Genomic DNA, 72,089 nt, shown 5'->3' with positions numbered 1-72,089 from the left:
CCGATATTAACCATCTTTATAGCAGATCTTGTGTTGATGGAAACACTGAGATGTGCCAAGTTTGAATAGGATCGGATGTTAATTGAGCTTCATGGATATTCAAAATTCTGAACCTTATGTGGGGGAGGTATCGGAAAGAGTAGGCCGATATATTCTATCTTCACAGCAGATCTTGTCTTAGTAGAAATAATGGGATGTGTGAAATATGAAGAGAACCGGGTGCTTATTTCGGATTTTATAACCGTTTTGGTATTCAAAACCATGACCCTTTGTGGGGGAGGTACCAAAAGGAATGATCCAATCTTTACCACCTTTATAACAGATCTTGTATTGATTGAAATATTAAAATGTACAAGGTCTGAATGGAATCGGATGTAAATTTCGCGTTTTATGAACTTCATAGATATTCAATGTGTTGACCCTTTGTGGGGGAAATACCAGAAAGAGTGGACCGATATATACCATCTTCACAGCAGATCTTGTGCTAGTACCAATAATGGAATAGGTAAAAAATGAAGAGAACCGGAAGTTTATTTCGGATTTTATAATATTTTTGGTTATTTGAAACTTTGACCTTTTGTGGGGGAGGTACTAGAGGAAGGGTTCGATCAGTACCATCTTCACAACAGATCGAGTGTTGATAGAAATATTGACATGTGACAAGTCTGAAAGGAATCGTATGTTAAGTTTGCATTTTATAACCTTAAAAATATTCAAAACTTTATCCCCTTGAGGGGGTGGTACCAAAAGAAGTGGACCAATATATCCCATATTCACACCAGACCTTGGGTTAATTAGGATATTGTGATGTATGTCATTTGAATACTACCGGACTCTTACATCACATTATATACGTGCTATAATTATTCAAAATATTAATCATTTGTGGGGAAGGAGTGGACCGATATTGTCAATTTTCGCACATGATCTAGCACTGGTGCCAATATTAGGATTTTCAAAGTTGGAGCAAAATCGGATTATTGTTTTTCTTTCCGTGTAGTAAAGTATTTTTTTTTTTTTTGAAATTTCGAGGAGTGGGGCGATATTACCCACCTCCGAACTCGATCTAAGTTTGATAATAATATTGCGATGTACCATGATTGGACCGAATCGAACACTCCCTTCGAGAGTTGTCGTGCGAACCAGTCAGACAGACAGACGGATCGACTTCAAATGTCCTAAAACGGATTTGGTCCAAATAAACCTAGGATCTAAAACCGTTATTTCGACGATTCACGTTTTTGTCGCATCAAATGATATATGCCCTCTCTAGCCATATTAGGGTATAAAAATAAGCAAAATCTAAAAACAAGAAGTCGACTTTCGATTTATTATTTTCTATTTATATATGCATTTACTTAGTTAAAAACTTTTTTTTGTACATTCCAGATGCTTATCTATCCTGCCGACACCACTGCACGGAAACGGTCCGCGCATAGTAATTGAGCAAAACAATTTTGGACCCAACGATTTTTCAAGCATCGATGTTTCTCGTTACGTTTGGACAATAGCTGAAATTCTGTTACAGAGCGATCCATATGCCTGCATTCAGGGTTTGGTGATTGTCACCGATCTGTCCAAGGTTAGCCTACAACATTTGCCAATGCTTTCGCCAAAAATGATACTGGAAGTAATGCAGTTCTGTGAAAAGGCATATCCGCTGCGCATCAAAATGGCCTTCTTTTTAAATGGTCCACCTTTCGTACAGACGCTACTCAATTTGATATTATCATGCGCACCGGAAAAGTTTCGAAAGCGGGTAAGTTTTGTTTGTAATGCCTTGAGAAAGGGATATCTATTTATCGTTCTCTTTCTTTTAGATACACATATCTGATAGCGACAATTTCGATAAATTCGGCGATATTTTTCCGAAAAAATATTTGCCACAAGATTATGGCGGCGAAAATTCGTCAGTGGAAAATATTTGCCTTGAATATGAAAAAGTCATCGATGATCATCGAGAGTATTTCAAGCGCAACGCTGAGTGTGGATCTGATGAAAAATTGAGAATGGAAGAAGGAGACTATACGGAAAAAAGTGAATTTGGTATTGGAGGATCGTTTAGAAAAATGAATGTTGATTAAATCAGAGTCAAGAAGTTGCGAACTTTAGCTTTATGATAATTGCGGAATTTTATGGATAATATGGATATGAAAATACATTATTAAACGAGTAAAGAAAGTCCTAAAGTCGGGGAGGGCCGACTTTATGATACCCTACACCACTTTTCTTATTTAGTAGAGCTCCACATAATAAGTAAAAGTTTTTATGGGAGATTTCAATCATACACGCCGTGATTATAATTATAATTTAAAGTTCAAAGAAAATATGCCGAAGCATTTGTATCTTTTAAATTCGGACTTGTATTACCATTTGGTGCAAAAATAATTTGAAATCAAAAAAAGATATATATGGGAGCTATATCCAAATCGGAACCGATCTCGATAAAATTTGGCAAAGATATTTCTGAGCTGTATTTAATATATATTTCCTTGAATATCGTTGTTACGGAGTGCATATTACGGCTGTGGGTAACAAATATGACAAATCGGATGAACAATATATATGGCAGCTATAGCTATATCTGAACCGATCTTCACCAAATTTGACATACTAGCTTCTAGACTCAATTCGGTCGTAAGTGCCAAATTTCATCCAATTTGGACAAATATTAGAAGTTTGGTGTACAATAAAAGTAAATCGGACGAAGTTATATATGGGAGCTATATCCAAATCTGAACCGACCTCGATAAAATTTAGCAAACGTATTTCTGAGATGTATTTGATATATTTTCCCAAATATTGTTGTTACAGAGTGCATATAACGGCTGCGGAGGACAAAAATAACAAATCGGATGAACAATATATATGGGAGCTATAGCTATATCTAAACCGATTTCGATCAAATTTGGCATACTTATTTTCAGGTCCAATCTGATCGTACGTGCGAAATTCCATACTATTCGGGCTGATATTACACGTTTGGTGCACAATAAAAGGCAAATCGGACGAAGATATATATTGGAGCTATATCTAAATTTTGACCGATTATCTCCCATTTCTATAGGGTTCGTCCTTGGGCCAAACAAATGTTGTTTGGAAAATTTCATCTCTATCGGATAATAAATGCGACCTGTATTTTGTTTGCATAAATCAACTCAGAAAATGATACTATGAAGATCCTCAAAAGTAACTATGGGTCTATCTCGCTTCCTTCTCCATGTTACAAACAAATGTACAAAGACATAATACCCTGACCAATATGTGGTGTAGGGTATAAAAATCTAACATAAGTTTTATTGAGTATTGCATCACGGCATGATATGAGCGATTATATTTATATATTAATCTTTGTTCCCTGCTTTTTATACCCCAGTATTTTGATCGCACATAAATTAACTGGATATATCAATTATAAGAGGAACTATAAAGGGACATATTACATGATCGGAAACATATTATACTCGAAAAATTTAGCAGAACAATTTGTATTCTGCCTAGAATGGTTGGTATTGAAAATGAGATTTATCGGTCCACGTTTTGGTATAGCCGCCATATAATGGTATAGCCGCCAATTTTCTGTCACAGGCTGCAGTACCCATTAGGAACTTCAAATACAAAAATTCGGTGAATATTGTAGCTAAAATCGTCAAAATACCAGATATAGGGAGATACTGATATATGGGGCCTCTACGAAGACCTAGACCTGCGTAGACAATTTTCTGTCGTAGACTGTAGTTTCCATTACGAACTCTAAATACGAAATTTGAAACAACTCCTGTAAATAATGTCGCTAAAATTATCAAAATACCGAATATTGGGAGGTAGCGTTATATGAAGGCTATACGAAGACGTGGGTCTGCATACTATTTTTTTTGTCATAGGCTATAGTACCCATTACAAATTCTAAATACGAAATTTGAAACAATCGTCAAAATATCGAATATCGGGGGAAATTGTTGTATCGTGGACCTGTATAAACATATTTTTTCCAGGTGGTGAAATGCTTAGAAAATACGGATTTTTAGACAATTCCATTGAATAATATAGGGAGGTACGGTTATATGGGTGATATACGATATCGAGGGCCTATATAGACAATACTCTTTCAGGGCGTAAAGTACTCAGAAGGAACACCTTTTGTGGATTTTCAGAAAATTTCATTGAAAAATTTGGCTACAAAATACCGAATATTGGGAGGTACCGTTATATGGGGGATATACGATATCGTGGACCGATATAGCCCATTTTTGAACGTGAGCTACCTGCAGACAAAAGACTGATCTGTAAAAAAAATTTAACTTCCTATCTTCATTCGTTTTGACTCTAGCGTGATGCCAACAGACGGACAGAATTAGAATCGTCTTAGAATTTTACGCTGATCAGGAATATATATACTTTGTTGGGACTAAAATTTTTATTTCGATGAGTTACAGCCGGAATGACGAACCCAATGTACCCTCCATACTATGGCTATGTATGGTGGAGGGTAAAAATGGACTTATTGGTTTTTAACTGCCATGTTTGTTTTATCTGACACTCCTTTTCCTCTTTTACGACCGAATAAACGGTCCAAAGGTAAACTTGTGATTTTTATACCCTCCACCATAGTATGGAGGGTATATGAAGTTTGTAACACCTCGAAATACAAATTTTAGACCCCACAAAGTATATATATTCTTGATCAGCATAAAATTCTATGTCGATTTAGCGATGTCCGTCCGTCTGTGAAAATCACTCTAGCTTCCGAACGAATTGAAGTAGATTGATAAAATTTTGCTCAAATGTATGTTATGTCTGCAGGACTTTTGGTATTGAAAATGGGCCATGTAGGTCCACGTTCTGGTATAGCCCCCATATAACGGTACCTCCCGATATTCGGTATTTTTATGATTTTAGCGACATTATTCACCGGAATAGTTTCAAATTTGGTATTTGAAATGCGTAATGGATACTACAGCCTGAGATAGAAAATTGTCTGTGCAGGTTCACGTCTTCGTATAGCCCCCATATAACGGTACCTCTCGATATTCGGTATTTAGACGGTTTTAGCGAATGTATTCACCGGAATTGTTTCAAATTTGGTATTTAAAATTCGTAATGGATACTACAGCCTAAGGCAGAAAATTGTCTGTGCAGGTCCACCTTTTCGTAAAGCCCCCATATAACGGAACCTCCCGATATTCGGGTTTTTAGCGACATTATTCACCAGAATTGTTTCAAATTTGATATTTGAAGTTCGTAATGGATACTACAGCCTTCGACAGAAAATTGTCTGTGCAGGTCCACGTCTCCCGATATTCGGTATTTTGATTTTATCGAAATTATAACTGATTTTTTATACCCTACAACACTATGTGTTGGGGGTATTATAAGTTTGATTGGGCCAAAAATTATGTAACACCTCGAAATATTGGTTTCCCACATAGGAAAGTATATATGGATCTTCCTAGCTCGCCGAGCTGAGTCGATCTAGCTATGTATGTCCGTCCGTCCGTCTGTCCGTCTGTCCGTCTGTCCATGTTAATTTGTAATCACTCTACAGGTCGCAATTATGGCCCGATTTTCACGAAATTTAGAATGTAGGTGGGGCTTGGACCAGAATAGAACCCTATTGCTTTTGGAGATGATCGCCAAATGTTTAGGGGTTGAAATGGACCAAATACTGAAAAAATGTCGGATTTTGCAGTAGCTATACAGGTCGCAATTATAGATCAATCGACGTGAAATTTCGCATGTAGATAGAGTTTAGGGCGGGGAAGAAGCCTACTAATTTGGGTGGTCATCGGATAATATTTAGCGGGTAAAATGTACCATATCTTTTGTGTTGAAAAAAATCAAAAATTTTCATTAAACCGTGAATATTTTAACTCCCGGCGAAATCACAAAGCCATGACAAGGTTACTTCTGATCTTTACATTGATGTTAACATCCAACAAATCGGATATATAGCAAAATATGTGCGATATATATGTTTATCAAAGAAGATATGCTTGAAAAATCTCTTATATGTCGAGAACGGTTGAACTGATTTTGACAGTTCTCATTAATTCAGAATGGCCTCTTGGCAGGAAAGAAAAAACGTCTAAAAAAATCGCATAAAAATATCTCTCTAAAGATGAAAATATTGATTTTGTAATATTTTCTCATATTTTTTTCAATTTTGTCATATTTTTGGCATATTTTCATTTTGAATTAAACATTTGGTAATATTTCTACAGCTAACAAAACTAAGTAGTTAGGATATCAGGATATCATATACAGATCTCATTTATGGCTCGATCCTTACGAAATTTTGCATGGGGATAAGATGAGGGTCAGAATAGAAGTGTACTCTTTTTGGAGATGATCGCCATATATTTAGGGGTTGAAATGGACCAAAAACTGCAAAATTGTCGGCAGGTCGTAATTATCGCCCGATCCTCACGCACATTTGAATGGGGGTTACCGCACATTGCAAAAGCCAAGCAGTTTTGGATGGCCATCCAAAAATATTCAATGTGTGAAGGAGTTTGCCAACTTTTGTAGACAAAATATGAAAATGGAGAATTCACAAATACAGGAAAGACGCACTTCCGACTATTTCGTTAACGCTGATTTCGTTGAAGAATATAGTCAAATGTCTGTATCTCATATAGATGCGTTTCAGTCAAAAACCAATAATAAATGTTAATCTTTTGCCACTTCTGAGAGATTATAGATCTTTGGGAAATATTGGTTCCAGATCTAGGAAGATAATTTAAGTGCAACATCTACAAATAAATTGGAAATGATCAAATAAGTTTAAGTTGCTATTATTCGAAAATTAGAGAACGAATCCTGATGGTTTTCTTTTATTATTTGTCACAATATCTTGTGGAATTCTTTCGAGTATCTCGCCTATATAAACCAATTGTAGTGTTGTAGGGTATTCAACGGTCGGCCCCGCTCGACTGTAGCCTTTGCTTACTTGTTTATGGTTTGCATTTGAATATTGTAATGGCTTATGGCAAATGTTACCTACGCAGGTTCATGTCGTCGTAGAGACCCTAAATATATAATAGCTAAATTCGGTATTTTTAAGATTTTAACAAAATTTTTAATGGATTTTATTGTTTTTTAAAATTGCCAAATTCGTTCCAAATGGTGGAGGGTATTCAAAGTTCGGCCCGGCCGAACTTACAGCTTTTTTCCTTGTTTTACTTTTCTAGGAGAATTTCCTTCCTGGGGGGACAACTTTCTTCGAATGAAATCACTTAAAGTCTATATCTACATCTTCCTTTCTAAGTAATTTTTTATACCCTCCACCATGGAAACGAGGTTATATCAAATTTTTAATTCCATTTGTATCACCTCGAAGCATTCATGATCAGCATTGTGGACATAATGATCACCGTTCTTATGGCAGCAAGTGGATTTGACAGCCAAGGTAATTAATAACTTGTATAAAACATAAAAATGTGGCACAATCAGCATCAGTGTTCTAAGTTTCCATAACTAGTTCCAGCTAATTATTTTCTTGTAGCATACTTTGAAATACACCCTTAAAGTGGCGTGAGAAAAAGCCAAATTATTTTCCTTTAAGAATATCACTCTCACTTTCACTTCCCCATAGAATTAGAACACATTTCCAAACACATTATTGGGAATTCAAACAAAGATTCAAAACGAACTGGTTTTCAAAAATTTTCAAAATTAGCGAAAGAGACCGGTTCTTTTTTTGACAGTTCTCACAAAAGCAAAGAAAAAGCTACTAATTAACTACAAGAAATTCTACTCCCAAGAACACCCAATGATCTTCGGATGTGAAATTTCTTTTTGTTTTCTTAAAAAAAAAAACTAAACTTCCCCTGCTCGTGTATAGGGCTACTGAGAAAAGCAATCTATTTCTTACGACCTTGACGAAATCCGTTGAAAAGAAGGGATGAAATGAAAATGGTGAGCCACCACCGTTGTGCCGGCTGCTTCTGTTGCGACTACTACCGGCATAAATGTCAGAATGACATCAAAATAACCAGAAAAATATAGGTGAATTCTATGGCCCAGCCTTCACCTAAACAAATGTGAAATGTGATGTATTTCTTTGTGACTTCTTCAGGGGTTTCTCCTCGACTCGCCATGCACACTCTCCTCACTTACTACCCGTATAAAGCAAATGTGTTCGCAAGCCAACAACAACAAACAACAACCGACAACCATTTATTGCAAACAACGCATGCCAAGCAGCGGGCAAAGAGCAGAGCAATGTAACGATGATCGTTCATTAATTGACTAGTGGCTGTTAAATATTTAATGGCAGTTATTTCTCATAAACCAGTAGTCATGGGGAGAATGAGAAGAGGGGGGTTGCTATACCACACAAAACGTTATGACAGATATTGAATTTTCCCAAACCCGCATCTCGAACAGCTTGAGTTTATTTAGAAAATTATTTAATAATCGATACTTCAGCTGAACGTTATTTTTTTTTTGAAGAAGGTCGATTTTGCAATATTTTTTTTTTTTAATTGAAGAGTATGAATTGATTTCGAAAATATTCGATGGGTTATGAGTTTGACAGATATTTTGTAATAAAATGAAATTTAAATAACGGTTTTGTTATTTCAAATTCATTAAGGCCTAGATGGCACTGTGGTAAGAAGAGAATACGTCATAGTATCTGATTCGTGAAAAAAATACAGTCTGGCTCCGAACATATTTCCCTTTTTATAACCTCAGCCATTTGGCTAGAGAGGGTTTATATAATTTGATACGGCCAAAAGGTACCTCATCGAAATAACGATTTTAGACCCTAGGTCTTTTTAAACCAAATCCGATTCAGGACATTTGGAGTCGATCTAGCGAGGTCCCTCTGTCTGTCTTTCACAGGAACATCTGATTGGGTCCAAACATGGTACATCGTAATATTATTGTCAAACATAGATCGAGTTCGGAGATGAGCAATATCGGTCCACTCCTTCTGGTACCTCCCCCACAAAAGGTCGACATTTTAAAAGAAAATATATTACTGTACAGAGAAAGAAAGTACAATCCGATTTTGCTCCAACCTTTCGAATCGTAATATTAATATAAGTTCTAGGTCAGGTGCGAATAAGGACAATATCGGTCCACTCCATCAGGTACCTTCCCCACGAAGGGTCAATATTTTGAATAATTATAACTCTTATAAAATGTGATGTGAGAGTCCGATTGCATTGATTGATTACACACACCACAATAATATTGTTAACCCAAGGTCTGATGTGAAGATGGAGTATATCGGCCCACTCTTTCTGGTACCTCTTTTACAAAGGGTCACATTTTTTAATAACATGAAGCTCGTAAAACGCCAAATGGGCATCTGATTCTTTGGAAATTTCATACATCCCAATACTTCTACCTAAGTAAGATCTGGTGTGAAGATGGAAGATATAGGACCGGTCCTTTTGGTACCTCCACCACGAAGGGTCGAATTTTTGAATAATTAGAACTCTTATAAAATGTGATGTAAGAGTCTGATTATCTTCAAACTAAACACATACCATTATTTTTACTAACCCAAGATATGTGAAGATCGACAATATCGGTGCACTCCTTTTGGTACCTCTCCCACAGAGGATCAACATTTTGAATATCCATGCAACTCATAAAACGAAATTAACATCCCATCGATTCCATTCGTTCCATTTCTGTCAAAACATGATCTGTTATAAAGATGGTGGAGAACGGACCCTTTCTTCTGGTACCTTCCCTACATAGGGTTCAATATTTTGAAAAACAAAACGCTGAACGAGAGAAATAAGAATTTAACTCTCTTCAAATTTCACACATGTAAAAATTGCTTACAAGATCACATGTAAAGATGATATATATATGTGAACTCCTTCTGGTCACAATTTTCAGTAGTTTCATCTGTCATAACTTGCGAAACAAGTCAGCTATTCTTTACAACTTGCTATGTCTAAATATTTCTCTCAATTCTGAGATGAATTGGAAATTTATGATTTTGCATAAAATTGTTCGATTTTCTTATAATTTTGCCCATACCAATATTTTTATCTGCATTAGATGAACTATATAATGGAATACTTCGGTCGACTAAATGTGGTACATCACGCACATTTTAACATTTTCAAAAAATGATCACATATGTCATATAAAGTGATGGAAGTAACCAATATAGTCCAAAACTATTTATATCATAATTATTTAGGTCCGTTACGAAACGAACAATATTACCTTGTTTAAAATTCGAGGTCACAGGTCTAGATTAATTACTGGGTCAAAATGGATACGGGATGAATATATAGGGATAAATCGAACCAGGACAGAAGTTTATTGGTATAATGATATATGTGTCTTGGGATATTTTTCAAATTGTTATAAGTTTATGGTCCTAACTTAATTCTGAAAACGTAATCAACGGCTACAGCTGATCGGGACCGTCCACTTGATACCCTACAACCCAATTTCACGAATAATCCTCATATATCTGGAAAAAATATTTTAAAACACTTACGATCTCCTAAAAATTATAGGAGTATAGCTTCTGGATATGACGAAGTAGATACATCACCCAAGGTGGAAAGATTACAATTATCATATTTAAAACTTTTTTCCAAGTATAATGAATACTTCATGTAACTCGATCCGCAATACCATTCTCATTATACCCTACAACACTTTGCGGTCAGGGTTTTATATCTTTCTGCATTTGTTTGTAACATAGAGAAGGAAGCGAGTCAGACCCCCAGTTACTTTTGAGGATCTTCATAGAATCACTTTCTGAGTCGATTAATGCATGTTCGTCCATCTGTCCTTCATCCGATTTGTTAAATTTGTCCTCCAGAGCCGTAATAAGCATCCCGTATCAATGATATTCGAAATATATCAAATACATCATAATTATATATCTTTTGCACGTCTATTACACATATTATCGACATCGGTTCAGATTTGACTATAGCTCTCATATATACCTTCACTGAAGTTGAAGTTACTTGTGTAGCAAGTGGTTAATATAAGCCCGAATTGAATGGATTTTGGCAAACACAAACAAATTTAGCCTGGAAGAAAGTGTATCAAATTGTGTCAAAATCGGTTCAGATATAGATATAGGTCCCATATATTTTTCATCCGGTTTTTGTATTTTACTCCCTCACATCCGCAAAATACTTTACACAACAACGATATTTGATGCCAACTACAAGATACGGCAGAGAAATACCTCTGCTAAATTTTATAAAAATCGGTTCAGATTTGTATCGCGTAAAAATATATATGGAGGCTATATATATTTTTATGCGATTTCCCGAATATCGGTTCAGACACAATTGTCTTCGACAAATTTAGTAGGATACGCTAGAAGCCTGCCAAAAATTAGCTCCTTTCGGCTTTAAATTATAACTGCTTTAATTTCCCATAAAAACGTTTATTAGTAATATTTAGATCTAGTATATATGCAAAGTGGTGTAGGGTATCATAAGGTCGGTCCAGCCCGACTTTGGCCTTTCTTTACTAGGTTTCGTTGCATTTGCCCTATATTAACGACGTCTATTGTGCCAATAGGTGTTCAAAACGGTCCAGTACAGTAATTTTGGATTTTGTATAAATTTTGCTATATCTCCTATATGTGGCTATAAACACCAATGAAATCAGTATCAATATAAACATCAGAAGAGCCCTTTTCAGATATTTGTGATTCCGCCGGAAAGTGCATTTTGTCATTAAAAATATTCGAGATAGAATGGAAATATTGGGATTATTCAAACAACTTTCAAGGCCCATATTTCCTGTTAAATATTATCCGATCATTATATAAAATGGTGGGATTCTGCCCTACCCTAAACTCTAACCAAATACAAAATGTGACCTTTTATCCCTATGCAAATTTTTGTGAGGATCAGGCCATATTTGCGACCTGTAAAGTAATTAAGAATTGATATGGAAAGACGGCGACTCAGCTCGGTAAAATAGGATGATCGATATGCTATATGGTGGATCTGGGAATTGTTACAATCTATTCTGTCAAGTCAATATTTAATACACTAAACTTTGTATCGAAATTTTCAGAATTGAAACACTACACGGATTTTCATAGTGATCTTGTGTTGAAATATTGTATTCAGTGGTTCCACTACCATTGGAAATTTGAAAAGTAGTTCTCTTTGTAATACCATTGGAAAATTTATAACCTATTTGTTTTAATATGGCGTAACTATAGTAAAACAATGAAATTATCACTTTTTCAAAATCGCAAATAATAAAGGAGAACAAATGCTTACCCAATGAAAGAAAAGAGTAATGTGATACGCAATAAAACCTGCTAAAGAAAGCAAAAGAAAATCGATTGCCACCAACAAAGAAAATTCCCTTTCTCTTCAATGCCATGGCAACAAATGCTCCCCTCTTCTTCTCTGCTAACACATCAAAAGTTTCATAACACAATTTTCCCATTCTCTGGTAGTTTTATTGTTCCCAAACTTATTTTCTATTCAACGGAAGTGCAACAAGGATCACCAACAACAATGAAATGAATTTCCATAAAAATAGAATCGTTAAACAAATGAAAATCAATGAAACGCTCGCTGTTTCTGGCTTTAACCCGGTGTTACGGTATTATGATTTGCACTGAATTGGATACATTTTCCCACCAGTTGCTACCGCACCGCTCCGCACCCTTTGTCACTTTACTAAATGTATGCGCAGCGCAACGTGAGAGAAATGAGATTTTCCTTTGACAAAATTTTCTTAACAATACCCGCAACATTATCAACGAGCAGCCCCTTCCACCGCATAGCAAATGTGCCTCATTGAAGGGGAGAGGGTATTTCGTCATTGTTGGCAAATGTTCGCTGGCTCGTATGCCATTGAGTGATCGTGAAAAATACCATTGGTTCCCAAGACCCGTTCGTACGAATGAAATTCCCTTGCTGTAGCGAAAGTGCGTGTTTGGTTTTGTTTAGAACATACCAGCATAATTTCGACGAAGGCGGACAATAAAAATCACCCTTAATAATTGTTTTAATGCTTTCAGTGAAGTGGTGAGAGGAGGGGGTAACTTTTCGTGGAGTGATGAATATTTGAGTTCAGATGTTTGCTGAACTGTTAAATTTGTTTAATACTATAGTAACCAATTAGGAGAGGTCAAAAGTCGGGCAGGGCCGACTATATGATACCCTACAGCACTATGTGTATTTAGTAAAGCTTCCGTAACAAATAAGTTTATATTGAAAATTTTGTGAAGTAGATCCTACCAAATATGATCCAAATAATATTGTTGTATAGTGCGTGATATGACTTCGAAAAATATTTATTGCAGCAATAGATGTACAGAGCCTAGTTTCACCAAATATTCTGAAGGGTGTATTAAAGCCTTGGGCACGCAAACATTTTGGCCGCAGATCTTTGACATTCCAACAGGACTCAGCACACGCCACCCAAGAATGGTTACAAAATGAGGTTCCTCACTTCATTTCAAGTGCATAATGGCCACCAAAATCTCCGGATACCAATCCGTTAAATTATAGTGTCTGGAGTATTTTGAAAGGAAGGTTGACGCTAAAAAATGCCAAAGTGTCGATCACCTCAAGCAAGCGTTACGCCGGGAATGGACCAAAATACCGCAGAGTAACATTTGGACAGCGTGTGACAGTTTCATTGGCCGTTTAAAGGCCACAATTCGTAGCAAAGGTGATCAAATCTAAACTTATTCCAAAATTTGATGCTATTTCCGACATTTTTTGCTTTCATTCAATAAAATTTAAAAAAAAACGTAAAATTGATGGCATTTGATTTTGTTGCAGTTTTTTAATCTCACCCTGTATATATGGGAGCTATAGCTATATTTCACCATTTGATGTACTTGTTTCTGACTTAATTCGGTCGGATATGCCAAATTTCAGTCCATTTGGGATGATATTGGCCATTTGATGCACAATTAACCCGAAATCGGTTGAATATATGTGGGAACTATACCTAAACTAGAACTGATTCTGACCTATTTCAATAGGGTTCCTCCTTGGTCCAATACTAAAACGGGTACCTATATAGAAAACGTCATATTACAACGAACGTTATCCACTGCGAGTGTTAAATGCCAAATTTGAAAACATTTCGTGGGTAAATACGATTAGGATTATCAAAATACCGAATATCGGTGGTTATGAGACTATAGGAAAACATGGACCTAAATATTCAATGTTCTGCCACCGGAGCGAAAACCCATTAAGACCTTCAAATATCAATTTTTAGACAAATCCGTGGAAAAATGTGGCAAAAATCATAAAAATACCGAATATCGCGAGGTACCGTTATAGGAGGGCTATACCAAAACGTGGACCAATATATCTCATTTTATATACCAATCATCCTAGACACAATACAAATAGTTGTGCCTAATTTTGAGGCTCTGCGTCAAATAATGTGGCCTGTCTCGTGATTTCGATATAAAAAACCTTTGAGAGAGAGGTACCACAGAAGGGGTTTTAGCGACACATTTTAATCATAGATCTAATATATCATGGCAGCATATCTTATATCCTTTTGAATGTTTTTTATTTATTTTTTTTTTTTTGCAAGATATCGTCATGCCCTTCTATCGGTCCGTTAATTGGTCTCCCAATGAAAATCCACTATTCAAATATTTAATACTCTCAGTGAATATTGCACCTCCAAAAAAAGATCTTCAATCAGCCTTTGAGAGGCTAAAAGCAAGACAACAGAAATAGGTCTAAAAATACCCCTGACGAAATTTTTTAACATACTTGTAACTTCTACTTCTGAAGAAATTATATTGGGCGCCATTGGTTTAAATGTCTGATACTATATTAGACGAGGCAGACATTGGTATTTTATGAAAAGTCAGATACTATGTGTTTAGCTTGCATTTATTCCTCTGGGCCTACAAAATCAAGGAAACATTTGCCCTTGTAATATACAAAGTGATGTGATTTTCTTGTGAGGGTCTTACGTTGGGCGCCATTATTCAATTATTTTTCAATATACACGGTTCTAGTCAAAATGCAATATTTTTAATATGTCTTCGTTTATATTTACGTATTTTCAACAGTTTGCTCAAGTCCCCAGCAATATATTGGATCATCCAACTTCAGCCGCATTTAAATACCGTTTTAAGTGTTAATTTTCTTTTTAGACTCACAGTACATATAAAACTTCGATTTTCAATTTAAATAATTGAATAGAAATTCCAGTATGCCGCCAAAAAATGTCAACTAAATATTATATTTTTTGGAAAACCGCATTATGTTAGGACCGGTGGTGATTTTTACATCATGTCCTGTTTTTACTTTACGTCCTGTGTATGATGTTGATGGGCCCAATATACTGCTGGTTATTGAAGTACTTGCCAGTGACAATGAGTCTTTTTAGCTTGAAAACATTTTATTTCATGCATTTAGAGGAATAATCCTCTGGGCCTACAAAAATGGAAACATTTGCCCCTGTTATATACCATATGATGTCATTTTCTCATGAAGGTCTTACGTTGGGCGCCATTATTCAATATTTGTTTTCAACATACATGGTTCCAGTCAAAATGCAATATTTTTAATATGTCTTCGTGTTTATTTACTTATTTTCACTTTTCATCACACCACCAACCACCACCCTTTCACAATAAATTGCGCCGTTTCTTATTTTTGTGAATCAACAATTTGTAGATTGTTCACACAAAGTGGCCGAATGAGTGGAAAGAATGATGACTGAACCAATGAGAATAAATGGTGGAGTGGAGATATTATTTGGGCAAGATCTTTTTGGTGGTGGGTTTTTTTCAATTCTTTCAAAACTTCGTCAACTATAAAAGGTCAGCTGGAAATTGATGGAATGGCAGTGTTAGTTGCACAACGATTCCGACAACAACCAAAAAAATAGTTTCTCTATAAAAATTTAAGTGTTTTTGTTAAAACAAAAGCCTCCCAGCACTGGGAGGCTTAAAAATTTAAATAGTTTGGAATGAAAAAGTTTTAAAACCATTATTAACCAAAAGCAACAAAAAACAGTGTTTCGTTATACAAAATCAATAGAACTGGTAAAACGTCATCCTCAAATTCAATTGTCAGCTACACTCAACACAAATACAGAACATCGCCAAAAAAACCTCAACTCTGTGAAAGTCTTGTTATTTGGTCGTCGACTCAAGAAAATACCGCTTTGGAAGAAAGCAGAAGCAAAATTAAGTAAAACTTGCTGTTCTAAACAAAAATTAAATGGTTTCGTATCCAAATTACTGCTTTGGACTAAAACTGCGGCGTTATTTGGAAATTTCAAGATTATTTTGAACTTAAGATGCCGTTTTCTACAAAGATTCCGTTTGGCTGCCACAAAATTATTGATTCTTCGGCTTCAAACTCTGTGTAAGTATAGAATTTTTGACTATTATTTCGAACATATCTGTATTTTGTTTCTTTAAAATATAAGAGGAAATATTTTGATAGACAATCGTTCTGATTTTTTTTTTTCAATAATGGTCCACTTTTTGGTATAGCACCATATACCAGTACCTACAGCTTTTCAATATTTTAAAGATTTTGGTCCAAATTTTTCACAGAATTGTAAAACTGCTCATAATAATAATCTCCACATAACAGTATCTCCAAATATTGAGTATTTCAAAGGCTTTAATTCCAATTTTCAATCAAAACAGCTATTATTTAAATGAATGGATTAGTTTCTCTTTAAAACATTCAATATAGGTATAACCTTCATATAACGGATATTTCAAATTTTAGGGATTTCGAGAATTGCAAATTTGGTCGTGAATCAAGATTTCACATGGTAAAGGATATTCTACTCGTTTTTACTCTAGTTCCCTTAGAGCTATGGAATATTTCTTAAATATAACTTTTTAGTTTCAGCAGCTAAAGTTTCCTTAATACCCTCTTAACTTCTCTAAAATATTTCTTTCACCCAATTATCAAAATTAAATAAACTCACCTCAATTTTGAATTCTAGTATTTTCTACTACCTTCCCCCACTGTGTTGCCTTCAACATAATCGCTTCCGTTAGGACATGTGCTAAATGTTGTCGTTTCATTAATCCAAAAGCCCGCCAAAGTTAAATGGCAGATGTACCACCACCAAATTAAAATCCATCTGCCTTGGCGGGAAATTCAAAAAATATTTTGCAAGTCCATCTGCTTTTGTTAGCCTTTGTTCTTTCATATTTATGAACATTTCCTTTTCAACCCCTTTTGTCAAATGGAAATAATGACAGCATTTGGCCAGTCATTTTAGAGCTTTTATTTGGCAAAAGGGCGGAAATATTTGTCAAAGCTTCAGCAGATCGAAACAACAAATGGATGTTAAATTTGAGAGTCAAAAAAGGTCTGCGTGGCATTGTTCAGTAGTTGGGAGATGGTGGGTCAATGGGTATAAGGCATACATCTGTCTTGGGACATCTGCTATTTGTGACAACGATTTCCTATAAAGTTATTTTATTATCATCTAATACCAGACCATTACAATCCTTTATGTCTGAATATCATATTTTTCAAAGACTGTACCCAAAATATGTAACATTCGATCTTATATATATGGGATTCTAATGGACTTATGTTAGGCGCCACGGTAAAAATTCTATGACTATATTGTACGAGGAATCAGTTGTGCCTTGAGATTTTATAAAAAAACAATACCAAGCCTTTTTAGTTTTATTTTTAATAATATAAAAAATATTGAACGCTCAGCTCCCACGTTTATTATGGACTTATATTGGGCGCCAATTTTTAAATTCCTGTGACTATGTTATACGAAGAATTGGTTGTGCCTTGGCATTTTATAAAAAAGTGCGTTACTAAGTTCTTTTTCATTGTTTATAAATTTCATTCGCCCAACCCCACGTTGGGCGCCATTACCTCCCCATTTTTAGTATAAATGAGATCTAAACATTTTTCCTCGCGCTATTTGACCCGTTACTCATTATCCAACTTCATCTCATTCCAAATGTTGGGTAAGACATTCAAGTGACTCTGTTTGGCTGTTTTTCTTCCACAAAGCTCCACCGTTAACTAGCCACACAGTTGCCTAGCAGTGAATTATAATTGAATCTGATTATGTCTTAAACCTTATTTGGGAGAGTGTCATAGACTATAGCAAGTGGGTTACTATGAATTTTTTGCCTGTAAATTTTATTAATCTGGGTTACGTTGGGCGCCATTCATAATTATAGAGTTCCAGAAACTGTACAGAGTATGTAACTAAGTTTTTTTTGATCGCTTATGACTTGTCTTCCTTGGGCGCCATTCGTGACTGTAAAAAAGAAAATAATGAAGCACCTCTGGGAACAGGAAGTAAGGAACTGCTTAGCATTCACCCCTCTTCGCTCTTGAAAATCATAACATTAGGCACGATCTTGGATCTCCATTCGAATGACGAATATGTTTTGGAACTTGCCACTTCGTTGCCTTTAATGTAGTCTTCCTAAATAAGGTTCTGACTCTGTTTGCTTAAACTATCCGCAGATCAATTGCAGCCCCTCAAGAGTGCCTAAGCATTATCGTTGTTTGAAGAGATAGAAGAGATAAAGAGATCGCACCTAAAGCATTAACGTTGTTTGAAGAGATAACTTCCCATTTAAGTAACTGCATTAACTTCGGAACATATTTCAACCAAGCTCATTCTTCTACGTTCTTGGCTCCGTTAACCCTTAAGGTGATGGGACAATTGAAAATTCTTGCCACCTTATTATCTCATGACTAGTAATCAGCCTGCGGACCTTGCTAGGCATGCGATTGCAGTATTTTGTCTGTCTATCTCTCAATACAGTAGGAAATAGCAAACCCCAACTCTTTCAGATTTTTTTTGTTTATTTTTTAATATTAAATAATATTTTAAGTTCTGGGCCGACGTTGAGTGCCATTGTATTTAAGTCAGTGGAAATGAACGAAAAGAGGCGTACACTTGTTCTATTGGGCACGACTGGACTCTTTTAGGCTGGCGATCGCAATATTCAATGTAGTTTAAGACGCCGTAGATTTGGAAACACCACATATGGCAACTGGCAACCCAGTAGGATATAAAAAGCTCCCACATAAAACTCCGTAAGCTCCTTTTGCTTTTTACAAATTTAAAGAATGCCTTAACGTATGGGCCGACGTTTAAGAAATAACAAAAATTTTATAAGAGGGTTTTGTTCTGCCGTTAACGGCTGGACTTTTTTAGATTGTCTATCCAAAATTTCGGCCAGGACAGAATCTTTTAAATTTCGAAACATTGAACTCTCAGGTGGCAAGTTGGGCGCCATTATGTTTGAGAAATTTAAAAACATGGAAAAGAGGAGTAATCAATTAGATATTGCACAGGTTGGGCGCCATTGAAAATTATATTTAAGGAATTTGAGAACATGGAAAAGAGGTGTAAGGAATTTGAGAAGATTAAAAGTATCCATAATCATTTTTAGGACAGGAATGCCTGGATCTTCCAGGCTTTTGCGATTTGGAAACGCAAGTGGAACTTTTTCAGTTTATTTTTAGATTTTTTTTCTATCTTAAACAGTACGACACCAGACAGCACGGCACCAGACATTTGGCTCCATTGTAAATAGTATTCGAGAAATTTGAGAAGAGCCGTAATTATTTTTTTTCTGCTGGGAACGATTAGGCGCTCTCTGCCGGGATACCTTAGATTTAGAAACAGTATAATTTGATCATCTCCATTCTCTATCCGCAAAACATGTGGGAGACTCAAACTCCCAAAAAATCGAAGACATGTAATTTCATTTTGGCCTTTTTTATGTTTACGAATTGTACACAATCTGGGACCCACTTTGGGCGCCATTATTAATAGTATTCAAGAAATTGTAGAAGATGAAAAATAGCTTATCATAGTGCTTAGTTGCTCGATGGAATTTTCAAGAAATATTTTTGTATAAAACGAGAGAACTTGTTCATATTTCTCTCTCAATCTCCCCCTTCCTCTCAAAAATGTAACCATTATATGTTTTTTCTAAGTTTTTCTCAATGGTAAGCAATATTATACGATAAGGGTTTTATGTTGGGCGCCATTGTAAAAAAAATATTTATATATATTTGTGTGGAATTATTTTTATATGTAGTTCTAAATAAATATTAGTTTGTTTTCGATTTATTATCATTTCAATTTTATTTCTAGAAAATATGTCGTTTATATTTAAACTTTTCTATTTACAGAATATACAAATGATGTCTCGAACTAAAAACCCTCCTCCGGATCATTGGCAAGGATTTTGGCAAATAGTTTGATATTAGAAAGAGTTCATGAAGTTGCTTAAATTAAAAAAAAATCTCCAACAAACCCCACCCAAAATATTCCCAAAACAAAATTGCACCAACAATATCGGAATATGGTAACCCAAAAATTTTGAAAATTTTTAAAAAAGAAAAAAAAAAAAAAAAAAAACAAAATTTACAATAAAAATTATTGTATTTTAAATTTTGTAATGCCAAAATTCCCAAAACCAAACATCTGGCCCAACCCAAAACAAGCCTTGTTATGATGTTATACTCCCGATCAATTTTTCAATTTGTTAAACCAAATCAAGCCTTAAATTTTCTTTTTCTTCAAATAATATTTATTATTACTTTGATTTTTATAAATTTTTAAAAATCTTATAAATATTTCACAATTTAAAACAAATTATTAGTATTGTTGTATCTGGCTTTAAATATTTATAATAAGCGTAGTTTGTTTTACTTTCAATATTTGATTTTAAATTTCAAATACTATTTTCCTACATATTTTTCTAAACCATAATGAATTTATGTTTCTTATTCCAAAACTATATCTTTTTCCAAGTCTATATACTATACCTTCTTAATCGTGATGTCATAATTAAAGGGAAAATTTAAAAGAAAACTCCAAATGTAAGATTAATATTCCGAAAAATATTTATCCATTGGCATAGATGGTCCAGAGGATATGGAAATCTTTAAACGTCAAATTTGTTTAAATTTTAAACAAAATATTTATTATCTTCTGGATCCATTTGAAGTATTTTGATATTGAATACCATGTCTATACTTTTCAAAACGATAACTGGTACATTTCTTATTTTAAAACTGATTTCGATTTCAAATTGCGGTAATTATGATATCACTTATTTTCATCTTTTACAAATTATCTTCTTTAAATCTCCATTCTCCTCCTAGCATAAGTGTTATTTCAATATTTTCAAATTCAAATATCCTTTAATACCATTTTTCACAAAAAAAAAAAAAAAAAAAAATGAAAATCATAAAAAGCCTCGATTTTATATCAAAAACTTTTAAAATATATATGTAACTGTTAAATTTCAAAACATAATCTTTAATATTTCTCCTACAAAAATTCATTATAAATTATAATTTTCTTAAATCAAACATTATTCAAACAATATCATATTTATAGAGATTCCCTCCCATCTTTATATATTTCACTGTTCAAAAAATATCGTTTTCTCTATTTTTTAATCTAGTTTAAAATTCGAATTTATTTAATTTTAGTTTTCAATTTTAATTAAAATTATATTATTTTTAAATTTCAAATCCAATGAGGGTCACTTCAAAAAGGCAAATATTTTAAATACAAAATTACGTTTTTACACACATCAGGAAGAAACAGAAATCTTAAGGTCCTAAATACGAGTTAAATATTTCAAATTTCAAAATTTGAATTACGTCGAATATAAGTGAGTGTGAAATCAATTTACCATTTTCCAAACCAACCCATTCCGATACAGAATCAAACATTATTTTTTTTATTTTTTTTTTGTTTCATTTTAATTTTATAACAAATTTGATTTTCAGTTGCAATTAAAATTTTTAATTTTTTTTTATTTGAGATTTCAGTGTTCTTCATATTTATTTTCAAAAATTTTATGATTTTAATTTGGGATTTAAAAATATAAAATTTTGTTTCAATATTTTTTCATTATTTTTATTTGAGATTTCAAACATAAAATTTATTTTCAAAAATTAAATTTTATTTTTTATTTAGTAATTTTCAAAAACCTTTTAATTTTGAGTTCTTATATTTTGTTATTAAATTTTATTTTTATTTTTAAAAAATTATAATTTTTCCCAAAACCATTTCTGCTGGTATTTTTTTGTCTTTTTGATGGTGACTACTGGCCTTACAATAAATTACTTTCATTTTAATAATTACCCCCAAAAATCCTATTTTAAATTTATTTAATTTAAAATTTTTATTTTAAAAATACTTAATTTTTTAATTATAATTTTCATTTTAATTTATTTTTTATATTAACTTTTACTTTAATTACATTTTAATTTTAAATTTATAATTTTTTATTGTATAATTTCCAAAAATCATATGAATATTTTTTATAATTTCCTTTGTTTTTGTGATATTTTTAAAATTCATTTTATTTTAAATAAAATAAACATTTATTATTAACATTACACATATTTTTGTTTTTATGTTTTCTTTTCTTTTAGTTTGGTTTTTATTTATTTTGCGTTTGGTGATTTTGATTTGTGCCTTAAAAAGGAAGTGTGAACTCACTTCAAGGATTAGGATTTCGTTCGTTCGTTTTGTTTTTGAGTTAGGTCGTTTTATAATTAATTTAATAAACATTGATATTATTTTCAGTCAAATATTTGTTGCAGCGACATTTATCTGGCATTTTGAATGGAAAATATAACCTTCGTGTGAATATCTCATTAAGTTAATATCAATTTATTTTATTTAAATATAATTTATTTTCTTTTAACTCATTATATATTTTTTTATTTATTTACTTCTGAAATCTTTTCCTAAAAATTAATTTTTTATAGTTTCATTGTCTTATTTATATTGTCTATTGTCTACTTAATTTCAAAGAAAACTTCTATTAATTTATGTTGCATAATATTTTTATTTATAATATAAATTACGCAGTTTTTATTCTAATACTTTTTATGCATACTTTATTTTCCTACTTAAATAACTTATATTTTACTTTCGGATTTACAAAACATATATTATTATTATTATTATTATTATTATTATTATTATTATTATTATTATTATTATTATTATTATTACTATTATTATTATTATTATTATTATTATTATTATTATTATTATTATTATTATTATTATTATTATTATTATTATTATTATTATTTTCTTTTTTCTACTTTTCAACATATTTTTATTTTCATTTTAACAAGTTTTTGAAAGTCTTATATTATTGTTTTAATGTCATTATAAAAAACAATTTATATAAAAATTATATTTATATTTTATTTTTAAAAATTATTTTTTTGATGTCAAATTCTATTTTGGATATATTTTTATGTTACAATACTTCTATATATATTTTATTTTTTTATAACTTTTATTTTCAACAAAAAAAAAAAAACTTATTTTTACTTCTTAATTTACAAATCATGTAAAATTATTATTTAATTCTTTTTTATTTTTTCAACTAATTTTAATATAATTTTTGAAAGGCTTTTTTTATTTATTTTGGTTTTATTTTTTTCCTTAAGTCAGTTTCTATTGTTTTTTGTGATAACATTTGGTTCCTTTTCTTTTTTATTACATTTATTTTTTTTTCTTATTATCTTATTCAAACTTTAAACATTATACTTTTATTTTATTTTGTTTTGTAAAGTGTTTTACTTTATTTACCTTATATCTTAGTTTATTTTACGTTTTTTATTGTTATTCTTTTTTTATAATGATATATTATTTGGTTTGTTTTTGTATTAATTTATTTTATTAATTAAATTTTTTTTAATTTCCTTTTTTATTGTTTTTTTATTAATTTTTTTTTCTTCAAAAATTAACTTTTTAACTTTATATATATAAAATTGCCCAAAAATTATATTTAAGTTATGTCATTTAAATGGTTTAAATATTATTATGTTTAATTTATTTTTAATTATCTGATTTTAATTTTGTATTTGTCGTTTGTGTATATTTTATCAACATATCATTGTTTTTTAAAAATCTATTTTAATTTGTGATTTGTTTTTACTTTGATGTTGTCCAGTCTTTGTTTATAGGTTTGATGTGTTATAAATTATTATTTTAATTACATAATATTTTTATTTAATATTCTTTTTTATTTCTTACTAAATTATTTTAAATTATTTTTTTAATATTATATCTTTAGTTTTTTATATTATTTTTTACTTAAGTTCTAAGTTATTTTATTTTAAGTTTCTTTTACTGTTTTTATAATATTTTATAATGAGATACCATTTATTTGGTTTTTATTTTGTTTATTTGTTTTTTTTCCTAATTTATTTGATTATTATTTTATTATAGTTTTCTATTGCTTTTGTTAATAATAACAACATTTTGGTTTATTTTTCTTCAGAAACAGCTCTTTTTAATTTTTTATTTTTTTTTGAATTTTGATTTAATTCTAAAATATTTCCAAAAAATATATTTCAAATATTATTTTAAATGTTTTAAATATTGCAATGTTTATATTAATTTTTTTAATTACCCTTTTTTTTTTATTTTACATTGGTCATTTTTGTGTGTTTTTTAACATTCCATTACTTGTTACATTTAAGAATTTTAAAATTGAATTAAAATTATTTTATTACAAATAAATTAATTTTTTTTGATGGTTTTGTTTAGTATTTCCTTTTCTTCCTTACTTTTTTCAATTATAATTATTTTAATTTAAATTAACATATAATTTAATCATGTTTAATTATTATTTTATTTTTAAACGATGTCTGATTTTTTTATTTTATTTTTTCTGTTTTTATAAAGATATATTATTACATTCTATTTTATAAAGATATATTATTTACATTGTATTTATTTAATTATATTTTTAATTTTTATTTTCTTTATCGTTTTCTTATTTACCGCCAAATCTTTTTTGTTTAATTTATTTTTCATTTGGGTTTAATTTAAACAATTTTCCAAAAATATTATTTTAAATAATTTTTGTTCTTATATTTATAATTATAGTTTTTATTTTTAATGGTTATTTTTAATTAACATTTTGTTTTATTTTATTTTGTTTCTTTTTCATTTAATTAATGTCTATAATTTACTTTATTTTTGGTTTTCTTTCAATGTAATTAATATTTTTATTTTTCTATTTTTTTGTTTTATTTATTTAAATTTTATTTGACAGTTACATATTGTATTCTCTTTTTAAAACTCTATTATTTATACTATTTAGTGTTTAATTCTTTTCAAATTACTTTGAATTTATTATTCGTTTATTTTTTAATTTTATTATAACAATTTTTTAAATTTACATTTTCCTATTTTTTTAATTTTCTGTTATTTTTTGGTTTATAAAAAACTTTATTTTTAATTATAAAAAATATACAATGTTTTTTTTTTTTAATTTTTTTATTGCACTATGATTTTTAATATAATTTTACTTTAATTTTAATTATTTTATTTTGTCATTTTGCTTTTTTATTATTATATTGTTTATTTTATTTTTTAATTATTTTTATTTTTATTTACGTACGAAATTATTTTATCTTACTTTTTTATTTTGAGATTTTTTCGTCTATATTTTGTTATATTTTTTCCAAAAATTAAAATTCTTTCCCAAAACCATTTTTGCTGGCATTTGTATGTTTATTTGGTGATGGCTACTGGCTTAAAACTAAATTACTTTCATTTTTATAACTCTCCTTCATTTAAAATTATTTATTTTCATTCATTTATTTTAAAAATACTTAATATCATTAATTTGACCTAAAAAAATGTGACCTAAAAAAATGTTTAACTTCTCTTCATGGATTAGGATTTCTTTCATTCGATTTGTTTTACTTAGATCGTTTCATAATTAATTTAATAAACGTTGCTCTTATTTTCAGTCAAATACTTTTGTATTTTTTAACGATTTATTTAGCCATAAAACTATTTTATTTTACTTTTTCTTTATACAACTCATGTGATATTTTTTGAAGAGATATTACTTAGTTATTTTTTTTATTTTTTAAATCTTATTAATTTGTTAATCTTTTGAATTTTGATTTGTTTTATAGTATTAGTTTTCTTTTTTTTTTAATTTTTCTTTAAATATCTATTTTTAATTTCTTTTATATTAACAATTTCTCAAAGATATTATTTTAATTTTATTGTATTATAATCTTTTACTTTAATAAATTTTTTTTTATTAACATACATTTTATTTTATTTACCTAAGTTTATTTAATTGTTTTGTTATGTATTATAAAGAAATTTTATTTACCTTCTTTCTATGTGTTTTATTTTTCTCTGATCGTCTTTTCCCCATATAATACATATATTATTCTTACCTCTTAATTTTATATATTTTGGCTGATATTTAAAACGAAACAAGCTTTAAAATCGTCTTGTTTCTTGTCCTACAATTTGTTCTTTTGAGCTACTTTTAAATAAATTAATTTGAATTTTATATTTAATATTATTAATTTAAATTTTTAATTTCAGTTTCAGTTTTATATAATTTTTATTACTTTCGTTTATCCTTTTTTAAACTCGTATGAGTGTATTGATTAAATTTATTATTTGCATTTATTTAACCCTTTATTTTAAATGTTTCTTCCGAAACTTTAATTTTAGAATTATTTTCTTTCTTATTTTATTTTTAGTTTTTATCATTTATAAAAAATGTTATTTTTTTACCCTTTTTTCCATTTCTTATTTCCAAGAATATTTACACATTTGCTTTAATTCTTTTCCATGAACATACAATAATTTTAAAATAAAACTTATTTATTGATTAATTGTTCCTTTTTTTATTATAGTTTTTGTTTTATTTTGTTTTCCATAAATTATTTCAATTTTTAATTTGGTTTATTTTGTATTTAATTTGTTTTAATTTAAAAATATTTTATTTTTCTTTTTTAATAAAATATATTATAAATTTAATATTGTTTTAATACATATTATTATTAATCGTATATATTTTTATTTTTCTTAATTAATTTTATTCTTATTTTATTATTGAACAAATTTTATTTTCCTTTTAAATTAGCTTAATTTTAAAAAAAAAATATGACTTTTTAATCTCGATTTCCATCCATGCAGTTTTTTTTTACTTTTTTGTCGTTCATTTTTTACTTTGGAAACTAATTTTAATTTTTTTATTTTATATTCTTTTTTCCTTTTATTATAATTTTTTTTTGTTTTCAATTTTAAAAAATTTAATCAGCTATTTTTAATTAATAAACATTTTTACATTTAATTTTTTTTGTATAATTTAATTTTTAATTATTTAATTTTAAACATTTTATTTATTTTTTCAATTCTTATAATTTTATTTTTTTTAATTCTTATAATTTACTTTTGTGTTTTAAATGATTGCTATGTAATTTAGATTTTATCTTTTAGAAAACCGATTTTATTAATTAATTTTTTATATTTTTTCCATTTTCATCCATTTTTTATATTTTTTTCCATTTAATTTGATTTTTTATCAAAATGTGTTTGAGAATATTGTTGCAAATTCGTTTCTTTTTTATTTCTTCCTTCAGGTTCTCATTTGAAATTGGTCTCGACTTTCCTTTAAATTTTTGTTTGTGTTTATTCATTTTAGCTTATTTTATTTTTTTCATTTATTTTTATTTCTTTTTTATTAGTTTTGTCAGTTATTTATTATTATTATTATTGTTTTTTTACATTCTTTAAATATTTTTATAATATTTTCCGCGTTTGTGTTTGTTTTTATTACTTTGAATTTCAGTTTAATTGATATTTTTAACTATTATTTTATTACTCTTGTTTTTTTAACTTTCTTCATAATACTGATCATGAATGTTATTTGTTTTGCAATTTTTTATTTTTAATTTTTGTTGGTTTTTGTAACATTTTTACTATTTTCCTTATGACAAAATATATTTTTATTTCTTTTTCTTCTTATACGGTTATTTATTTTTTATTTTTCAAAAAAGAATTTTATCAATTTTTGCAAGGAATTTGTGTTAAATATAGCAAATGTTTCTTTTTTGATTATTTCTTTATTTATTTTAAATTAATTTCAACTTTCTAATCAATGAGTATATCTTGTGTTATTATGTGTTCAACATTTTTTTTTTTAATTTTTATCTTGCTTTTCGCTAATTTAATAAAACTTCAATTATCCTCTTAATTTAATGGTTATAAAAACAGTACATTTCTTAAATATTTTTTATGAGAGTGAATTTATGTTTATAATTATTTCTTTTTATTATTGTTATTGTATAGTTTTTGTTTTTTTTTTATAATTTCTTAGTTTATAAAATTTCAATACAATTTAATTTTAACTTGAACATTATTTTTGGTTTTACTAAAATCTTTTTGATTTTTTTTAAATTCTTTAATTATTTTTTATTATTTTTCTTTATGAACCACTCTTAGTTGTTTATTAAGGAACAATTATTTTGCCCCAATTTTTTTATTTTTCCCTTAGTTTTTGTAAATTATTTTACACTATTTCTTTTCTTTATAATTTTTTTTTTATATTTTATGTGTATTGATTTAATTCATTGATTAATATTTATATTTTTATTATATTATTATTTTTTTATGAATTTATATATTTTTTTTAGTTTTTAAAAATCTTTTTCAAATAATTTATATTGTATCCTTATTGTTTTGTTTTTTTTTTGTATTTTTTCCCCATAATTATTATTATTATTATCAATTATTTTTCATCAATTTTCGTATCAATAATAGCGTTATAATTTTTTGTTTTTCATTCTTGGTTTTTAATTAAATATTTTGTTGGTAACTTATTTTCCTGTTTCTATAAATTCTTAATTATGTTCATAAATTATTTTTTACTATTATTTAGTTATATTTTATTATATTTATTTATATTATTTTATTTATATTAATTATTAATATAAAAAATATAATTTTTCTTTTCGCTCTATTTCACATTTTATTTTCATTTTTGGTTTTAGTTTTTTAATGACTTTTTTAAATAACTTATGTTTTTTTTTTTCGTTTTGTCTTGTTTTCCGTTATTTTTTCCTTTAATAATATTTTAATTTATATTATTCTTATTTTTTTTTTTTTATTAATTTTCGTTGTTTTAGCAATAATTGTGTTATGATTTTTTTCTATTTTCTTCTTAGTTTTTTTTTTTACTCTTATAAGCATTTTAATTAAATATTTTGTTGGTAACTTTTTTTGTATAGCTTCTTAATGATGTTTTTAATTTTTCTTTTATTATTACTTAGTTATATTAATTCCATTTTTTAATTAATATTTACATTTTTTACATATTTATTTATATTATTTTATTTACATTCATTATTGCTTTAAAAACATTATACTTTCCCCTGGATTTAACATTTTATTTACATATTTGGTTTTTAGTTCTTAAATGACTTTTTTATTTAATTTATGTTTTATTATTATTGTTTTTTTTTTCGTCATTTTTTCCTTTAATAATATTTTATGTTGCATTATTCTTATTTTTTTTCAATGTCCGTTGTATTATCAAATTATGATTTGTTTCTATTTTCTTCTTTTTTACTTATAAACCTTTAAATTAAATATTTCGTTGGCAACTTATTTTCCAGTTTGTATAACTTCTAAATTATGTTTTTAATTATTTTTTATTTTGTAGTTGCAAAAAAACATGCCAACACTGTTCTATTATTTTTTATTATTACTTAGTTATATTTTTATGCGTATTAATTTAATTTTTTAATTAATATTTATTTTTTTATTATATATTATTTTTTATTATTTTATTTATATACATTACTCATTTAAAAATATCATGATTTGTTTTTAAAATTTTATTATTTTTTAACGACTTTCTTTATTTTACTTCTTTATATTACCTTTTTTTGTGTTCTGTTATTTTTTCCTTTATTAATATTTTATGTTACATTATTCTTAATTTGTTTTTATATATATTTTTTTGTGTTTTATAATTGCGTTATGATTTTTTCTATTTCCTTCTTGGTTTTTTACTCATATTAAACTTTTAACTAAATATTTCGTTGGTATCTTATGTTCCTTTCTTTAAACTTCTTAGTTATGATCTTAAATTTTCTTTATTTTTACTTAGTTATATTTTTATGTGTATTAATTTATTTTTTTTAATCATTATTCATGTTTTTGTTATATATTTTTCCATTTATTTATAATAATTTTTATAATAATTTTTGATTTAAAAAAAAATATTAGTTTTCTTTTCGCTCTATTTAATATATTTTTTTTTAATTCTTGGTTTTTAGTTTTTTTTTTTTAACATAATTTATGTGTTATTCTTATTTTATTGTTTTCCGTTATTTATTTTTTTCTTTAATGATATTTTGTTTTTTATTTTTGTTTTATCAATTTTCATTATGATGCTTAAATTTTATTTGTGTTATAATATAATTTCTAGTTTTATAAATATTTTAATTAAATTATTTGTTGGTGACTTCTTTTCCTGTTATTTTTTTATTTTCATCCATAATTATGTTATTTTTTATGAATTGGGAATCTATTTTGTTTCCGGATTACTATTTTGACATCTATTTTTATAAATTATGTTATCTTTAAGTTCCCTTTTTATTTTATTTTTCTTTTAGGTTTACAAACTATGTTCTTGTTTTTGTAACCTATATAAAACTTTTAATAATTATTATTATTATAATTTTTCTTGTATATTCTATTTCCCACTTTTTGCTACTTTTTACGCTTAATTTTTTATTACTTCTTTAAATTTATAGTTTTCATAATTATTACTTTTATCCAATATTTATTTTTTATATGTTCCATTTTATTTTTCCTAATATTTTCGATTTTATAATTTATTAATTTATTTTGTATTCCTATGGTAAATTTTCAATTATTTTTTAGGAATTAAATTTGAATATGTTATTTTTTATGACATTCTTATTAATTTTTTTAATTTTAATTTTTATTCAAATTCATTTATATTTTTATTTTTATTTTATTTAATTTTGTTATTTATTTTGTTTTTAATTCATTATTTCTTCTTATTTAATGTTTTGTTTTTAATTTTAACTAAATTTTTGATTTTTTTCATTGAATTTTGTGACTCTTTTTTTATTAACTTAAACATTTGTTTCTTTATTTATTTCCATATTTATATTTTTATTGAAAAGTTATTGTAATTTTTTATTTTATACTTAAATTGTTTACTTTTTAATTAACATTTTTATAAAATGTTATTTGCGTTCACAAAAAAATTTTTTGTTTTTATAATTAATTTATGTCTTTCTTTTACATAATTTTAAAAGTAAGGTTGATTCTGAATTTATAATTAACTCTTGTAACCTTTATTTTAAAACTATTGCTTTTTAGTTGAATTTTGTAAGCGTTATAGTAATATTATTGACTTAAAAAAAAATATATTAATTTTTGTATTTTAATTTTTGGATAATAACATTATTTAATTTTTTATTTTATCGTTTCTTATAATTAACTTTTGTAATATATATTTTAAAATTTTTATTTTTTTGGCTGAATTTGAAATTAATTTTTGAGTTTAACTTTTTGCATAATAACATTATCCAAATTTTCTATTTTATGATTTTTCTTACTTTAGTTTTTCGTTGTTTATTTTTATTTATTTTACGTATTTTTATTTCTGTGTTATTATATTTTAATTTCTATAGGTTTAAATTAAATTTTGCTATTTTTTTCCTCAAATAAATATGTATTTTCTTATTTTTATATCTTAATTATAAAATTTTGGAACATCTTCCATATTAATGTATTTGATTTTTCTTATGTTCAATTTTTTATTTTTCTTATTTTCAAATATTTATTTTATTTATACTTATTCAGTTTGTATTTGTTTTTTTTATTAGCAGGCATATTTATTTGTTGAATTTTCCCAGTATTATTTTCTGTCACATACTATTTTTCTCACAATTATATTTTATTTTATTTATTAATTTCATTATATTATCCGATATTCAGTAATCGTTTTATTTACCATTTATATGTTATTTTTATTAAAATATAATTCTTATAATTATTTTTCGTATGTTAATTAGTTTTTTTTTTAAATATTATTTACATTTATATGTATTTTTTAATTTATTTGTATTTGTTTTCATTCATTTTTATTTTTTACATTTTCCTTCTTACCCGTTTGGTCACCGATTGTTTTTCTTATAATATTTTATTATATATCTTATTATTTTATTGTTGTTTTATATTTTTTATTTCTCCAATTTCACACAGAAGGTTTTGTTTTCAGCTGCAACTCTGCCTTGGTGTTCAACAAATATTTGACGCAACAAATTAATCTTAGTAGGTTCGCTGTTGTGTATATATATTTTAATTTCGTTTATTTAATACTTTATTTTTTATATTTGATTTCATTTTTGTTTAATTTTCACTTTGGTTGTGACGTTATTTTTCTTTTTTTTTTTCAAAAACTTCATCTTCGACAGCTCAGGAAAACAAAACTTACAGTGAAAAAAGTTCTTCCAATTTATTTCTAGGCAGTTAAAAATATTATAAATTACCCATATACCTACGCGTATAATGTTATGTTATATGTTACAACAACTCCTCAATACTCTTCATAGTTTTATATTTTTAAATAATTATAATTGTATTACATTTAATAAACAATAAACTCATTGCACTTCACTATCAAATAAACTGTGTTTTTTAATTTTTGTTGGTAACAGGGAGATACCCGGTAACACATTAGTGTAAATTAAGATATAAACTTTCCAAATTATTTTAATGTATAAACATTTTTTGATGAAGAAGAAGATATTATTTGGTACCACTTCTCACAGGGTGAGATTAAAAATACTGCAAAAAAGTCAAACGCCATAATTCTTACATTTTTTTAATTTTATTGAATGAAAACAAAATATTTCGGAAATAGCATCAAATTTTAGAATAAGTTTAGATTTGTTCTTTTACACGAATTATGGTCTTCAAAAGGCCAATTAACCGTCAGACGCTGCCCGAATGTTGCTCTGCGGTATTTTGTCCCATTCCCGGCGAAGCGCTTACTTGAAGTGATCGACACTTTGGTATTTTTAGTGCCAACCTTGCTTTCCAAAATCCTCCAGACACAATAGTCCAACGGATTGGTATCCGGAGATTTTGGTGGCCATTGTGCGCTGGAAGTGTTTGCGAGCCCAAAGCTTTAATACAACCTCCAGAATATTTTCGCAATAATATTTGGCATTTATTATGATGCCACGTTCGATTAATACGAGCGGAGAGCGACCATCGGCTGTTGCGTCGGCCCACACCATCACCATGATGCCACGTTCGATTAATACGAGCGGAGAGCGACCATCGGCTGTTGCGTCGGCCCACACCATCACCATGGCCGGCGCTTAAGTTGACCTACCGAAGGTGCACATTTTCAGCTGACCTCCTTGGCAAGTAAACACGATCATTTTGTTTGTTTACAAACTGCTGGACTACGAATGTTTTCTCATCGGAGGAACCCAAATTCGGCAGTGCACCACTTTCGGCCAAGCGAAGCAACTCTTTAACTCTTTTGAGTCGCATTCATTATCCGATTAAGATGAAATTTTCCAAACAACATTTGTTTGGCCCAAGGACGAACCCTATTGAAATTGTAGATAATCGGTAAAAATTTAGATATAGCTCCCATATATATCTTCGTCCGATTTGTCTTTTATTGTGCACTAAACGTGTAATATCAGCCCGAATAGTATGGAATTTTGCACATCCAACCAAATTAGGCCTGAAAATAAGTATGCCAAATTTGATCGAAATCGGTTCAGATATAGCTATAGCTCCAATATATATTGTTCATCCGATTTGTTATTTTAGTCTTCCGCAGCCGTAATATGCTCTCTGTAACAACAATATTTGGGGAAATATATCAAATACAGCTCAGAAATACCTTTGCTAAATTTTATCGAGATCGGTTCGGATTTGAATATAGCTCCCATATATAACTTCGTCCGATTTACATTTTATTGTGCACCAAACCTCTAATATTTGCCAAAATGGATTGAAATTTGGGACTTACGACCGTATTGAGTCTAGAAGCTAGTATGCCAAATTTGGTGAGGATCGGTTCAGATATAGCTATAGTTTCCATATATATTCTTCATCCGATTTGTAGTAATTGTTACCCACAGCCGTAATATGCACTCCGTAACAACAATATTCAGGGAAATATATCAAATACAGCTCAGAAATATCTATGCCAAATGTTGTAAAAATCGGTTCAGATTTGGATATAGCTCCCATATATATTTTTATCCGATTTCAAATTAATTGTGCACCAAATGGGCAGTACAATTCCGAATTTAAAAGATACAAATGCTTCGGCATATTTAGTCCTTTGAACTTTAAATTATAATTATAATCATTGCGGGTATGATTGAATTCTCCCATAAAAATTTTTAATTGTTATGTGGGGCTCTACTAAGTTAGCAAAGTGGTGTAGGGTATCATAAAGTCGGCCCGCCCGACTTTAAGACTTTCTTTACTGGTTTTTCGCCTTCTTTACATTTTTTACCCGAATTGTTTCAAATTTCGTATTCGAAGTTCGTGATGGATACTACAGCCTATGACAGCGAATTGTCTGTGGACGATTTGGCATAACCCCTATGTACTAGTACCTCCCTATATTCGGTATTTCGATGATTTCAGCTACATTACTAACTGAATAGACCCTAATATAACGTCTACATTCGATATATTTAAAATTTTACCAGGTTTTTTTTAACGGATTTTATGTTGCTGATTTCAGGAATTGTTTCGTATTTGAAGTACTACAGCCAATGGCAGAGAATTGTATATGCAGGTCCATGTCCTTATATAGACCCCATATATCGGTACCTCTCAATATTCGGTATTTATATATACATTTTTTTTACTTTCTGCACATTTTCTTTATCGATTAAAAATCGGCTTAAGCCCCTCAGAGTATTTTTCGATTCCAGAGTATTTTTCGACACCAGAATCGATTTTTTTTGGTTTAAACTTTAACTTTATATACTGGTTTTTTCTTTGCGTATTTTTCGTTTTCAAAATCGATTTTTTTGGTTTAAACTGTAACTCCTTGAAATTTATCATTTTCCAAAAAGAAATTAACACTTTTATTCCAAAAATTACATAGAACACACATACCATCACAAACATAGATAAGTATGCATGTATGCAAATTAATTAAATAAATATTTCCTGTTGACACTGCTCAGCCAGAGGTTGGAAGCCGAGCATTTGATGCAATGCAATGCACATAAAGATGCAAATGCAAGTAAAGAGATAAATATATATGTGTTTCATGCTCATTTCATTGGAAACAACCCGATGTAAAAATTGTGTAGACATAATTTGTTAAATCGCTTCGAAAAGGGCTCATGAATTGTATATATTTATGTACGAGTATGCGTGCATGTTTGTGGGTACCTAGGTATGAAATATAACCCTTCTCCAGTTTCGTTATCATTTAGCTGCCAAATGATTAATCTGATCTGCTTCCCCTGTCATGAGTTTCAATCATTGACCACAATGAACAAGAGTGCTGTGGACTTCTGCAACTAGTTGCATTGCATTCGCGAAGGCATTAACATCAACGGCAGTGTTTTGAATTTCGTTCACAAGCTGACAAAAGGAAGTGGACTTCCTTGCAGTTCAGGATAAAATTTCTATAATTTCAAAAAAAAAAAAAAAATTAAACGGAATTATTTTAGAGTCTCAAATTTAAATCCGAAACTCTGCAGGTTTGTATGTAAGAAATGTTTAATTATGTGTAGACAAATCGTGGGAGAGTACGATTATTTCGCTGATACTTTGTTGCATAGACAAAGTCTAGTTCGATAACACTGTGTAACATAAAACATAAAAAAAAGCTGTATCTTCGGCGGGGTCGAACTTTGAATTCCCTTCACCATTTGGAACGAATTTTACAATTTTCAAAAAAATAAAATCCGTTACTATGGAGGGCATATTAAGTTTATCATTGCATTTGTAACACCTCGAAATATACAGTTTGCACTCCACAATATATATATTACAGGGTTGCCCATATTCGACGGACCTTTGGGCCCATTCCAATCGAAGAGGCTTGTCCGCAGGCAACATTCTTTGCGTCAATTGAATTTTGTACGGGAATAAATGCAAATCAATGCGAATAATCCGTTGTAAAGTGGACCGAGCCATGTCCAACTGCTGAGAACGGCGTTTTTTGGGATGTTCTTGGGGACCTCTCAACACTGGCTCGTAAGGCAGCGATATTCTTTCCCTATCGCCTTGGTCGACTTTTATATGGCCTCTTCGGATTAGAAAGAGCCTTACCAGTCGTATTTCGTATAAACGCTTAATGGGGTTCTTAGAAGGCGCACTTCTCACATTTTTTAATGTTTTAAAAGCACGATGAGTTTTCACAATTGACTTCTTCTGTTGAATGTAAACTTCAACTATTTCAGAGACCTCGCGTGGCGTGTATTGGTTCATGGTAAAAATCTGCTTGGACTGACGCTTCAAACGCGGTATGTCATTAAGCGATGTGACATCTCCGCCAAAAGTTATGGCGTTGCCAGATGGGTCCGTCGAATATGGGCAACCCTGTATATATTCTTGATCAGCATAAAATTCTATGTCGATTGAGCCATGTCCGTCCGTCTGTCCGTCTGTGGAAATCACTCTAGTTTCCGGACGAAATAAAGTAGGTTGATAAAATTCTACTCAAATGTTTATAATGTCTGCAGGACTTTATTCCCCTAATAATGGTACCTCCCGATATTCGGTATTTTTACGATTTTAACGACATTATGCACCGGAATTGTTTCAAATTTGGCATTGGAAGTTCGACTGAAAATTGTCTGTGCAGCTCCACATCTTCGTATAGCCCCCATATAACGGTACCTCCTGATATTCGGTATTTTGATGATTTAAGAGATATTATACACCGGAATTGTTTCAAATTTGGTATTTGAAATTCGAAATGGATGCTACAGCCTGAGACAGAAAATTGTATGTGCAGGTCCAGGACTTCGTATAGGCCGATTTTGAGGTACAATACTCACCGAAATTATTTGAGATGTCGTATTTGAAGTTCGTAATGGATGCTACAGCGTGTGACAGAAAATTATCTATGCAGGTCCAGGTCTTCGTATAGATCCGATATAACGGTACCTCCCGAAATATTCCGATACGATATTTTGATGATTTTAGCTACATTATTCACCGTTTATTATAAGTTTCGAATTTGAATATCGGAATGGCTTATGACAAACAATGCCTATGTTGATCCACGCGATATAAACCCCAATATAACGGCTTTATTGTGTATTTTTAAGATTTTAACATAATTTTTAAACGGATTTTATTTTTTGAAAATTTCCAAATTCGTTCCAAACGGTGGTTTAAAGAAAGTTTTTAGCTATATTTTAAAAAGAACTAAAAGATTCTTGATTAATATTGCCGACCAAGATGTTCCCAGTATTTTTATCTGCAATATTGCCGAAAATACTATATATCTAAAATGCATGGATTGCGAAGAATCTTAATCCGAAAATTGCCAAAAGTGTGGAAGAGAGTGGAACTTTTTGTTGAAGAATGTCACGACGATTGTGCAAATCCATTGTTGGTTGGTCAGAGTCAAATATGCATTTTTTTAAAATCTTCGGATCAATTTTTACTTAATTTTCTGGAGTTTGATCCTCCAGAGAGATATTGAAAATATCTGAAAATTTAGCGTTTGGCAATGAAAGTTTATGGAAAATAGCAAATCATAAATAAGGTTTATGATTGCGTGTGTAACCAGTTGTCAGTTGTGTTCCGCTTATTTAAATTAAACCTCAATCTTTTCTCTTAAGCTACGATCGTATTGAAAATATTCTCACCTACCAACTAATTTATCTACTCTTCCACAGTATGTCGAACAATTTTATTGTACCTGAGGACTCTTATTGCGGCCTCTGCAGGCGGAACCATCCACTGCGAAAGTGTCGGCGATTTCTGTCCATGCCGTATGATACTAAACTTGATTTCATCGAAAGAGAACGGATTTGCCGCAATTGCCTGGGAACTACGCATACGGTGCGATACTGCCCCAGCAAGGATTACTGTCACAAATGCCAACGAAGTCACAATACCATACTTCACTATTCCGATGAGGATTCTCACAGTGTTCAGCTGGAAATGACAGCAATGGTGTATTTGGCTGAATTTACCAACGAAGAAGGTGTTCTCTGGAGAATCCGTTTGGATCCAAGTCAAGCATATTCCTCAATTGCTGCGTGGTCGATATATAAAATTCGAACGCTGACAAATTTCAAACTGTGTCCCGAAACAGTGCTCGTTTATTTGTGGTCTCGATTTGATGGTGGGGAAAGGCATAAGGTCCAAGCTAATCTCAAGGTCGTCGACCGGCCAATGGAGAAGACACCAAAACTGCTGCTGAAGAGAGATAACATTTTGCGTAGAGTGAATAAAATCAGTGTAGCCGATGTTCATTTTTGGAATCCCGATTATGCGCCCATAACCTTGGGATCCGATCTGGCGACAAATATTTATATTGGGGCACCGAAAACAAATCCCATGCTGCCGATGAGCCAGTGCACCATATTTGGTTGGACATTTTTTGGCCATGTTAAAAAGGCTGATATTAAGGAGGAGAGAGATAAAAAGAAGAAAAAATAAATAAATAACTTAAAAAAAAATAACAAATACAAATAGTTTTTGTTTTTTAAAAGGAAATGCCTGTAAAGTTGTAGCCAATGGGGAAAAACAACCAAGATTCCCGATTGCTGGCGCCATTCCCCAACTTAACTATCCACAATCCCTGGCCTGACCCTTCTGCCATCAACGAATTCCCTTTGCACGATTTGAACTTGCCGTCTAAGGCTATAGCAGACTTCTTTCTCAGTTGTTAATAAGACAGAAAATTGTCTGTGCAGGCCCACGTCTTCGTATAGCCCAAATACAGCGGTACCTCCCGATATTAGGTATTTTGATGATTTTAGCGACATTGCTCACCGGAATTGTTTCAAATTTGGTATTTGAAGTTCGAAATGGATGCTACAGCCTGAGACAGAAGTTTGTCTCTGCAGGTCCACGTCTTCGTATAGGTCCCATACAGCGGTAACTCCCGATATTCGGTACTTTGTTGGGTTTAGCGACATCAATCGCCGGAATTGTTTCAAATTTGGTATTTGAAGTTCGAAATGGATGCTACAGCATGAGACAGAAAATTGCCTGTGCAGGTCCACGGCTTCGTATAGCCCCCATATAACGGTACGCCCGATATTCGACATTTTGATGATTTTAGCGACATTATTAACCGGAATTCTTTCAAATTGTTCGTAATGGATACTACAGCATATGACAGAAAATTGTCAGTGCAGGTCCACGTCTTCAGTGCAGCCCAAAGTCAAAGAAGTGGAAGTGGACGGAAGAAAACATCAACATCAGCATAAATGGTTCGAAAAGTAAAGAAGCAACTTGATCGAAACCCGCGTCGCAGTGGTCGAAAAATGGCTCATGAGCTGAACATATCGCAAGCTTGGGGTAAAGCCATAGAAATTCCAAATTCTCCGATGAGAAAATATTCGTTGTTCAGCCGAACAATGTAAAAAAACAAAACGATGGTGTTTACTTACCAAAGAGGTCAGCTGAAAATGTGCACCTTAGGTTGGCCACCAGAACTCAAGCGCTGGCCATGGTGATGGTGTGGGCCGCCATAACAGCCTATGGTCGCTCTCCGCTAGTGTTAATCGACCGTGGCATCAGAATAAATGCCGAATATTATCGTGAAAATATTTTGGAGGGTGTATTAAAGCCTTGGCCACGCAAACATTTTGGCCGCAGATCTTCGACATTCCAACAGGACTCAGCACTATCGCACTCAGCACGCGCCACCCAAGAATGGTTACAAAATGAGGTTCCTAGCTTCATTTTCAGCGCACAATGGCCACCAAAATCTTCGGATACCAGTCCGTTGGACTATTGTGTCTGGAGTATTTTGGAAAGCAAGGTTGGCATTACAAAATACCAAAAGGTCGATCTACTCAAACTAGCTCTTCGCCGGGAATGGGCAAAAATACCACCGAGCAACATTCGGGCAGCGTGTGACTGTTTCAATGGCCATTTGAAGGCCATAACTCGTGCCAAAGTGACCAATTCGAACAAATCTAAACTTATTCTAAAAATTGATGCTATTTGCGACATTTTTTGCTTTCATTCAATAAAAATAAAAGATAAATAAATAAATAAAAATAAAAAATTGTAAAAATTATGGCTTTTGACTTTGTTGCAGTTTTTTTTTATCTCAACCTTTAAGTGCCCGATTGTCTTCAAATTGAACACATCGCAATAGTTTTATTAACCTAAGATCTGGTGTGAAGATGGAATATATCGGTGGACTCCTTTTGGTACCTCCCCCACAAAAGGTTCAAAATTTTGAATACCCATGAAGCTCATTAATTGCGAAATTAACATCCGATTCCATTCAGTCTTAGTACATCTCAATATTTCTATCAACAGAAGATCTCTCATAAAGATGGTAGAGATCCGACTATTTCTTCTGGTACCTCCCCTACATAGGGTTCAAAATTTGAAAAACAAAACGCCCAAAGAAACTGAAATAAGCGTCCAACTATCTTCAAATTCTTCCACATAAATATTTTTGCTAACACAAAATCTGTTGTGAAGATGAAATATATTTGCGAACCCCTTCTGATGCCTCACACACAAAGGCTCACAATTTTCAATACTTTTATCTGTCATTACCTGCTAAAAAAGTCAGCGATTCCTTACAACTTTTACCTCCAGATATTCCATATTTTGATGAGCGGAAATATGTCAAATTTTGAATTTTAAGTTCTTAATGGGCTCTAAAACCCATGACGAAAAATTGTCTATGCAGATCCACGTCTTCATATAGTCCTCATATAAGGGCACCTCCCTAAATTCGGTATTTTGATGATTTTAACGACATTATTCACCGAATTTGTTTCAAAAAATTACTTAACGGTTGTCATAAAGTTGTACTTTTCGACGGATTTTTTTAAATTTTCAAGTTCTTTCCGGATGATGTTGATGGGCATTAAAAGTTTTCTCCTGCCGAACTTAGGTGCTTTTTAACTTATTTTCGATATCATAAAGGAAAAGTCACTTATCGTGGTGACACGTTTCGTTCTTGCAGATGCTGGGACAAAGCATTTTTATTTCGGGTGACATACTCCTGTGGAAAAAAGGGTTACTAGGTTGCAAGTAGTTACAACTGCCAAAAAAAAAAAAATGGTTAGCAATCGCATTATTTGGTAATGAAAATTTTTGTTGGATACTTTTACATTTACAGATTTAGATGTTGTAAACTCTTTACTCTCTCTCTATATATATATCTCTCTTTTATTATTATTAATTTATTGACCTCAAAAGTTAATCATACATTAAATAGATATTTAACACACGATTTGTAATTTCACAATAAGCGATATAATTGGAATTTAATTGCATTAAAAATAATTAGACGGGCAATGACTTATGTACAGTGGAGGAAAAAGTTAATGTTCATTATACAATCCATTAGAATAAAAATAAAAATAATGCCATTAAACCGAGCTAGCTACCACACAAGCCCTCCCCCCCAAACCTATTTGATCAACGTATATTTACGTTTATACCGGTAAAACAATTATGTTATTAATATATTGATTTGTTAATATATTGATTTTCTTGCCATTAAAAATGAAAATAGTCAAAACTAATGGAAAAAAATAGCACAAGCAAAATATTTGGTAACTACAGGGAGCGTAAAAATCTATTACAAGGTAATATAAGCAATATTACCTTATGCACTACCAGCAGTGTGAAAAAATGGGCTATTCCTCCAAAATTAATCCACGGCACCACAATGAACATAAAATTCTTAGTCGATTTAGCGATGACGGTCTCTCTGTCCGCCTGGCTGCCCGTTTGTTGTAATCACGCTATATTTTAAACGAATTGAGATAGAAAGCTAACATTTTGCCCACATGTGTATTTTACCAGTACATAAATGGGTCATGTCGGTCCCCGTCTTCGTATAGCCCCCAGGTACTGTTACCTCTCAATATTCAGTATTTTTATTATATTAGCGACATAATTCAACTAAGTTGTTTAAAATTTCGTATTTGAAGGTCCCAGTGGGTAATGCACCTCTACAGCCTATGGCAAAAACTGCGTATGCAGGTCCACGTCTTCGTTTACCCACCATATAATGATAACTCCCGATATTCGGTATTTTGATGATTTTAGCGACATTATTTACCGGAATTGTTTAAAATTTCGTATTTGAATTTCGGAATCTGTGCTACATTCTATGAAACACAAAAAAAAAACAGTAAGGAAAGCTCAAAAGTCGGGCGGGGCCGACTATATGATAACCTACACCACTATGCATATTTAGTAGAGCTCTCGTAAAAAGGTTTATACAGGGCATTTCAGAGCTCTATGAGATATTTGGTACAAAATCAAAATCTATCTAATTCTATCGTGCATTTTACGAACTATAGCTATCTCTGAACCGGGTTTCTCCAAATTTGACGTATTAGCTTTTAGACTGAATTCGGTCTTATGTACGAAAATTCAGGTGATTTGGGCTGATATTGACCATTTAGTGCACAATTTACACGAAATCGGATGAAGATATATATGGGAGGCATATCCAAATCGGAACAGATTTTAATAAAATTAAAATCAACTATTTTTGGGCTTTATCTGATATCTGGTACCAAATATCATTCCTGTGGAGTGCATATTACGAATGTGAGGAACTTAAAGACCAAATCGGATGAAAGATATATATGGGAGCTATAGCTATATCTGAACCGATTTTTACTAAAATTGGTGTACTTGCTTCTAAGCTGGTTTCGGTCGGATTTGCCAAAATTGATGCTATTACGGCCATTTGGTGGTCAATCATCCAAATCTGAACCGATTACGATAAAATTTAAAACAGCTATTCCTGTGCTCCATCTAATACCTGGTACCAAATATCACGGTTGTGGAGTAAATATTACGAATGTAAGGGACTAAAACACTAAATCGGATGAAACATATATATGGTTGCTATATCTATATCTGAACCGATTTTCACTAAATTTGATATACTTGCTTCTAGGCTGAATTTGGTCCGATGTACTAAAATTCAGTCCATTTGGACTTATATCGGCCATTTGGTGCACAATTAACCCGAAATCGGATGAAGATATATATGGGAGCTATATCCAAATCTGAACCGATTTCGATAAAATTACAAACACCTATTATATTATATATCTGGTACCAAATATCATTCTTGTGGAGTGCATATTACGAATGTGAGAGGCTTAAACACCAAATCGGATAAAACATATATATGGGAGCTATAGCTATTTCTAAACCGATTTTCTCCAAATTTGTTGTATTTGCTTTAAGGCTAATCTCGGTCACATGTGCCAAAATTCGGGCCATTTGGGCTGATATTGGCCATTTGGTGCTCAATTAACCCGAAATCGGATGAAGATATATATGGGAGCTATATCCAAATCTGAACCGATTTCGATAAAATTTAAAACAGCTATTTCTGTGCTCCATCTAATTCTTGGTACCAAATATCACGGTTGTGGAGTGCATAGTAGGAATGTGAGGGACTTAAAGATCAAATCGGATGAAAGATATATATGGGAGCTATAGCTATATCTGAACCGATTTTCTCCAAATTTGATATACTTGCTTCTAGGCCGAACTCGGTTGAGTGTGCCAAAATTCAGGTAATTTGGACTGATAGTGGACATTTGGTGCACATTTAACCCGAAATCGGATGAAGATATATATGGGAGCTATATCTAAATTTGATCCGATTCTCACCAATTTCAATAGGGTTCGTCCTTGGACCAAAAAAATATTGTTTGGACCAAAAATGTATTGTTTGGAAATTATCTGTCGGTTATTTATTAAAGGATATTAATATACACATCATGGACATACAGAGTTTAATAAAACTAAATGTACTTCTGGCAACTGTTTCTACATACTAAGTGTTCAAGATAGATTTTTTAAGAATCAATTTGACATCGCAAGAGTTTTATAATAAGAACCAGTAAGGAAAAGTCAAAGGTCGAGCGAGGCCGACTATATGATACCTTCTGATATCTGCTATCTGGTACTAAATATTATTTTTGTGGAGTGCATACCACACATTTAAGGGACTTTAACTCCAAATCGGATGAACGGATTTTTTCCGAATTCGATGTACTTGCTTCTAGACTAAACTAGGTCGGATGTACCAAAATTCAGGACTTTTGGATTGATATTGGCCATTTGGTGCACAAATAACCCAAAACCGGTTGAAGATATATATGGGAGCTATCTCAGGAAGTGATTAGATGAAGTTCCTCCAGTGGGTCTATCTCACTGCCTTCCCCATGTTACAAACAAATTCACAAAGACATAATACCCTTACCACAATGTGGTATAGGGTATAAATACATCAAAGCATTTGACGCCTATTGTACAATGGCGGACAATTTATAAATTCTAAGCGATTTTCATGAAATGGGAGATTTTCATTTAAATTCCCTCCTAAACCTCACAGAAGAAACTGAATTTGCATAGATTCTATCTTGACAGAATAACATTTACAGAAGGGATGCCAATATACACAACCATATTCCCAAATAAGTCGAAAAAGACTAATAAATAAACGTTTGGTCGCATAAAGACTTGCTTAGAGTAAGGAAATAATAAAGCAGGAAGTTCGGCAAAGCCAAACTTTGAACACAATTTTAAAATTTTCAAATATACACTAAAAAATTCTGTTAAAATCTTAAAAATACCGAATAAAGCCGTTATATTGGGGTCTATACGAAGACTAGGACCTGCATGGACAACTTCTGTAATTGTATATAATATTCAGATAAGAAACTGGAAAAATCCGTTGAATAGTGTAACTAAAATCATCAAAATACCCAATAAAGCGAGATACTGTTATATCGAAGACGTGAGCCTGCACAGACAATTTTCTGTCTCAGGCTGTAGTACCCATTACGAATTCTAAATACTAAATTTGAAATAACTCCGGTGATTAATGTCGCTAAATTCATCAAAAACCCGAATATTGAGAGGTACTGTTATATGGAGGCTATACGAAAACGTGGGCATTTTTGTCACAGGCTGTAGAACCCATTACAAACTCTAAATACGAAATTCGAAACAACAATATTTAGATATAGCAGGTTGTAAAGAGTCGCTGACTTGTTTCGCAAGGTATGACAGATATAAGCATTGGAAAATGTGACCCTTTGTGGTTCAGGTACCAGAAGGGGTTGGCAGATATATATAATCTTCATAAGAGATATTGTGCTGGCAAAAATGTTTGTATGTGTTAAATTTGAAGAGAGTTGGATGCTTATTTCGCTTTCTTTGAGCGTTTTGTTTTTTTAAAATCTTGAACCCTGTATGGGGGAGGTACCAGAAGAAATAGTCCGATCTGTACCATATTTATAACAGATTTTGTGTTGATGGAAATATCGAAATGTATGGAGTCTGAATGGAATCGGGAGTTTATTTCGCGTTTTATTGAGTTTCATGTATACTCAAAATTTTGACCCTTTGTGGGGGATTTACCTGAAGGAATGGACCGATATATCTCATCTTCACAACAGATCTTTTGTTAGTGGAAATAATGGGATGTGTGAAGAGAATCTAATGCTTATTTCGGATTTTATAAATGTTTATTCAAAACTTTGACCCTTTGTGGGGAAGGTACCAGAAGAAATGGTCTGATCTCTACCGTTTTTATAACAGATCCTGTGTTGATATAAATATTCAGATGTGTCTTAAGGGAATCGGATATTAATTTAGCGTTTTATGAGCTCAATGGATATTAAAAATGTCGACCTTTTGTGGGGGAGGTACCAGAAGGAGTGGACCGAAATATATTTCTTAACACCAGATCTTGGGCTTATAAATATATTGGGATATGTGAAATTTTAAGACAATCAGGTTCTTACATCACATTTTATAAGAGTTGTAATTATTCAAAATGTTGGCCCTTTGTGTGGGGGTACTTGATGGAGTGGACCGATATTGTCCGTTTTCGCGCCTGACCTAGCACTGAGGAAAATATTAGGATTCGTAAATTTGGTGCAAAATCGGACAATCCTTTCAATTTCTGTGCAGTAAATTATTTATTTATTTTCTTTGAAAATGTTGACATTTTTTGTAGGAGGTACCAGGACCAAATCGGATACTTCCCTCGAGAGTTATCGTGCTCATCAGCCAGCCAGACAGACAGACGGGGGTCTGACGGACATAGCTAAATCGACTCCAAATGTTGTGAATCAGATTTGCTCCAAAGAGACCTTTGGTCTAAAATCGTTATTTCGATGATGAGACCTAGGTAGCCATATGGCTGAGAGTATTTAAAGTAGTGGACCTAAATGACTACCTTGAGGAACCCCAGAATAGAAAGTTATATTTTTGGAGAAAATATTATTAAAAGACAACTTTTGGATACGTTCCTGAAAAATAAATGGATATAAAGTTTATTTATTAATAATTCGTGTCAAATGCTTTACTAAAATCCAAACCTCTTTTTATGCTATTATTTTTGTCACAACTGTATATATAGTTTGCACTTAGAACTTGTGTATTTCTCTTTGATGCATGCATTAATCGTTACCCGATGTATAACAATATCAGTTGCGTTTTGGATTCGAAATTGTTAAGATTGCCTTGTCACAGCATCATATAATGATTATGTTAGAATTTTTCGCAATAATTGGCATCTACGTATGTGTGTGTATATTGTGCTATTGTCTGAAAACACCAGTACTATTGTTATACCATAAATATCTGACGAAAAATATACCTCTAACGGAGCGATTTGGCAAATGGGCAGGTGAGTTGTCGTTTTATATTTTATAGAATTGTAAGCTACCGGGGCTTTAGTTCGGATCTTTGGGTAAGAGATATGTTAGGATGTGAAAGGCGTCATATTTTAATACCCTTCACCATAGTATGAAGGGTCTATTAAGTTTGTCATTCCGTTTGTCACACCTCGAGATATACATTTTAGGCCCCACAAAGTATATATATTCTTGATAAGCATGAAATTCTATGACGATTTAGCGATGTCCGTCCGTCCGTCTGTCTGTACGTCTATCTGGCTGTCAGTCTGTGGAAATCACTCTAGCTCATTCACAGGAATTGTTTCAAATTTGATATTTAAAGTTCGTAATGGATACTACAGCCTAAGACATAAAATTGTCTGTGCAGGTCCACGTCTTCGTATAGCCTCCATATAGCGGTACCTCCCGATATTCGGTATTTTGATGATTTTAGCGACATTATTCATCGGAATTGTTTCAAATTCTGCATTTGAAGTTCGTAATGGATACTACAGCCTTCGACAGAAAATTGTCTGTGCAGGTCCATGTCTTCGTATAGTCCCCATATAGCGATACCTCCCGATATTCGGTATATTGATGATTTTAGCGACATTATTCTCTGGAATTGTTTCAAATGTGGTATTCGTAATGGATACTACAGCCTAAGACAGAAAATTGTCTGTGCAGGTCAACGTCTTTGTATAGCCTCCATATAACGGTACCTCCCGATATTCGGTATTTTGATTATATTAGCGACATTATTCACCGGAATTGAAATTTGGTATTTAAAGTTCGTAATGGATACTACAGCCTATGACATAAAATTGTCTGTTCAGGTCTTAGTCTTGGTATGGCCTCCATATAACGGTACCTCCCGATATTTGGTATTTTGATGATTTTAGAGATATTTTTCCCTGAAATTGTTTCAAATTTGGCATTTGAAGTTGGTAATAGATACTACAGCCTACGACAGAAAACTCTCTGTGCAGGTCTACATCTTCGTATAGTCCCCATATAGCGGTACCTCCCGATATTCGGTATTTTGCGCATTTTAGCGACATTATTCACCGGAATTGTTTCAAATTTGGTATTTGAAGTTCGTAATGGATGCTTTAGCCTACGAGAGAAAATTGTCTGTGCAGGTCTACGTCTTCGTATAGCCACCATATAAGGCTGCCCCCCGATATTCGGTATTTTAATAATTTTAGATACATTATTCACCGAATTTTTTTTCAAGTTTCGGATTTGAATATTGTAATGGCTTATGACAAAATTTGCCTATGCAGGTCCACGTTATCGTATAGACCCTATTATAACGGCAATATTCGGTATTTTTTAAATTTTAACAGCATTCTTTAACGGATTTCATTTTTTTGAAAATTATCAATTTCTTTCCAAATGGTGGAGGGTATTCAAAGTTCGGCCCGGCCGAAGTTACAGCCTTTTCTCTTGCTTCTTTTTAATTCACCGACAATTTTTGGTTTACCCAATTTTTAATTAAAGCTATTACTGGATCTACGGACGGCATTGGTAAGGCATATGCCAAGCAACTGGCACATCGCGGCTTTAATTTGGTCCTAATTGCGAGAAATAAAGATAAACTGGAATATGTGGCTAAGGAAATTGGTAAGTTAACATCTCGAAATTAATTAATTTTTATTGAAACCTAAATATTTTATTTTTTCTTCAAAGAAACCTGTTTCAATGTTGAAGTAATGACCATACAGGCAGATTTTTCCCTTGGACCCGAAATCTATGCAAAACTTTTTGAGGCATTTGCCAAAAAGCCAATTGGTTTGCTGGGTGAGTGGATAAATTGCCAACAACGTTTTCCATTAAACTCTTAAGTAACCTCTCTTTAGTTAACAATGTTGGCACCTATGCCGGAAGAACCGACCTAATGTGGTCATTTCCCAGGAAACTTATGTGGGATATGATTTATGTCAACATGGCTGCCGCCACCGAGTTGAGTCTCCATTTTGTGCGAGTCTGGGAGGCAAATGGTACCAGAGGCTGCATTGTAAATGTATCGTCTGGCTTGGAATCATATCCGGCACCTTATGGTGGGATTTATAGTGCCACTAAGGCCTATATGCGTAATTTTACCACAACACTACGATATGAGGTCCGACACTTGGGTATAACGGTACAATTACTCTCGCCGCACTTTGTCTCCACAAAACTTGTGGACTTTTCATCGTATTTGCAAAGAGGCAATTTTCTTGTGCCCACAGCTGATGTTTATGCCCGACATGCTATTCAAACATTGGGCAAGGATGATACGACTACGGGGTATTTCTGGCATACGCTTAATGTAAGTTACCGTCTTATGGCCGCCTCTTTTGATATGGAATATTAATTCGGAATTAATTTTAATTTTGCAGGATGTTCTACTTAAGATGGTGCCCTATTACTATCGGGCAAAAGTTTTTGACTTGATTGCAAAATGCTTAGTAGATGACTACTCGGAGATGATTACAAAACTTAACGATGAGAAGAGGGTAAATGTTGGGAATTATAAATAAATTGAAAGTTATATGTAACAGCATAACAGTAAATAAATTGAATAAAGAACTTCTACCATTTTGAAGAAAAATAAACACTTTCAAAAAAAAAAAACAAAAAAAAAAAAAGCCAGTAGAAAAGCGCGAAAGCGAAAGGAACTGAACTTTCAATACCCTCCACCATTTAAAAGGAACATGAAAATTTTTAAAAAAGATCTATACGAAGAGTGGCACTGCATAAAAAATACCGATTCCGAATTTCAAATGCAAAATTTGAAACAATTCCGGTGAATATTGCAGTTAATATCATCAAAATGCCGAAAAAAAACTGAGGTAACGTTATATGGAGACTTTAAGAAACGCAGAAGTCGTAATGCGTTTGCAAAACCACCACCAGATACCAGTAGAGACCTTAAATATCAAATTTCAAGGTATCAGCTCCAATCCAACACCCAATATTGTACCACTCAGTACTTTTCGTACAATTGTAATGTGTAATAACATATTTCCAAAATCAATTCCATAAGTCAATCCCAATTGCCACTAGAAAACTTAATATAAAATTTAAGGATTCCAACCTTATTCCTTCACCCAATACCAAATTTTGCACTTTGCGGAGAATTGTAGGACACATTTATGTATACAGGGTGAGAAACGCTATAATTTTTACAGTTTTTTTTAATTTTAATTTTAGAATAAGTTTAGATTTGTTCGAATTTTTCACCTTTGGCAGGAATTATGGGCTTCAAACGGCCAATGAAATCGTCACACGCTGCCTGAATGTTGCTCTGCGGTATTTTTGTCCCATTCCCGGCGAAGCGCTTGCTTGAGGTGATCGACACTTTTTTAGTACCAACTTTGCTTTCCGAAATACTCCAGACACAATAGTCCAAAGGATTGGTATCCGGAGATTGTGTGGTCATTGTACGCTGGAAATGAAGCGAGGAACCTCATTTTGTAACCATTCTTGGGTGTCGCGTGCTGAGTCCTGCTGAGTCCTGAATGTCCAAGGTCTGCGGCCAAAATGTTTGCATGCCCAAGGCTTTTATACACCCTCCAGAATATTTTCGCGATAATATTCGGCATTTATTCTGATGACACGGTCGATTAATACGAGCGTAGAGTGACTGTTATGGCGGCCCACACCATAACCATGTCCGGCGCTTGAGTTCTAGTGGCCAACCGAAGGTGCACATTTTCAACTGACCTCTTTGGCAAATAAACACGATCATTTTGTTTGTTTACAAACCGCTTGACAACGAATGTTTTCTCATCGAAGAAAACCAAATTCGGCAGTTCACCACTTTCGGCCAAGTGAAGCAACTCTTTAGCTTTTTTGAGTCTATTATCTTTGTGTTTCGGTGTAAGTTTTTGTACTTTTTGGAATTTCAATGGCTTTACCCCGAGCTCATTTTTAAATATTTGCCGAATGGAATATTGCGATATTTCCGGCTCACGAGCCATTTTTCGGTCACTGCTACGCGGGTTTCGATCCAGTCGCTTCTTTACTTTTCGAACCATTTCTACTGATGTTGCTGTTTTTTTCCGTCCACTTCCTTGAAGTTGGGCTACGTTACCAGTATCACCGTAACGAGCGATGGTACGAGACACAAAAGATTTATTCACATTTGAATGCTGGAGTTCTCTAACGATAGCCACTTGTGTTTTCAAGCCAAATATAAAGAAATAACACTATCTCGCTTGAGATCCATCACGAATAACTTTTTTCCTGGAAAATTCTCACCAAAATGCTTTTGTACGCTTGTAAACAATATAATGAGCTGTCACAGGAATAATTTTAACAGCTGTGGGAGGAGTGGCTTAGAAATAATAGCAGTCTGAAATTGGTTGCAGTTTTTTAATTTCAGTCTGTATACCACCAGTGACCTTAATATCCTGCTTCAGGGTTTCAGCTCTCAATATCTCAATATCAAATTTGAGGATTCGTGCACTATCATTTCACCCAATACAAAATTTAGTACCATTTGGTACTTTTCATTCAAAGATAGAACGCCAACAGTGACATCCTGTTCCATTTCAGGATTTCCAATACCAAATGTAGTACTATTTAGTACTTTTCGTTAAATTATAGTTCACATTTCTAAAATCGCCTCTTTATTACGAACCTCCTACCAACAGGGTTCCAATACATATTTTCATCCGTTAACACTAAACCAAACTTTTCTAAATTTAGAAACATTTAGTATAGTTCCCTCACTTAGTAGAAATTCCATCTTTATATATCAAACTTACTTTCCAACATTATTTTCATACCAAATTCGCGACAACATAATACCACATGGTACCATATTAGAAGCTAAGTACCATTTTAGAACACATAAGTGCGAATTTCCAAAACAAAAGTAATCTTATCTCTAAATTTCAAAATTCTAGCTCTATGGGTTCACCCAAATTTGTGCGAATTTCAAAAACACTTTGGTCGTGTATATTATAGGTAGCTGACCCTCATTCCAAATTTAAGAGTTCTAGCTCTTCTGCTTCCTCAAATACAAAGGGTACCATATTTACTACCGTTTAATACCGAATTTCCAAAAAAAAAAAAAAAAAAAAAAACAGCCATATCTTACCCCTTCAGACCAAAAGTGCACCCAATTTCATATGGGGACTATAAGAAGACGTGTACCTGCTTACAAAATTTTTTGTCATTACGAACTTTAAGTACGAAATTTTTTACACTTCCGTTGAATAATGTCGCTAAAATCATGAAAATACCGAATATAGGTAGACCTGCATACAACATTTTTTGCCATAGGTTCTAGAATCCATTAAGATTTTCCAATACGAAATTTGAAACGATTCCGGTAAATAATGTTGCTGAAATTATCAAAGTACCAAATATCAGGAGGTTCCGTTATATGGGGGCTATACGAAAACGTGGACCGAAATGGCCCATTTACGAACTTAACCTGCCTATTGTAAAATATAAACGTATGCAAAATTTTAGCTTTCTGCCTCAATTTGTTCGAAAGATGATGATTTTTTAGGATCTGTTATGAATATTTCGAGGAGTTTCAAACGGAATGACAAAGCTAATATACCCTCCATAGAATGTTGAAGGTTATAAAAATATAATTTTGCCTATTTCATATTTAGCTCAATGGATACGTAAAGATTAGCCAGAAGTATGGTAAAAAACTATCATTGCATCTGAAAAAGTCAAAAAAGTTTGGTGCGGTTTCTGGGCTACTGTAGGACGCTGCAAATGATAACGTACCTGTGAATGGTGAGCGCAACAGTGAGAATATATCCAACATACGAGCTCGCTTCAATTTACAACATTAAAGCATTTATTTGTGGGATACCGGCCGAAATATTGCAAAGAGTATGTCAAAATTTTACTAATCGGATGGACTATTTAAGGTGCAGTCGCGGTTAACATTTCCATAAAATAATATTCAAACAATAAATTATATGGACCATACTATCGTGCCGTAATAAAGATTTTCTGAATTTTATGTGTTTTTCTTTAACTTTCCTATAACTCTAACAATTTCACTCTTTAATATGAGCCTTCGAAAAACAGGTTTGAATTCGAATTTTTAAAATGTTCTCTCTTGAGTGCATTGTTTCATACTAACATCTATTTTAATTTTGTCTACTGAGGCAACACGGTACGACCATATAACTGGTAGAAAGCAAAGACTCGTTTCGAAATTTTTCGAATTTTGCGAATTTATTCAAACTAATTCTAATTATATATTTCTATTTTTGTACCTCACTGCGTTAACCAAACCTGACCTACCAAAAATCCCGTTCAAATTCAAATTAATTTCGAAATTTAAAACAACAATTGAACTTTGTTCTTATATTCGATAATGGTATTGTTAGAATATTTCGTATCGCTAGCTACGCGACGGAACGCAGCCAACGAACTTTGCAGTGCTATACGGCTAAAATCGTGTTTATGCACTGTAATCAGCAGTATTATTCGGCCGCATACTCCAAACCAAAATAACTCTCTGGCCAATGATAACAAAAATTAGCCAAATCAGTAGCTTTTTGACTTCTTAGCTGTTTAGATCGTTATAGTATGATTATTTTGACATTTTTTGCTTTTGTTGGCATCTGGACATGTTTGGCCAAATTGTATTATTGTTTGAAGACGCCAATGCTGTTATGGTATCACAAATATCTGAGGAAAGCTGAACCTCTAACAGAGCGGTTTGGCAAATGGGCAGGTAGGTTATACCTCAGTATTGATCTTTAAGGTTTATAAATTGGATGGCAGTCGTAAATTGAATTAATTTTTTGCATTTTAGCTATTACCGGATCTACAGATGGCATTGGCAAAGAATATGCCCTGCAATTGGCACGTCGTGGTTTTAATGTGGTTTTAATTGCCAGAAATGAAGAAAAGCTTCAAAATGTGGCCAAGGAAATTGGTAAGAAATGTCTCAACTACATATTTATAGCCCGGGCTTACGGCTGCCGATATATACCCTCTATATACAATTTGATCCTCCAAAAATATGCTAATCGAAATTCGTTGACCAGTCCTGAAAGAGAAAAGAAACTATCTCGCCTCTCCACAAGTCCGTTGTTATGGGTTCAGTGTGGCATTAGACACTAGCTACAATCTTGACATTTTGGGTGAGGGTCACTCTTGGTCCGAAGGGGTCAGATAAGGCTGGGTTTTTTGAACTTCGTACTAGATGGGTACAAAAGATGTTACCCTTTGTATTTTAGGAAGCAGCCGAGCTTTAACTAAGGGTCACTGAAATGTTTGATAGATGTACCAGATGGTTTTTGGAAATTAGCACTATAAGTGTACGAAATTTACTAAAATGTACTACATTTGGTACCAGTTCGTATCATGTGAACGGTTAGAGCTAAAAACTTGAAATTTGGAGTCAAAGTTTAGGAGTAGATTCGATGTAAGGAGGTAGTTTAGGAAATGAGAACGGCACTAAATTTGGTACATTTTGAATTTGGAGGTACGGATGGAGCTGGAATGCGTGTAGGATGGCATTATGGAGGAAGTTTTCAAAATTTTTACATACAGGGTGAGATAAAAAAACTGCAACGAAGTCAAATGCCATAATTTTTACTTATTTTTAAGTTTTACTGCATGAAAGCAAAAATGTTCCTGTTGGCATGTGTATGGTCTGCGACCAAAAAGTTAGCGTCCCCAAGGCTTTAATACACACTCCAGAATATTTTCGCGATAATATTCGGCATTTATTCTGATGCCACGGCGCTTGAGTTCTGATGGCCAACCGAAGGAGCTCATTTTCAGCTGACCTCTTTGGCAAGCAAACACGATCATTTTGTTTGTTTACAAACTGCTGGACACCGAATGTTTTCTCATCGGAGAAAACCAAATTCGGCGGTTCACCACTTTCGGCCAAGTGAAGCAACTTTTTAGCTCTTTTGAGTCTATTTTCTGTCTGTTGCGGTGTAAGTTCTTGCACTTTTTGGAATTTTAATGGCTTTACTCCGAGCCCATTTGTCAAGATTTGCCGAATGGAATATTGCGATATGTTCAGCTCACGAGTCATTTTTCGGCCACTGCGACGCGGGTTTCGATCAAGTCGCTTCTTTATTTTACGAACCATTTCTGCTGATGTTGCTGTTTTCTTTCGTCCACTTCCTTGACGCCGGGCTACGCTAGCAGTATCACAGTAACGAGCGATGGTACGAGACACAAAAGATTTATTCACATTTCAATGGTGGAATGCTCTTACCATAGCCACATGTGTGCTTCCAGCCAAATATAAAGAAATCACACTATCACGCTTGAATTCCATCACGAATAACTTTTTTCTGGAAAATTCTCACCAAAATGCTTTTGTACGTTCGTAAACATAATTTTAACAGCTGTTGGACGAGTGGCTTAGAAATTACAGCAGTCTGAAGGTGGTTGCAGTTTTTTCATCTCACCCTGTATATGGTATTTGCTGAAGGAATAGAGCTAGAATTCTTAAATTTAATATTGAGGTCTCTGTTGGCATCTGGAATTGTGATATAGTGGTGGTTTTGGAGATATGTTCTAAAATTGTACGAAAAGTGCAAAATAGTACTAAATTTTGTATTGGGGGAAGGGATAAGCTGAAATCCTCAAATTTGGTACAGATCTCAAAGTAAGGTTCTGTTGTTGAGGGCAAGAGCTGGTTTTGGAAATGTGTACTATAGTCGTACGAAAGTTACTATATGGTACTAAATTTAGTATTGGGTGAAAGAATAGAGCTGAAATCCTTAAAATTTGATATAGAAGCAACTGTTGGTGTGTGTGGTTGAGAGAAGGAGTTGTTTTTGGATATGCGTACTTTAATTGTACTAAATGTTGCAAATTTTATATTGAGATATCTTTCGGTATTTGGAATTGAGATATGGTAGAGGGTTTGAAAATGTACTATAATTGTACGATAAGTACAAAATGCTACAAATTTTGGATCATTGTTGGTGGTTAGGCTTGTGAGATGAAGATTGTTTTGGATATGTGTACTTAATCTTACTAAATTTGCTATGGGTGAAGGGATAGAACTGAAACTCGATATTGAGGCCACTATTTGTCTCCAGGGTTTACATCTGGAGACTCCGAAATAGGTTTGGACAGAACAATTGGATGTGGGTCCATTGTTCAATGGTTTTACTAATATCCTCTTCGGTAGACTTCAGAAAAATTTTGGAAGTCCTTTTGCTGTAAAAGGTAAACATTTACCTATTATTCTTTCGGAAAAAAGGAACAAGTAAAAAAGGAGGAAAGTTCTAAATTTTTAATACCCTCCACCAGTTTGAAGGAACTTGAAAAATTTAAAAAAAAAATAATCGTAGAAAAATGCCTCTGAAATGAAACCCCTTTAATGGGGGCTATACGAAGACGTGGTCCTTCAAAAGTTATTTTTTGTCATAGACTGTAGTACCGATAGAGAATTTCCAATACAAAATTTAAAAAAATTCCGGTGAATAATGCCACCAAAATAATCAAAATGCCGAGTATCTGGAGGTATCGTTATATGGTGGCTATGTGAAGACGTACACCTGCATTCACGATTTTTTGTCATCACTAACTTTAAATACGAAATTTGAAATAATTTTGCGAAAAAATTAATCAAAATACCGAATATTGAAAGGTACAGTTATATGGGAGCTATACGAAGTCTTGGACCTGCATAGACAATTTGCTTTCATAGATTGAAGTACCCATTCAAGGACCTTCAAGTTCGAAACATGAAACACTTCTGATAAATAATGTCGCCAAAGTCATAAAAATACAGAATATCGGGAAGTATCGTTATATGGGGCTATATGAAAACGTGAACCGACATGACCCATCTACGAACTTAACCTACTGGAAAAATACACATGTGTGCAAAATGTTAGCCTTCTATCACAATTTGTTCCAAAGATAGCGTGATTACAACAGACAGGCCTACTGACATCGCTAAATTCGCATCGAATGTTACGTTAATCAAGAATAAATGTACTTTGTTGGGTCTGACTTAAGTATTTCGAGGAGTTAAAAACGGAATAATTTCATGGAATGGTGGAGGGTATAAAATGAAAAATCACTTAGCATATGACACAGAGATTATGTGCGTATACTAGCCTTTGATTCTAAAATTTGTAAAACTAAGGCTACTAAACTAAGGGCTCAGGGTTCGTAAAGGGTGGAATGAAAAAACTGCAACCAAATTCAGACTGCTGTCATTGCTAAGCCATTCGTCCGACAGCTGTTAAAATTATTCCAGTGACAGCTTATTATGTTGTTTACAAGCGTACAAAAGCATTTTGGTGGGAACTTTCCAGAAAAAAGTTATTGATGATGGAATTCAAGCGTGATAGTGTGATTTCTTCATATTTGGCTGGAAAACCACAAGAGGCTATCGTTGGAGCACTCCAGCATTTAAATGTGAATAAATCTTTTGGGTCTCGTACAATCACTCGTTACCGCGATACTAGTAGCGTAGCGGAAGAAAACAGCAACATCAGCAGAAATGGTTCGAAAAGTAAAGAAGCGGCATGATCAAAACCCAGTGGCCGAAAAATTGCTCGTGAGCTGAACATATCGCAATATTCCATTTGGCAAATACTAAACAATGAGCTCGGGGTAAAGCCATTGAAATTCCGAAAAGTGCAAGAACTTACACCGCAGCAGAAAGAAAATAGACTCAAAAGAGCTAAAGAGTTGCTTCGCTTGGCCGAAAGTGGTGAACTGCCGAATTTGGGTTTTTCCGATGAGAAAACATTCGTTGTCCAGCAATTTGTAAACAAACCAAATGATCGTGTTTACTTGCCAAAGAGGTCAGCTGAAAATGTGCACCTTCGGTTGGTCATCAGAACTCAAACGCCGGCCATCGTGATGGCCGATGGTCGCTCTCCGCTAGTATTTATCGACCGTGGCATCAGAATAAATGCCGGATATTATCGCGAAAATATTCTGGAGGGTGTATTAAAGCCTTGGGCATGCAAAAATATTGGCCTTAGACCTTGGACATTCCAACAGGACTCAGCTCAGCAAAAATGGTTACAAAAGGAGGTTCCTTGCTTCATTTCCAGCGCACAATGGCTACCAAAATCCCCGGATACCAATCCGTTGGACTATTGTGTCTGGAGTATTTTGGAAAGCAAGGTTGGCACTAAAATATACCAAAGTGTCGATCGCCACAAGCAAGCGCTTCGCCGGGAATGGGCTAAAATACCGCAGAGCAACATTCGGGTAGCGTGTGACGGTTTCATTGGCCGTTTGAAAGCCATAATTCGTGCCAAAGGCAACTTATTCTTAAATTTGATGCTATTTCCCACATTTTTGATTTCATTCAATAAAATTAAAAAAAAAAAAATGTAAAAATTAGGGCGTTTGACTTTGTTGAGTATTTTTGTGGGGGCTATCTTAAAGCTCATATCTATATAGACGAGTCCGCCTCAATTGACGCATGAAAGACAACATTGAAGCATTTTTTTTTTTGTGAAATACCGACCGAAATATTGTAAAGAGTATGTCAAAATTGGACTAAGCGGATGGACCATTTGCATAATATAATCTTCAAACATTAAGTTACCGTATTATCATTTCCAAAAAATATTTCTTACAGTGTCCAACAGTGACCTTAATATCAAATCTCAGATTTTCAGCACTTTATTATCCCCCATTACCAAATTTAGTAACTCTTAGTACAATTATAATACGTATTTCCGAAACCCTCACCTCCAATTTCAACCTCAGATACCAACAAAGAACTCAATATCAAATTTGAGGATTCCAGCCCTATCCCTCCACCCGATATCCAATTTAGTACCACTCAGTACTTTTGCATGAATAAATCTTTAATTCTTAAATTATTTGGACTCCACTCTCAACTCAAATAAAGATTTCATGAATTTTTTGTTTTGAATCATTTCCTATAGCCCTTCAAAAATCACCCTTTGCCTCCCATTTCATGTTTTCTTTTTATTTTTAGAAAATAATTTTGGTGTGGAAGTTATGACCATACAGGTTGATTTTTCTCACGGACCCGAAATCTATCCAAAACTTTTTGAGGAGTTGTCGAAAAAACCCATTGGGTTGCTTGGTGAGTGAATCAAACAAAGGTTCATATTTTATTATTTAATTGTTTTTTTTTTTTAATTTCCAGTCAACAATGTTGGCATCTACACCGATAAGCCCAATCTCATGTGGTCCTACCCGAACAAACTTATCTGGGATATGATTTATGTCAACATGGCTGCAGCCACTGAAATGAGTCTTCACTTTGTCCGAGTCTGGCAAGCCGATGGAACAAGAGGTTGCATTGTAAATATATCCTCATGTCTGGAATCACATCCAACACCTTATGGGGGCATATATAGTGCCACCAAGGCCTATATGCGTAATTTTACCACAACGTTGCAGCATGAAGTTCGGCACTTGGGTATCACCGTACAATTACTGTCGCCCTTCTTTGTGTCTACGAAACTTTTGGATTTTTCAACGTGGTTGCGAAGAGGTAATATTTTTATTCCATCCTGTGATGTTTATGTCCGGCATGCCATACGGACGTTGAGTAAAGTTGATGCAACCACTGGGTATTTTTGGCACAGCATACATGTGAGATAGAGCTATTAATTAATTGCAATTCAAATTAGATTTCAATTCATCTATTTTTTTATGTTTGAAGGATATGTTATTTAGGTTGGTGCCATATCAACATCGGCCCAAAGTTATGGCCTTCTTTGGGAAATGCTTTATCGACGATTTTACGGAGATTAATGCACAACTTAACAACGAGAAAGTAGTGAATGCTAAAAACGATAACAGTCAAACGAGATAACTATACGACCGCAATGTTAGCTTCCAGCGCAGTTGAAGGCCATAACTCGTGTCCAAGGTGAACAATTTGAACAAATCTAAACTTACTCTAAAATTTGATGTTATTTCCGGCATTTTCTGCTTTCTTTCAATAAAATTAAAAAAAAATGTGAAAATTGTGGCGTTTGACTTTGTTGCAGTTTTTTTATCTCACTCTGTATATAACAATTTTGCAGATAATACATCCATATCTCAATAACCAATTTAGTACCACTTAATACTTTTCTTACAAGTATAGTACACATTTCCAAAGCCACCTCCATGTCCCCATTCTACATCAAATCTTGTACCACTTTGTACAATGTAAGTACATATTTTCAAAACCTGCCTTATATTTCAATCCTAGATACCAGCAGAGACCTCAATATAAAATTCGAGGATTTCGACCTTTAAACCCATACGAAACATAGCACCATTTAGTACTTTTCGTACAAATATAGGAGGTTTTTCCAAACCTTCACAAAATCTGAAACACAGATACCATTTATAATTTAAATTTAAAATTTTATTTTAACTCTTTCCCTTCTGCCAATAGCAAATGCAGGACCATTTAGTACTCTTCGTGAAATTATGGTACACATTTCCAAAACCAACTACATATCTCAATCTCAGATACCAACAGACCTCAATATCAAATTTTGGGATTCCAGCTCTATGCCTTTACGCAGTACCAAATATAGTACCATTTTGTACTTTTCGAACAATTAAAGTACGTAGTTGCAAAACAACCACCAGATCTAAACACCAAATACCAACAGAGGCCTCAATATCAAATTTTTAGGATATCAGGTCTATCCCTTCACCCAATACCCAATTTGGTACCACTTAGTACCTTTCGAGCAATTATAGTACAATTCAGTATTCTTCGTACAATTATGGTACGCATACCACCGAAACCACCTTCATATGTCTAGGCTACACATGAATATCGACTCTAATACCAAATTTTAAATTTCAAGCAATATATTTTCAGCCAATACCAAATTGTACCAAACATAGTACTATTTAGTGCTTTTCGTACACTTGTAGTTCACATTTTCTAAAAAAAAGTTTTTACCACCTACCACCAAAAGGGTCCCCAATAAAAATTTTTCAAAATTCCATCTTCATCCGTTCACCATTAACCAAATTGATCCAAAAATAGTACCATTTAGTACCGCTAGCACGCTTAGTACACATTTCCAAAACCACCATATAATTTATCAAACTTACTTTCCAACCTTGATTCTCATACCACATTTCAAGTTTTGAACTCAATCCGTTCACATAATACCAAATGGTACCATTTTAAACATTTTGGGAACTAAAAACTTCGTAACGACAGGTTTTCTTGCCTTGAGCTGGAGTAGCTCGCCGGGGACCAGTGGTTTGTTCAGAAATTTATTTCTTTTCAAACAGAAAGAGAAAGACAGTTGTTTTCGTTTGATATTACGTTTTATTGTTGAATAAACTTATACTGTACTTATTCTATGGTAAGTATAACTTATCCTACTCCTCTTAGATCCGGAATCGATACTTCGACATAAGACCTTGATAAGTACTCGAGACACGGAACAGGGAAGCTGGAATTAGTCATAAGGATTAGAGATGGTGTATTCAAGACCGCAGAATGGATTTTATGCGAGAGTCCGTGATGAGTACTCAAGCAGAACCTATGAGGGAGTGCAAGTCTATGTACACAGGGGAATCAACACGTATGACTACAGGGATATTCAACGATACGGTTACAAAAGACATTAACAAATACTCGGGCAGACTACAAGGATATTTAAAGGTAGGGTTGCAAGCGACTTCAATAAGTATTCAAGCAGACTACTAGGATGTTCTAGAAAAATGAAAGGACATACAAAGGATGTCAACGGATTTCCACAAGAATTTTCAAGGAGACCTAAAAGATATGCAAGTATGTCTAGAGGATACACAAGGGTGTTCAAGGATACCCAACTGAGGGTTGTTTCACTTACCGAGGTGGACGTTGTTTCTTTACTAGTCTAGTGTTGACTGTTCCGATTCTGTCATCGTCCGTCATTTTATACCTGACTTGAAAATAACGAAGAATTTTCGCCTTCACAAGTTCAAACTGTACTCCGTCTGTTACGCTCATTTCCAATACAAAGAATTCAATTTATTGTACATTCTAGCACGGTCGGTTTTGCCAATAGATGTATACCCTCAGCCAATGCTCGTAAATATATTTTGACTTCTCTTATGATTATTCGAATTGTTGACCCGCAGGTTCCATAGGAATGGGCCAATATTGACCATTTCGTATCGGACCTAAATAAATATGATATAAATGTTGATTAAAATATAAAGATATGCGAAGTCCGAACGGAATCGGATGATAATTTTGCGTTTTATGAGCGCCATTGATATTCAAAATTTTGATTCTTTGGGGGGGAGATACCAGAAGGAGTGGACCGATATATTCGATCTTCACAGCAGATCTTGTGTTAATAAAAATAATGGGATGTGAGAAATATGAAGAGAACCGAATGCTAATTTCGGATTTTATGATCGTTTTGGTTATTCAAATTTTTGACTCTATGTGAGGGAGGTACCAGAATTAATGGACCGATGTCTACCATCTTTATAACAGATATTGTGTTGATGGAAATATTGAGATGTGTCAAGTCTGAATGGAAACGGATGTTAATTTCGTGTTTTATTCAAAATTTTACCCTTTGTGGCGGAGGCACCAAAAGGCACTAAGAGAAGACCGATATATTCCATCTAAACACCAGACCTTGGGTTAGTAAAAATATTGTGATGTGTTTAATTTAAAAACAATCGTACTCTTACATCACATTTTATAAGATTTATAATTATTCAAAATTTTGACCCGTTGTGGGGAGGTACTTGATGAAGTGGACCGATATTGACCATTTTTGCACCTGACCTACCACTGATGCAAATATTCCGATGTTGCCCATCTCACAATATTACGATGTACCAAGTTTGGATTGAATCGGATATTTTTGGGTAGGTCGGTTCCAATTGATCTGAAAGGAGTTTGGTCGGAGAAAACCTAGGGTCTAAAACGGTTATTTCGGTGAGGCACGTTGTGGCCCTATCAAATGATATATACCCTCTCTAGGGTATAAAAAGTGTTTTTAATGTTTTTCTTTGTATTTTGGGACCCATGGTAGAATTGTATAGCAAATAAATTTGTAGAATATTTTTACTTTCTACTATCACGTTTTATAGCAGCTTTAAAAAAGAGACCAAACAATTCCTTTTATGATCTTAATATTGTTTCTGTAAAATTGTCGAAGACATTTCAAACCGGCAATGTAAAGAAATCTTAATCCGAAAAATGTTAAAAAAATGTGGAAGAGGGTGGAACTTGCTCCTCTATTCGGTGTACTCTACTATGTAACTCTCAAAACGTCGATAAACGACTCTTCTATTTTTAGCCCCACTTTCATTATCTATTAGGTTTTTCCTTGATTTATTGAAAATATTGAATTTTTGTAGCACAGTGTAACCAAAAAAGTATATGAATAACACTAACAGTGGTCCATTTTTGGCCATCCGGGGTTACAATGTAAATCCTGTGAAAATAAGGCTTTTCCTAATTTGGAACATTTAAAAGTGAATTTCATTAAGCCTAAGACAGCATATTTTCTCTAAATAATTGAATGAATTGAAACTATTATAGCATCCGCCTCTTATTTATTGTGGTGCTGAAAATCAAAACATTCTACACCAACGTCCAACGTCACAATTCAATTACTTGAATCAAAATCCACATTTAATAATTTATGTAAAATTATTATCAAACTAGTTTGTTTGTAATTCCATTGAATCAATAATAAAAACACGTACTACTAATGACTGCTACTAAAGTTCATGCTTAGGGGTTTTCATAATCAGTATGAAATTACAGTTTGCTCATTCAACATGCCAGACATTCGACCGCTGCCGGAGGAATTGCAAAAAAATGCAATCACAGAATTGGGAGAAGTACCAGAGAGAATTGCCGAGGATCTGAATGTTCTCAAGGCATGGATACGACAACAGCCCCACTTGAAGGCCTGCATGGAAGATCAATTTCTAATACAATTTCTTCGTGGCAGTAAATATAGTTTGGAAAAGGCAAAAGAAAAACTAAACAATTTCTATACGCTCTCGGCGAAATCACCACATTTGCGATCTATGGAAGATGTAGATAATCCAATATTTCGTAAGATTCATAGAACTGGGTAAGAAAAGATTATTTGAGTAAATATTTTGTTGTCATTTCAAATATTTCATAAAAACAAAACAAGTAAAAAAGCTGTAGGCTCGGCCAGGCCGAACTTTAAAAACCCTCCACCATTTGGAACGAATTTGGCAATTTTCAAAAAAAAAAATAAATAAATAAATAAATAACAATAAAATCCATCTTCAATATGCCCTTAAAATCTTAAAAATTCAGAATGTAGCCGTTATATTAGGGTCTATACGACGTGGACCTGCATAGGCAACTTTGGTCATGAGCCACTACAATATTCAAATGTACCGAAAAATATCTGTGAATAATGTAGCTAAAATCATAAAATACCGAATATCGGGAGGTACCGTTATATGAAGACTATACGAAGACGTGGATCTGCACAGACAATTTTCTGTCATAGGCTGTAGTATCAATTTTGAACTTCAAATACAAAATTTGAACCAATTCCGGTAAATAATGTCGCTTAAATCACCAAAATACCGAAAATAGGGAGGTACCATTATATGGGGGATATAGTAAAACGTGGACCAACATGGCCATTTTAAATACCAAAAGTCATGCAGACATAATATACATTTGAGTAAAAATTTATCAACCTACATCAATTCGTGAAATTTGAAGAGAATCGGATATTTATTTCGCATTTTATGAGATATTTAAATATTCAACATTTTGACCCTTTGTGGGGGAGATACCAGAATAAGTGATCTTATATATTTCTTCTTCACACCTGATTATGTGTTGATAGAAATACTGGAATGTGTAAAATTTGAAGGGAATCGGATGCTTAGATTGCAAACTATAAGAGGTATAATTATTTAAAATGTTGACCCCTTTTGTGGTGGAGCTACCAGAAGGAGTGGACCGATATATTTCATCTTAAAGCCAGATCTTGTGTTTGTAAAAATATTGGGAATTGTGAAATTTGAATAGAATCGGATGCTTATTTTGTATTTTATGAAAGATATATTTATTCAAAATTTTGACCCCTTTGTGGGGGAGGTACGAGAAGAAGTGGACCAATATATCCCATCTTCATAGCTGATCTTGTGTTAGTAGAAACAATGGGATGTGCCAAATTTCGCATTTTATAAGAGATTTAATTATTCAAAAATATGACCCGTTGTGGGGAAGGTACCTCAAGGATTGGACCGATACATTTCGTCTTCACACCAGGTCTTGTGTTAGTAGAAATAATGATATATGCTTAGTTTGACAGGTATCGGTCATCATTTCGCATACGACCTTCAGAGTTGTTCGAAATTTTGACCCTTTGTGGGAGAGGTACCAGAAGAAGTGTTCTGATGTATTTCATCTTAACACCAGGTCTTGTGTAAGTAGAAATATTGGTATGTGTGAAATTTGAAGACAATCGCGCTCTTATTTCACCTTTTTTATACCCTACACCATATAATGGTAAGGGTATTATGTCTTTGTGCATTTGTTTGTAACATGGAGAAGGAAGCGAGATAGACCCATAGTTACTTTTGAGGATCTGGATAGAATCACTTTCAGAGTTGATTTATGCATGTCAGTCCGTCTGTCCATGTATTCTTGTGAACAAAATGCAGGTCGCATATATTATCCGATTGAGATTAAATTTTCCAAACAACATTTGTTTGTCCCAAGGACGAACCCTATTGAAATTGGAGATAATCTGTAAAAATTTAGATATAGCTCCCATATATATCTTCGTCCGATTTGCCTTTAATTGTGCACCAAACGTGTAATATCAGTCCGAATAGTATGGAATTTTGCACGTACGATCAGATTGGACCTGAAAATAAGTATGCCAAATTTGATCGAAATCGGTTCAGATATAGCTATAGCTCCCATATATATTGTTCATCCGATTTGTTATTTTGTCCTCCGTAGCCGTAATATGCACTCTGTAACAACAAAATTTGGGGAAATATATCAAATACAGCTCAGAAATACATTTGCTAAATTTTATCGAGATCGGTTCAGATTTGGATATAGCTCCCATACATAACTTGGTCCGATTTCCCTTTTATTGTGCACCAGCGTCTAATATTTGTCCAAATGGGAAGGAATTTGGCACATATGACCAAATTGAGTCTAGAAACTAGTATGTCAAATTTGGTAAATATCGGTTCAGATATAGCTATAGCTCCCATATATACTATTTATCCGATTTGTTATATTTGTTACCCACAGCCGTAATATGCACTCCGTAACAACGATATTCAGGAAAATATATCAAATACAGCTCAGAAATATTTTTGCCGAATTTTATCCAGATCGGTTCCGATTTGGCTATAGCTTCCATATATATCTTTATCCGATTTCAAATTAATTGTGCACCAAATGGGCAACACAAGTCCGAATTTAAAAGATACAAATGTTTCGGCATATTTAGTCTTTTGAACTTTAAATTATAATTATAATCATAGCGTGTATGATTGAATTCTCCCATAAAAAACTTTTAATTGTTATGTGGAACTCTACTAAATTAGCAAAGTGGTGTAGGGTATCATAAAGTCGGCACCGTCCGACATTAGGACTTTCTTCACCGGTTTTTAATGTTATAAATATTCCAAATTTCGACCCTTTGGTCCTTTGGTCCAAAGAAACCTAGGGTCTAAAATCGTTATTTCGATGAGGCACGTTTTGGCCGTATCAAATGACATATACCCTCTGCAGCCACGTGGCTGAGAGTAATAATCAATCTCGGAAGAATGAAATATAATTTGCTAAAACAAAAAAAAAAAAATTATAAAATCATTATCACTAACTTTGAGACATTGCACAAACAACTACTGTGTTGTTGGTTATAAAACATTTAATTGATTACGTCACCTTTTTAGAAAAAAAAATATTGCATTGACTAGTTTGTTACAGTAGAACTGTTCGGACATTTTTACTTATTCGAGATTCAAATGTCCATACAGCTGCCAAAACTATATTTCATTCGAAATTTTATTATTTTTCAGATGTCTTATCCTCCTACCGACACCATTGATGGAGCATGGTCCCCGCATAATAGTCGAGCAAGTGAGTTATGAGCCCTACGAGTTTACAAACACCGAAATCTCACGTTACATCTGGACCATGGCGGAAATTGTGCTACAGAGCGATCCCTATGCCTGCGTTCAAGGTTTGGTCATTGTTTCGGATTTATCCAAAGTGACAATGCAACATTTGCGTCAACTGACACCGAAAATGATACTGGAGGTGATGCGGTTCAGCGAAAAGGCATTGCCGTTGCGCATCAAAAGGCTATTGATTTTAAATTGTCCATCTTTGGTGAAGACTTTGCTCAATTTCGCTCTGTCATGTTGTTCGGAAAAGTTGCGCAAGCGAGTGAGTAATTCTAAAGCTTCGATGGAAGAACAATTTTTTAATTTTTCGTTTTCTTTTGATTTTTTAGATCCATATCTCCAATGGCAATAATATTGAAAAATTCGCCGACGTTTTTCCCAAGAAATATCTTCCGCGAGATTTTGGCGGCGAAAACTCTTCACTGGAAAATGCTTGCAGGGAATATGAAAAAGTCATCGATGAGCATCGAGATTATTTTAAGCGTAATGCGGAGTGCGGAATCGTTGAAAGATTGCGAAGAAAGAAAAATTAATGTTTATTTTTTGTTTTAATTTCTAAGTTTATTTTGTATTTTCACCAAGTGGTCCTGATTTTAAAGGTTCCGCAATCCAAAGTTTTTTATTCCCTCAACCATACATAGTATGGAGGGTATATATAGTTCGTCATTCCGTTTGTAACTCATCGAAATAATAATTTTAGATTTATGTATATTCTTGATCAGGGCAAAATTCTAAGACGATTGAGCCCTCCCTCTAGGCCTACGATATTCGTTATTTTAATGATTGTATCCAAATTGTTGAATGGAATTGTATGAAAATTCACACCTGAAATTCGTTCTGAGCACTTTACCCCCTGGAACTTGGAAAATTAAAAAAATCTACGAACAATTAAAAAAGTATCAGCCGGTTTTACTGACATTTGTAAACCCTCAACCAATATTGAATTATTATCATTTCACCTTCTTTGAGGGTTTGGTTTTTCAAAAGTCTGGAACCCTGTGTTGGGGGAGGTACCAGAAGAAATGGTCCGATCTCTACCATCTATATAACACATCTTGTTTTGATGGAAATATTGAGATGTGTCAAGTCTGAATGTAATCGAATGTCAATTTAGCGTTTTATAAGCATAATGGATATTAAAGAGTTCGACCCTTACTGGTGGAGGTTCTAGAAGGAGTGGACCGATATATTCCATCTTTACAGCAGATCTTGTGTTAGAAGAAATAATGCGGTGTGTGAAATATGAAGAGAACCGGATGCTTATTTCGTATTTTATGATCGTTTTTGTTATTTAAAATTTTGACCCTTTGTGAGGTACCTGAGAAGTTGAACGATATATTCTACTTTCACACCAGACCTTGGGTTAATAAAAAAATTGTGATGGGTGTAATTTGAAGACAATTGGACTCTTACATCACATTTTATAAGAGTGATTGCTATTCAAAATGTTGCCCCTATGTGGGGAAGGTACTTGATGGATTGGACCGATGTTGTCCATTTTTGCACCTGACTAGCAAATATTAGGATTTGCAAAGTTGGAGTAAAATCGGATTATTCATTGTCTTTCTGTGCAGTGAAATATTTTTTTTTTTTAAATTTCAACCTTTTGTGGGGAAGTACCAGAAGAAGTGGAGCGATATTTACCATCTCCGAACTCGATCAAAGTTTAATAATAATATTATGATGTACCTAGTTTAGACTGAATTGGATACTCCCTTCGAGAACCAGGCATACAGACGGACGGACGGACATCGCTAGATCGAATTCAAATGTCCTGAAACGGATTTGGTCTAAAGAAACCCAGGGTCTAAAACTGTTATTTCGATGCTGTACGTTTCGGCCGTGTCAAATGATATTTACCCTCTGTAGCCACATGGCTGAGGGTATAAAAATACCGTTTAAATGAAACGCTATACGAGGATCTGCAAACGCTATTTTTTTGTCATAGACTATAGTACCCATTAGGACCTTCAAATGCGAATTTTAAAACAATACCATTAAATAACGTTGCTAAATTCATCAAAATACCGAAAAAAGGAGTTACATTTTTTTGGGGTACACGAAAACGTGCATAGACAATTTTTGCTATAGGTTAAAGTACCCATGATGAACTTCAAATACGAAATTCGTTCGGAGGATAATGCCGCTTTGATCATCAAAATATCTAGTACCGTTATATAAGAGGCTATACGAAGACGAAGTTTGTAGTACTAATTAGGACCTTCAAATGCGAATTTTAAAACAAATCCGCTGAACAATGCCGCTAATATCATGAAATTACCGAATTTAGGGGGGGGGGGGGGGGTACAGTTATATTAGCGCTTTACGAAAACGTGGATCAGTATACGCAATTTTCTGTCATAGGTTGAAATTTCCAATACACATTTTAAATATGAAATTTGAAACAATTTCAATCTATAGTACGGCAAAATTACCATATAAAATAGCGTGATAACAACAGACAGGCAAGCGGATAACAACAGACAGGCAAGCGGACACTAAATCGACTTACAACTTTACGCTGCTCAAGAATATATATACTTTGTTGGGTCTAACAGGAGTATTTCGAGGTGTTACAAACGAAATGATAAAGTTAACAAGTTAAAAAGCAGTAAATTCGGCCGGCCGAACTTTGAATACCCTCCACCATTTGGAACGAATTTGGAAATAAAATCCTGAAAAAAACTTTTGGTAAAACTTTAAAAATACCGAATATTGTCATTTTATTGGTGCCTATACGACGTAGACCCACACAGGCATTATTTGTCATGAGTCATTACCAAATTCAAATTCGGAACTTGAAATAAACGATGAATAATGTATCTAAAATCATCAAAATATAGAATATAGGGAGGTACCGTTTTATCGGAGCTGTGCGAAGACCTGAACCTGCGTAGACAATTTTTTGTAGCATCCATTACGAACTTCAAATACGACATTTCAAACAATTTCGGTGAGTATTGTACCTAAACTCGTCAAAATACCGAATATAGGGAGGTTCTGGTATATGGGGCCTATACGAAGACCTGGACCTGCATAAACAATTTTTTGTCACACGTAATTTGAAAAAAATTTTGGTGAATAAAGACGCTAAAATCACCAAAATACCGAATATAGGAAGGTACCGTTATATGGGGGCTATACGAAGACGTGGACCTGCTCGGACAATTTTCTGTCTTAGGCTGTAGTATCCATTTCGAACTTCAAATACCAAATTTGAAACAATTTCGGTGAATAATGTCGCTAAAATCATCAAAATACCGAATATCGGGAGGTACCGTTATATGGGGGCTATATGAAAACGTGGACCTACATGGCCCATTTACGAACTTAACATGCCTACTGTAAAAATAAATCTGTCTGCATAATTTTAGCCTTGTATCTCAATTCGTTCAAAAGATAGCGTGATTACAACAGATAGACGGACATCGCTAAATCGACTTAAAATTTTACGCTCATCAAGAATATATACTTTGTTGGGTCTGACATGAGTATTTCGAGGAGTTACAAACGGAATGACAAAGTTAATATATCATCCATAGTATGGTGGAGGGTATAATATACCCTCCATAGTATGGTGGAGGGTATAAAAATTGTGGGAAGCGCCTAAAAGTATACTACAAGCATGGAATATATAAATCTAGAAAAGGCACAATACTTTAACCCTCCCACGGTTAAGTCATCCGTACCCCTCATTTGAAGTATGAAAATTGTCCCTCGTCTATCTCTTTGTTCTTAGTTCTTCCTGGGCACATATGAACATTGCGCTATATCGCTTTCGTTGAAGCGAATAATGGGAGCGTAAGATTTTGTTTGCAATTCTTGAGGCACACGTGTCTAATTCGATTATGGTTTCAATATATGCGAGGTTCTTCTCGATCAAAGTATGCGCCAAATCTAAAGTTGTGAAAAATTGCTGACATAAATAAATATTCCAATATCTCGCAGAAAGTTGAAGTACACTATTCTGAACTTGATTCAGCTCGCTTGACTGTTCTGGCCATATCCCAGATTAATCATTCCATGGACAGTATGAAATGGTTTAGAGTCTCACATCCAACATGTATTTACACCGTATTTGGAGGGCTTCATGTAAAACAAGTGCGGCATACGATAAAATGGACAGCCCGTTGGTCGCCATATCTTTTCACTATTCGATTCAGTGAGTACATAATAGCCAAAAAAGACTCGAAGGTGGTCATATGCAGTTCCATTTGCAAGTCAAGTTCCTCCATTATGAGCAAAAAACTTGGATATTATCTCACGGTTCACCATTCACAGCTACATTACGATTGACAGCATCTTTGAAGAAGTACGAACCAATGATATCACCAATCTATAAACCGTAAAAAACAGTGCATTTTTTCTGGATGCTTTCGTTGCTTTTGTAATGTTTTTTGGCTGATCTTCACTTCAAAATCGACAATACTGCTTGTTCTAAAAATGATTTTCGTTGATGTATAAAATTTATCGCTTTAGAACTTTTAACAGGAATTCATTTAATAAAAAAATAAATAATTTGCAAGCCTTGTTCGTTTCGAAGACAATTCATGATTAAATTATAAACAAATTGAAGACGTTTGACAGTGAAACAAAACACGAAATATGCGTGAGCTCTTTAAACCATTGTTCCCATTAAGATAATAGCTTAACAATCAGCATTTATTCAACAATTCATTGTAGGGTAAGTGCGCCAAAATTCGGCATGTCGGCATTTTTGAAATTTAAACTTAAATAACTAAGAACAGAATTGATCAAATAATGAAATAATTCTCCTTTCATCTCTTTCTGCAAAAAAACAAAAAAAAAAAAACAATGAGCTCCGGTCATTTATTACGAGAGAATATCGGGTTTCGTCAGTGAGTGTCTTCCAACGCGTACGATAGTGCTTGTTTGTAAGAAAAAAATAGTGGTGGAGTCAACTAAATAATCGATTTAAGTAAATAAAATGTAATACTTTTGGAATCAAAAATATTTTATAATAGTAAATAACAGTCTAAAACTCATTGTATAACTTAAAAAAAAAAAAACATACATAATCAAGCATTTATATTATTTAATGCCAACATTATGAACTGAAAAAAAAAGAGATTTGTCAGTAGTCGGCAGGGGGTGCCGATTACTAGAAAAATATCATTTTTGACCAATTTCACCAAAACTATGGGAGCTATAGCTATATATGAACCGATCTACACCAAATTTGACATACTAGCTTCTAAACTCAATTCGGTCGTAAGTGCAAAATTTCATCCAATTTGGGCAAATATTAGACATTTGGTGAACCATCAAAGTAAATCGGACGAA

The 72,089-nt window shown here is 32.7% G+C and overlaps 5 protein-coding genes and 1 long non-coding RNA gene across 6 annotated transcripts in view; all 6 read left to right on the top strand.

Moving 5' to 3' along the window:
* LOC131805345 (retinol-binding protein pinta-like) overlaps nucleotides 1–2,219 on the top strand; it is a 3,618-nt gene extending 1,399 nt beyond the window's left edge. The window contains exons 2-3 of the mRNA XM_059128443.1: nucleotides 1,390–1,759; nucleotides 1,821–2,219. Coding sequence (XP_058984426.1) covers nucleotides 1,390–1,759; nucleotides 1,821–2,084 — 634 coding nt within the window. The 3' untranslated portion in view covers nucleotides 2,085–2,219. The remainder of the gene's footprint in view (nucleotides 1–1,389; nucleotides 1,760–1,820) is intronic.
* Nucleotides 2,220–15,568: 13,349 nt separating this feature from the next.
* LOC109612297 (uncharacterized) lies at nucleotides 15,569–20,219 on the top strand. Its single transcript, XR_002194449.2, has 2 exons — nucleotides 15,569–16,334; nucleotides 20,127–20,219. It is a non-coding gene; the product is annotated as an uncharacterized LOC109612297 (long non-coding RNA).
* Nucleotides 20,220–35,317: 15,098 nt separating this feature from the next.
* Nucleotides 35,318–38,478, top strand: LOC109612299 (uncharacterized). The gene is made up of 2 exons (XM_020036263.2): nucleotides 35,318–35,555; nucleotides 37,710–38,478. The coding sequence occupies exon 2, from the start codon at nucleotides 37,711–37,713 to the stop codon at nucleotides 38,476–38,478; it is 768 nt and encodes a 255-aa protein (XP_019891822.1). The 5' UTR covers nucleotides 35,318–35,555; nucleotide 37,710.
* Nucleotides 38,479–46,502: 8,024 nt separating this feature from the next.
* LOC101888943 (inactive hydroxysteroid dehydrogenase-like protein 1) lies at nucleotides 46,503–49,285 on the top strand. The gene is made up of 5 exons (XM_005182099.4): nucleotides 46,503–46,702; nucleotides 48,195–48,317; nucleotides 48,384–48,494; nucleotides 48,554–49,005; nucleotides 49,076–49,285. The coding sequence occupies exons 1-5, from the start codon at nucleotides 46,555–46,557 to the stop codon at nucleotides 49,214–49,216; spliced, it is 975 nt and encodes a 324-aa protein (XP_005182156.1). The 5' UTR covers nucleotides 46,503–46,554; the 3' UTR covers nucleotides 49,217–49,285.
* Nucleotides 49,286–53,135: 3,850 nt separating this feature from the next.
* LOC101888765 (inactive hydroxysteroid dehydrogenase-like protein 1) lies at nucleotides 53,136–59,527 on the top strand. Its single transcript, XM_005182098.4, has 5 exons — nucleotides 53,136–53,394; nucleotides 53,476–53,598; nucleotides 58,618–58,728; nucleotides 58,792–59,243; nucleotides 59,314–59,527. The coding sequence occupies exons 1-5, from the start codon at nucleotides 53,247–53,249 to the stop codon at nucleotides 59,464–59,466; spliced, it is 987 nt and encodes a 328-aa protein (XP_005182155.2). The 5' UTR covers nucleotides 53,136–53,246; the 3' UTR covers nucleotides 59,467–59,527.
* Nucleotides 59,528–63,368: 3,841 nt separating this feature from the next.
* LOC131805354 (retinol-binding protein pinta-like) lies at nucleotides 63,369–67,722 on the top strand. Its single transcript, XM_059128463.1, has 3 exons — nucleotides 63,369–63,709; nucleotides 66,678–67,047; nucleotides 67,115–67,722. Exons 1-3 carry the CDS (start codon nucleotides 63,408–63,410, stop codon nucleotides 67,316–67,318), a joined length of 876 nt encoding a protein of 291 aa, XP_058984446.1. The 5' UTR covers nucleotides 63,369–63,407; the 3' UTR covers nucleotides 67,319–67,722.
* The last annotated feature ends 4,367 nt before the right edge of the window (nucleotides 67,723–72,089 follow it).

This window comes from Musca domestica, unplaced genomic scaffold (assembly GCF_030504385.1).
Source record: "Musca domestica strain aabys unplaced genomic scaffold, Musca_domestica.polishedcontigs.V.1.1 50, whole genome shotgun sequence".
NCBI classification, from domain to species: Eukaryota; Metazoa; Arthropoda; class Insecta; order Diptera; family Muscidae; genus Musca; species Musca domestica.
This window is presented reverse-complemented; position numbering and strand designations above follow the sequence as displayed.

Bases quoted from the DNA above. Each gene is read 5' to 3' on its own strand.
- LOC131805354 (XM_059128463.1), top strand. From the start codon at position 63,408: ATGCCAGACATTCGACCGCTGCCGGAGGAATTGCAAAAAAATGCAATC. The intron at 63,710-66,677 runs GTAAGAAAAGAT...ATTATTTTTCAG, and splicing joins CGTAAGATTCATAGAACTGG to ATGTCTTATCCTCCTACCGA. The intron at 67,048-67,114 runs GTGAGTAATTCT...TTGATTTTTTAG, and splicing joins CGGAAAAGTTGCGCAAGCGA to ATCCATATCTCCAATGGCAA.
- LOC101888765 (XM_005182098.4), top strand. From the start codon at position 53,247: ATGATTATTTTGACATTTTTTGCTTTTGTTGGCATCTGGACATGTTTG. The intron at 53,395-53,475 runs GTAGGTTATACC...TTTGCATTTTAG, and splicing joins GCGGTTTGGCAAATGGGCAG to CTATTACCGGATCTACAGAT. The intron at 53,599-58,617 runs GTAAGAAATGTC...TTTTATTTTTAG, and splicing joins AAATGTGGCCAAGGAAATTG to AAAATAATTTTGGTGTGGAA.
- LOC109612299 (XM_020036263.2), top strand. From the start codon at position 37,711: ATGTCGAACAATTTTATTGTACCTGAGGACTCTTATTGCGGCCTCTGC.
- LOC101888943 (XM_005182099.4), top strand. From the start codon at position 46,555: ATGATTATGTTAGAATTTTTCGCAATAATTGGCATCTACGTATGTGTG. The intron at 48,318-48,383 runs GTAAGTTAACAT...TTTTCTTCAAAG, and splicing joins ATATGTGGCTAAGGAAATTG to AAACCTGTTTCAATGTTGAA. The intron at 48,495-48,553 runs GTGAGTGGATAA...ACCTCTCTTTAG, and splicing joins AAAGCCAATTGGTTTGCTGG to TTAACAATGTTGGCACCTAT.